This window comes from Stegostoma tigrinum, unplaced genomic scaffold, assembly GCF_030684315.1.
Source record: "Stegostoma tigrinum isolate sSteTig4 unplaced genomic scaffold, sSteTig4.hap1 scaffold_58, whole genome shotgun sequence".
Taxonomy (NCBI): Eukaryota; Metazoa; Chordata; class Chondrichthyes; order Orectolobiformes; family Stegostomatidae; genus Stegostoma; species Stegostoma tigrinum.
In genome coordinates, this window is record NW_026728516.1 from 2,878,854 (window position 1) to 2,950,942 (window position 72,089).

At 47.6% G+C, this 72,089-nt stretch overlaps 1 non-coding gene and 1 pseudogene across 1 annotated transcript; both read right to left on the bottom strand.

Moving 5' to 3' along the window:
* Nucleotides 1-25,107: 25,107 nt before the first annotated feature.
* Nucleotides 25,108-25,180, bottom strand: trnat-ugu (transfer RNA threonine (anticodon UGU)). Its single transcript has one exon. It is a non-coding gene; the product is annotated as a tRNA-Thr (tRNA).
* Nucleotides 25,181-47,534: 22,354 nt separating this feature from the next.
* LOC132208952 (U2 spliceosomal RNA) lies at nt 47,535-47,709 on the bottom strand (annotated as a pseudogene).
* Nucleotides 47,710-72,089: the final 24,380 nt, after the last annotated feature.

Below are 72,089 nucleotides of genomic sequence, written 5' to 3' on the forward strand. Positions count from 1 at the left end.
TCCCTACGGTGTGGAAACAGGCCCTTTGGCCTCACAATTCCACACCACCCCTTCAAGCATCCCACCCAGACCCATCCCCCTGTAGCCCACACACTCCTGAACACTACAGGCAATTTAGCATGTCCAATCCAACTAGCCTGCGCATCTTTGGACTGTGGGAGGAAACTGAAGCACCCGGAGGAAACTCACGCGGACACGGGGAGAACGTGCAAACTCCGCACAGACAGTTGCCCGAGGCTGGAATTGAACCCAGGTCCCTGGTGCTGTGAGGCTGCAGTGCTAACCACTGAGCCACTGTGCTGCCTGTGCCAGGACCAGGGGTGCCATGGATGTCACTGCCAGAGAGAGATGGTCTGGAATCGGTTTAAAAATGAACAAATGGGATGGGTTGGATACATAGACAGAGAGGGGGAGATGGAGAGACTGTCATGGAAGGATGTGTTCGCAAGTTTCAGAATGCTGACATGTAGACATACTCCCTTATACCGAAAACACTGCATGGGTCCAACACTGTCGCCTGATTCAATCCGGATACATCACCACTTCAGAGTGTTTTCAGAGGCTGTTCAGGCTGGGACTTTACTAAATTTTGCACAGGAGGATGAGGGGTGACTTGATTGAGGCTTATAAATCATGAGGTGCGCAAATAAGTTGAATGTCGGTTATCTTTTCTCGGGGATGGAGGATTTCAAGGCTGTGGGGATGTTTCAAATTTTGAGGATCAAACATTTTAAAAGAGACATGAGGGGCAATTATTTTACAGAGAATGGTTCACGTATGGAATAAATTTCCAGATGAACTGGTGGAAGTGAGTGCAGTTACAACATTTTAAAGACATTTAGATAAATACATAAAGATGAAATCAGTTTGGATGGTGCTGTGAGCTGCTGCCCTCCCAGACAGTCTCTGAACAAATCCCTGATGGTTCCCATCCTCTGCTGCTGCCTGTGCAGTGGCGTGTGGCGGCCAGCAGAGGGTGGCATTGCATCACATAAAACAGCACAGAGACTGTCAGAGATAACAAAATGTGAGGCTGGATGAACACAGCAGGCCCAGCAGCATCTCAGGGGCACAAAAGCTGACGTTTCGGGCCTAGACCCTACATCAGAGACGGGCATGGGGAGAGGGTTCTGGAATAAACAGGGAGAGAGCGGGAGGCGGACTGAAGATGGAGAGAAAAGAAGATAGGTGGAGAGACTTTAGGTGGGGAGGTGGGGAGGGGAGAGGTCCTTCCAGGGAAGATGGGCAGGTCAAGGAGGCGGGATGAGGTTAGTAGGTAGGAGATGGAGGTGCGGCTTGGAGTGGGAGGAAGGGATGGGTGAGAGGAAGAACAGGTTAGGGAGGCAGAGACAGGCTGGACTGGTTTTGGGATGCAATGGGTGGAGGGGAAGAGCTGGGCTGGTTGTTTGGTGCAGTGGGGGGAGGGGACGAACTGGGCTGGTTTTGGGATGCGGTGGGGGAAGGGGAGCTTTTGAAGCTGGTGAAGTCCACATTGACACCATTGGGCTGCAGGGTTCCCAGGCGGAATATGAGTTGCTGTTCCTGCAACCTTCGGGTGGCATCATTGTGGCACTGCAGGAGGCCGCCTGATGGACATGTCATCTAAAGAATGGGAGGGGGAGTGGAAATGGTTTGCGACTGGGAAGTGCAGTTGTTTATTGCGAACCAAGCGGAGGTGTTCTGTATAGCGGTCCCCAAGCCTCCGCTTGGTTTCCCCAATGTAGAGGAAGCCACACCGGGTACAATGCATACAGTATACCACATTGGCAGATGTGCAGCCGAGCCTCTGCTTAATGTGGAAAGTCATCTTGGGGCCTGGGATGGGGATGAGGGAGGTGGTGTGGGGGCAAGTGTAGCATTTCCTGCGGTTGCAGGGGAAGGTTCCGGGCGTGGTGGGGTTGGAGGACAGTGTGCAATGAACAAGGGAGTCACGAAGAGAGTGGTCTCTCCGGAGAGCAGACAGGGGTGAGGATGGAAAAATGTATTGGGTGGTGGGGTCGGATTGCAGATGGCGGAAGTGTCGGAGGATGATGCGTTGTATCCGGAGGTTGGTAGGGTGGTGTGAGAGAACGAGGGGGATCCTCTTTGGGTGGTTGTGGCGGGGGCGGGGTGTGAGGGATGTGTTGCGGGAAATGCGGGAGACGCGGCCAAGGGCGATCTCGACACTGTCGGGGGAATGTTGTGGTCCTTGAGGAACTCAGACATCTGGAATGTGCGGGAGTGAAATGCTTCATCGTGGGAGCAGATGCGGCGGAGGTGGAGGAATTGGGAATATGGGATGGAATTTTTGCAGGAGGGTGGGTGGGAGGAGGTGTATTCTAGGTAGCTGTGGCAGTCGGTGGGCTTGAAATGGACATCAGTTACAAGCTGGTTGCCTGAGATTGGGACTGAGAGGTCCAGGAAGGTGAGGGATGTGCTGCAGATGGCCCAGGTGAACTGAAGGTTGCGGTGGAAGGTGTTGGTGAAGTGGATGAACTGTTCGAGCTCCTCTAGGGAGCAAGAGGTAACGCCGATACGGTCATCAATGTACCGCAGGAAGAGGTGGGGTTTGGTGCCTGTGTAGGTGCGGAAGAGAGACTGTTCCACGTAACCTACAAAGAGGCAGTCCTAGCTGGGCCCATGTGGGTGCCCATGGCCACCCCTGTTGTCTGTAGTAAGTGGAAGGAATCGAAGGAGAAGTTGTTGACGGTGAGGACGAGGTCGACGACGCAGATGAGGGTGTCGGTGGAGCGGGACTGGTCGGGCCTGCAGGACAGGAAGAAGCGGAGGGCCTTGAGGCCATCTGCATGCGGAATACAGGTGTATAGGAACTGGAGGTCCATGGTGAAAATGAGGTGTTTGGTGCCAGGGAATTGGAGGTTCTGGAGGAGGTGGAGGGTGTAGGTGGTGTCACGGACGTAGGTAGGGAGTTCCTGGACCAAAGTGGAGAAAATGGAGTCCAGATAGGTGGAGATGAGTTCGATGGGGCAGAAACGGGCTGAGACAATGGGTCGACCAGGGCAGGCAGGTTTGTGGATCATTTGGACATAGAGCAGTTTTTCTGCCGCCTTCGCGTCCAAGCTAATTTCTTGATCCGGGAACCTAACCCTCCCTCCACTGATCCCTTCACCCGCTTCCAACACAAGTCCTCCTCCTGGACACCACCCCCAGGCCTCCTACCCTCCCTTGACCTCTTCATCTCCAACTGCCGTCGAGACATTAACCGCCTCAAACTCTCCACCCCTCTCACACACTCCAACCTCTCCCCTACAGAACGGGCAGCTCTCCACTCTCTCCGCTCCAACCCCAACCTCACCATCAAACCCGCAGACAAGGGTGGCACAGTGGTAGTGTGGCGCCCTGACCTCTGCATCGCCGAGGCCAAACGCCAACTCTCCGACACCTCCTCCTACCGCCCCCTTGATCATGACCCCACCACCGAGCACCAAACCATCATCTCCAACACCAGTCATGACCTCATCACCTCAGGTGGCCTCCCACCCACAGCCTCCAACCTTATTATTCCCCAACCCCGCACGGCCTGTTTCTATCTCCTTCCCAAAATCGACAAACCTGCCTGCCCTGGTCGAACCATTGTCTCAGCCTGTTCCTGCCCCATCGAACTCATCTCCACCTATCTGGACTCCATTTTCTCCACTTTGGTCCAGGAGCTCCCTACCTACGTCCGTGACACCACCCACGCCCTCCACCTCCTCCAGAAGCTCCAATTCCCTGGCCCACAGCTCCTCATTTTCACCATGGACGTCCGGTTCCTATACACTCGTATTCTGCATGCAGATAGCCTCAAGGCCTTCCGCTTCTTCCTGTCCTGCAGGCCCGACAAGTCCCCCTCCACCGAAACCCTCATCGGCCTCGCCAAACTCGTCCTCTCCCTCAACAACTTCTCTTTCGATTCCTCCCAAATTCCTACAGACAAAGTGGGTGGACATGGGCACCCGCATGGGCCCCAGCTATGCCTGCCTCTTTGTAGGTTACGTGGAACAGTCCCTCTTCCGCACCTACACAGACCCCAAACCCCACCTCTTCCTCCGGTACATTGATGACTGTATCGGCGCCGCCTCTTGCTCCCCAGAGGAGCTTGAACAGTTCATCCACTTCACCAACACCTTCCACCCCACTCTTCAGTTCACCTGGGCCATCTCCAGCACACCCGTCACCTTCCTGGACCTCTCAGTCTCCATCTCAGGCAACCACCTTGTAACTGATGTCCATTTCAAGCCCACCGACTCCCACAGCTACCTAGAATACACCTCCTCCCACCCACCCTCCTGCAAAAATTCCATCCCCTATTCCCAATTCCTCCGCCTCCGCCGCATCTGCTCCCACGATGAGACATTCCACTCCTGCACATCCCAGATGTCCAAGTTCATCAAGGACTGCAACTTTCCCCTGACAGTGGTCGAGAACGCCCTTGACCGCGTCTCCCGCATTTCCCGCAACACATCCCTCACACCCCGCCCCCGCCACAACCGCCCAAGGAGGATCCCCCTCGTTCTCACACACCACCTCACCGACCTCCGGATACAATGTATCATCCTCCAACACTTCCGCCATCTACAATCCGACCCCACCATCCAAGACATTTTTCCATCCCCACCCTTGTCTGCTTTCTGGAGAGACTACTCTCTCCGTGACTCCCTTGTTCGCTGCACACTGCCCTCCAACCCCACGACACCCAGCACCTTTCTCTGCAACCGCAGGAAATGCTACACTTGCCCCAAAACCTCCTCCCTCACTTCCATCCCAGGCCTCAAGATGACTTTCCATATTAAGCAGAGGTTCACCTGCACATCTGCCAATGTGGTATACTGTATCCATTGTAACTGGTGCGGCCTCCTCTACATTGGGGAAACCAAGCGAAGGCTTGGGGATCGCTTTGCAGAACACCTCCGCTCGGTTTGCAACAAACAACTGCACCTCCCAGTCGCAAACCATTTCCACTCCCCCTCCCATTCTCTTGATGACATGTCCATCATGGGCCTCCTGCAGTGCCACAATGATGCCACCCGAAGGTTGCAGGAACAGCAACTCATTTTCCGCTTGGGAACCCTGCAGCCCAATGGTATCAATGTGGACTTCACCAGTTTCAAAATCTCCCCTTCCCCCAACGCATCCAAAAACCAGCCCAGTTCGTCCCTCCCCCAACTGCATCACACAACCAGCCCAGCTCTTCCCCTCCCCCCACTGCATCCCAAAACCAGCCCAGCCTGTCTCTACCTCCCTAACCTGTTCTTCCTGTCACTCATCCCTTCCTCCCACCCCAAGCTGCACCTCCATTTCCGACCTACTAACCTCATCCCACCTCCTTGACCTGTCCGTCTTCCCTGGAATGACCTATCCCCTCCCTACCTCCCCACCTATACTCTCCTCTCCACCTACCTTCTTTTTTCCCCATCTTCGGTCCGCCTCCCGCTCTCTCCCTATTTATTCCAGAACCATCTCCCCATGCCCGTCTCTGATGAAGGGTCTAGGCCCAAAATGTCAGCTTTTGTGCTCCTGAGATGCTGCTTGGCCTGCTGAGTTCATCCAGCGTCACAATGTGTTTTCTTGGATTCTCCAGCATCTGTAGTTCCCATTATGTCAGAGACTGTCAGAGCTGCCCCACACAGAAACACACACAAATACACCGATACTTACACAAATAAGGGGAGCCTATCAGAATTTGTCTGGTTCTGTGGTTTGTTAATAACTGCATTCATTCCATCTGGTGTGTGTCAGGATTTCTGTTATTCCGTGGACAGCATTTCATTATTTGAGTCACTCCACGTGAGTACATCAGTATTTGCCCTCTCCAGTGAGTGTGACAGTATTTCAGTTGTTGCATTAGGACTGTGACACTATGAGATTTTCAATGCTTGATTATTGAAGATGTAAGGACAAGTTGGGAGACTAGTAAATATTACAGGTTAGTTTCAGTATCTGAGCTGTCTGAAGGAGGAGGTGTAGGAGGGAGACTCTGTGCTCCCTTCCTGGGAGCTGGTGGAGACGATGTGTTGTGAGCCCACCCTCCTGCCCACCGAGACCGTGGGGATTCCATTTGTACCGGCGCGATATAAAAGGGAGATGGCATCAGGGGCACGGTTTCTAAGCTGTGCCAGGTGGAAATGGAACTGACAGTGGGTTTAAAGTGAGAATTGCCCTTCACTGAACATTGCTCCTTACTCGGTCAGTGAGACTTGTATATTTTGAAATCTCCTCACAGGTCGTCCTGTTTCTCTCCGGCTCATTCCAGGGCCCTCCCCATGCGGCGGGGGACGGTGGGTGAGGGAAAAATGTGCGGAACACCACCGCCCTTCTTGGCCTTTTCTGTCCTATTCCAGGCTGTTCCTCCTGGAATGAGGGAAAGGGAGGGTTGGAATGAAGGTGAATGTGCATGGCCCTGCTGTTAGTGATGGTGTAGGTGAGGGGGAAGTGGTGAGGTGTCCAGATTGAATCAGTCGACAATGTTGGATCGTTGCAGTGTTTTCAGTGTTGGGGAAGATGTCTATATGTCAGCATTCTAAAATTGTGAACACATCCTTCATGACACAGTCTCTCAATCTCCTCCTCTCTGTCTGTATATCCAACCCATCCCATTTGTTCGTATTTAAAGTGATTCCCCACCATCTCTCTCTGGCAGTCATTTTCACACCCATGGCACCCCTTGTCATGGCACGTTGGAGATATGGAGCTGTTAATGGATGGGAGCCCCACATCCTGTTACTTCCAGCATGGGCTGCAAGTTTCCCCAGGCTGGGAGGTGATTTAACACAGCGTGACCAAGCACTGCACTGGGGTGGTCTGTACAGATCTACACGCTGGGAGGGTAATTGCTCCGGGTTTACAGATTTCGGTGGTGTTCACTTCACAGACCCCGTGCTGGAGAGATACTTGGGTCCGGGTTTATAGATCAATGCACTGGTGTGGTCTGCACAGCTGCCCGTGCTGGACTGATATCTATTTGGCTGGTGAGGCCTGCACAGTGTCCCACTCTGGACAGATTGTCGGGTTGTATTGAGCAGGACACTAGCCTGGTCTGCACAGTGTTCCATGCTGAACAGATATTCCATCTGGGTTTGTGGTGTCTGGGCTGGTTCTGCGAGGTGGATTGAGAATGTGAGATAACTGACCACTTCAGCTGATCTGGCAATGCCTTTAATTTGTGTTTGCCAGTTGTGTTGAGTTTGGGGAGAGATTTCCACCGCGAGGCTGAGTGGGTCACGCCAAAACTGATGGACAGAAGGGCCTTTGTGATGTGGATCTTTTATGACTCCATCACATTCTGTAACCGACATTCCCCGGAACATTCTGTATCCGACGTTCCCTGGAACATTCTGTATCCGACATTATTTGTGAACAGTTGGATGCCAGTTAATTGAACAAAAGATAAGATCCCGAGGGAAAAGATCCCATTCCAGAGAGAAGGAGACAATGGTTCAAATTCCCCTCAGGCAGTTAAGGGGGTGAATACATTTTCCCTGTGTTCATGTTTATTCACAAACAAACATTGAACACAATGTGGACGAAAAGACTGAAATCTCCATCCTCCGTTTGTCTTCAGGGAACTGGGAGAGAATCCTTCAGGACAGCAACGTCTTCACCCTGTATATCAGGAACTGTAAGGAAATGGCCGGTGCCTGCTTTCGAGTGATCGAGTCTGTGGGAATGTTCTAGAAGCTATCTGTCCTTATGGATGTGTGTTTGTGTCTTTCAGGAGGGAGAGTTTCTTGTATTTTATGTTAGTTTTTTTGTAAAATAAAACAAATTGAGACATTACTACGGATTATATCAGCTTCTTTTTTTCCAGTAAATCAGCGATACATTTGAAAATGTCACTGGTTCCTCAATCAATGTGGTAACTTTGCCTCCAGGCTGATGTTCAATTTATTTATTTTGTTTCCTCACAGTTAACGTAGTGACGGTCTACGTCCTGCTTTATAACGCTTGTGGATTGTCTCCATGTGTCAGACGTTACCTGGGGGCCATGGCAGTGGCGGATCTATTGGTCATTATCATCGACCTGACCCTGAGACACATTCCCATTGTTTATTGGGAACAGTTTTATTTCCTGTTGTACATCCCTGTGTGTAATATCCACGCCGTCCTGCTTTATGCAGCCACTGACTGTTCTGTCTGGTTCACCGTCACTTTCACCTTTGATCGATTTGTGGCCATTTGTTGCCAGAAGCTGAAAAGTAAATATTGCAGTGAGAAAACGGCGGCTGTGGTTCTGGGAACAGTGACTGTGCTGAGCTGTTTAAAGAACATTTTCTGGTATTTTATGCTCACAGGTCGCTATTGGCTGCTAAACCTCCCCTGGTTTTGTGAGGTAACAGATGGTATTTATTACTCTCGTGTCTGGGTCACAATCGAGTTCCTCCACCACATTCTAACCCCGACTCTCCCATTTCTCCTGATTCTGCTGCTCAATGTTTTCACCGTCAGACACATTTTAGTGACCAGCAGAGCCCGCAGGAGACTCCGGGCTCACACCAATGGAAACGGTCAGTGTGACACAGAAATGCAAAATCGAAAAAAATCCATCATTTTACTGTTTGTGATCTCGGCCAATTTTATCCTGTTATGGTCAACGTTAATGGTGTATTCTGTATGGTACCGGATGTATCAGTATGGGTACTACTCTGTGTATCTACATGACTTTGTGCAGGAATTGGGCTTCATGCTGCAGCTCCTCAGTTGCTGCACAAACACCGCGATTTATGCCGTGACCCAGACTAAGTTCAGGCAGCAGCTGAAGAATGTGCTGAAATATCCCTTTACCCAAATTCATCAGTCAATCAAATTCACTCATTAATCAATCCATCCAGGATTTTCTCATTTCAGTTCAATGTTTCAGCAATGAAGCAGCCTGTCGCTATGGTAACAGACTGAGGGTAGTGCTGGTTTATCCAACCTTATCCCACAGTGGGTTACAGGGAAACATGTCAATGACTCTCTCAACTCACAGGCCAAAGAGAAAAGGCACCATTCCACTGACTGCATCCATAACTTCAATATGTAATTAACGTTCATTAAAAAGTGCCAAGCAGCACAGCAAACTATATTGTTGTTTGCCTCTGTGTTGAGAGAAACTGGCTCCCACACTGTCCGTCCAACCCTGTCTACCTCCCTGACCCTCCCTGTCCCTCTCCGTGTTCCTTCATCCCTTTCCCTCCTTCCCTGTTCTTTGCTCCCTCCCTGTCTCTCCCCGTCCTTGTCCTTCCCTGTCCCTCGCTCCCCCACCATCCTTCACTCCCTCCCCATCCCCTGATCCCATTGCGAGCTCTCTCCCCATCCTTCTCTCCTGTCCCTCTGCCCTTTGCTCCAGTCCCTTGCTCCAGTCCCTCCTCCCTCCGTCACTCCCTCCCTGCCACTCGCTCCCTCTCTCACTCCCGTTATGTCACTCGCTCCCTCCCAAGCTCACATCCAGTCCCTCGCTCCAACACTCCCTCTCTCCCTGTCCCTCACTCCCTTGCTACCTTCCTCCCTGCCCCTTGCTCACTTGCCGACCCTCCCTCCCTCTCTCACTCACCGTCCCTCCCTCCCTCCCACACCGTCCCTCACTCCCTCACTCACAACCTCCCCATCGCTTGCTCCCTCCCTCCCCGTCTCTCGGTCCCTCCCTCCCGGTCCCTTGCTCCCTCGCTCTGACCCTCTCTCTTTTGCTCCATCCCTCTCTCCCTTGCTCACTTGCTTCCTCGCTTACTTCCCATCCCTCATTCCCTCTTTGCCTCCCCATCCATAGCTCCCTCACTCCCTCTCCATCCCTCACTCCCTCGCCATCCTTAACTCCCTCGCTCCCAGCCTGTACCTCACTCTCTCCCCATCCCTCGCTCCCTCGCTCGTTCCCTCCCTGTCCCTCGCTCCCTTGCTGTCCCTTCTCTCTCCCTCCTAATCCATCGCTCTCTTCCTCCTGCTGCATCTCGCTCACTCACTTCATCTCTCATTCACTCGCTCCCTCCCCATCACTCACTCCCTCACTCCCAACCCATCCCTTGTTCCCTCGCCATCCCTCGGTCCCTGCCCATCCCTCACTCCCTCCCTATCTCTTTCTCTCACTCACGGCCTGTCCCTCACTCAGTCCCTTGCTACTCCCTAACTCCTTCCCCGCTGCTCCCTTGTTTCCTCCCTCGTCCCCTCCCTGCACTTGCTCCCTTGCTTCCTTCCCACCCCTCGCTCCCTCCTCGCCCCTAGCTCCCTTCCCATCGCTCCATCGCTCCCTGTCCTTCGCCCCTTCGCTCACTCCCTTCCTATCCCTCGCTCCCTCATTCCCTCCCACCACGTCCCTTGCTCCCTCCCCATGCCTCACTCGATCCCTCGATCAGTCATAGATCCCCACTTGCTCCATCCTTGCTCCCCACTCTACGTCCTTGCTCCCTCCCTCACTCCCTCCCCATCCCTCGCTAACTCCCTGTCCCTCAATAACTCCCACCCTGACCCTCATTCCCTCTCTCTCACTCCGTCCCTTGCTCCCTCCCTACCCCCATCCCATGCTCTCTTCCTCCCCATGCCTCACTCCCTCGCTCCCTGTCCCTTGCTCGCTTCCTTCCTCCCAGTACCTCCTTACTTCCCACCCTCCACCTGCGTCCCTCGCTCCCTACACCCCTCCCTCTCTCCCTCCCCTGTCCCAGTCCTTCCCTCCCTTGATCCCTCCCCGTCACTCCCTCACTCCTCCCTCGGTCCCTGCCTCCCACACGTCCCTCACTCCCCGTCCATCGCTCCCACCCTTCGGTCCCTGATCATTGTCCCTTGCACCTAGGCCCTCCCATCCCGCCCCTTGCTCCCTCCCTCCCTGTGCCTCACTCTCTCCCTGTCCCTGACTCCCTCGCTCATTCCCTTCCCATCCCTCTCTCCCTTGTCGTCCCTTCTCTCTCCCTCCCTCTGCCTCTCGCTCAGTCGCTTCATCCGCCATTCACTTGCTCCCTCCCCATCACTCGCTCCCTATCCGCCCCTCACTCCTTCCCCAACCGTTGCTCCCTCGCTTGCTCCCTCCGCATCCCTTGCTGCCTCCCTGTCTCTTTGCTTCACTCACTCCCTGTCCCCGGCCCAGTCCCTTGCTACCCACTGACTCCCTCCTTCCTGCTCCCTCGTTACCTCCCTCGTCCCCACCCTGTCCCTTGCTCCCTCATTCCCTTCCCGCCCCTCGCTCCCTCCGTCACTCCCTCCCAGCCCCTCCCTCCCCGTCTCTTGCTCCCTCCCTCCCCGCCTCTCCCTCCCCATCCCTCGCTACCTCGCTCCCTTCCCATCCCTCGCTCTGTCGCTCACTCCCTCCCCATCACTCACTCCCCATTTCTCGCTCCCCATCACTCACTCCCTCCCCATCCCTCACTCCTCGTTTCTCGCTCCCAGTCACACACTTCATGGATTTGCATCTCTCCCTCTCCATCCTTCACTCCCTCATTCACTTCCACCACGACCCTCGTTCCCTCCTGACCCTCACTTGGTCACTTGATCCGTCCGTCGCTCCGCCCTTGCTCCCTCCCTTGGTCCCTCCCTTGATCCCACTGCGTCCCTTCCTCACTCCTTCCATGCTCCCTCCCTTGGTGCCTCCTCGCTATCTCCCTCACTCCCTCCCCTTCTCTCGCTCCTTCACCAACCCTCACTCCATCCCTCGCTCCCTCTCTGTCCCTCGCACCCTCCCTTGCTCCGTTCCAATCACTCGCTCTCTCCCTCCACGTTCTTCACTCATTCCCACCCAATTCCTTGCTTCCTCCCTGTCCCTCCCTCCGTCACTCGCTCCCTCCCTGTCCCTCGTTCCTGTTTCCTCGCTCCCGGTCAATCGCCTCCTCGTTTCACATCTCTCCATCTCTGTCTCTTGTTCCCTCACCCCAACCCCGTCCCTCACTCCCTCCCTACCCCTCGCTCGGTGGCTCAATTGGTCCGTTCATCCCTCTTTGCTCCCCAATTGCTCCCCGCTTGCTACCTCCTCGCTCCCTCCCTCACTCCAGCCCCGTCCCTAGTTCCTTCCTCACTTCTGCCCTGATTCCTCCCTCGCTCCATTCTCACTCTCTCCCTCACTCGCTCCATCCCCATGCCTCACTCCCTCCGTCGCTCCTTCTCTGTTCCTCGCTCCCTCCTTTTCTCCCATCCCCGTCACTCGCTCCTTCGCTCCCTGTCCGTCCCTCCCTCCCTCCCCCTCCCCATCTCTCCCTCACGCTGTTCCCCATTCCTTTCTCCCTACCTCCCCATCACCCACATCCCTTTCTCCTTCCCTCCCCATCCCACACTCCCTCGCTCGCTTCCTTCCTCTCCCAAGCTCCTTCATCACTTCTGCCTTGCTTCCTCCCTCGCTCCGTTCTCACTCTCTCCCTCACTCGCTCCCTTTCCCTCCCTCCCTCCCCATGCTTCACTCCCTCCATCTTTCCTTCTCTGTTCCTCGCTCCCTCCTTTTCTCCCACCCTGTCACTTGCTCCTTCCCTCCCTGCACGTCCCTCCCCATCCCTCCCTCACTCCCTTTCCCATTCCTTTCTCCGTCCCTCCCCATCACCCACATCCCTTTCTCCTTCCCTCCCCATCCCGCACTCTCTCGCTCGCTCCCTCTCTGTCCCTCATTCCCTTCTCATCCCATGCTCGGTCCATCGATCAGCCCATCACTCCCTGTTTGCCCCCTCCTTTCTCCCCTCTCGCTCCCTCCTCACTCCCTCCCTGCCCATCCCTCGCTCCTTCCTCGCTCCCTCCAAATTCCCTCCCTCCCCGTCCTTCAGGCCCTCCCTCCAGTCTTCCCACCCTCCCCGTCCCTTCCTCGCTCCTTCCCCTCTCCCTCACTCACTGCCCTTTCTAGTCCTTTCCTCCCAACACCCTCCCTGTTCCTCCCTCACTCTATCCACATCCTGTCCCGTCCATCCCTCCCTCGCTCCCTCCCCTTCTCCCTTCCCATCCTCACTTGATCCCTCCCAGTCACTTCCTCATCCCTTGCTCACTGCCACCCCGTCCTTCGCTCCCACCCTCCCATCCCCATGTCTCCGCACCTCCCCTCCCTCACTCCCTCCCTAACCAGGTCCTTTGCTCCCTTCATCCCCATCCCTCACTGCCTCGCTGCCTGTCTCTCCCTCACTCCCACCCCTACCACTCCCCTCCCTCTCACCCCCTTTCCATCCGTCTCACCCTCCCCCCCGTCCTCCCCATTCCTCCCTCCCCCTTCCTTGCTCCCGACTCACATCCCTTGCTCCCTTCCTCTCCGTCCCTCACTCGATCATTCCCTGTGCCTCGCTCCCCGTCTCTCCCTCCCCATCCCTCACTCCCTCCCTTGATCCCTCTCCATCCCTCACTCCCAACTTTAACACGCCCCTTGCTCCCTGCCTCCTCACCGTCCCTCATTCCCTCCCCCTCCCCATCCGTTGCTCCCTCCCCGTCAATGCCTTGTTCCTTGCTTCCTGCCTCCAAACCCTTTGCTCCCTCCCTACCCACATCCCTCACTCCCTGTCCCTCACTCTCTGTCCCTCGATTCCTCACACCCCATCTCTCACTCCCCATCCCTCACTCCCTCCCTTGACCCCTCTCTGTCACTCACTCCCACCCTTACCATGCCCCTTGCTCCCTCCCTCCTCCCTGTCCCTCCCCATCACTCCCACATCCCTGTCCATCCCTCCATTGCTCCCTTCCCATCGCTCCCTTCCTCATCCCTCAAACTCTGCCTCCCCGTCCTTTGCTCCCACACTCTCTCCCTTCTCCACATTCCTCACTCCCTCCATCCCCATCCCTCACATCCTCCCTCACTCACTCCCTCCCCCATCCCTTGCTCTCTCGCACCCATCCTTGGATCTTCGCCCCTCAGTCCCTCGATCCTGGTCCCTCACTCAATCGATCCCCATCACCCACTCCCTCGATCCCGTCGCTACCTCCCCTACTCCTCATCCCTCCCCTGCAACTGTCACTCCTTCCCTCCCCATGCCTCCCTCCCTCACTCACTCCCCGTCCTATTGCTCCCTTTGCGTCCCTCAGCCCCACTCTCCACATCCCTCACTCCCTTGCTCCCTCCCTTGCTGCCCCTTGCTCACTCTCTGCCACATTCTCCCTCCATCCCTCCCCATCCCTCAATCCCTCCCTACACCATCCCTTGCTCTCTTCCTTCCCACGCCTCGCTCCCTGTCCACTGATCCCTGTCCTTTGCTCCCTCACTTGTTCCCTCCCTCCCAGTGGTGCCCCCTCACTCCCACACTCCCTCGCTCCCTCCCCCTCACCTTCCTTCTCTTGCTCCCTCCTCTCCTGCTCCTGCCTCGCTCCCTGCCCATCCCTCCCTCACTCCCTGCCCATCCCTCCCTCACTGATCTAAATATTGTATTTGCTTATGAGTCATTGGCATTACTGTAGGCCCAGGTTTATTGCCCATCGCTACCCGCCCTGGAGAGGATGGAGCTAGCTATGGTCCATGTATTGTTGATAGATCCAGAGTGCTATTGAGGGAGACTTCCAGGAATGTGACCAAGCGACACAGAAGGAACATGATATGTTCCCAGGCCAAAGTCAGATGACACATAACACCAGGTTCAAGTCCAACAGGTTTATTTGAAAACATAACCTTTCGGGGTGTTCCACCTTTGACAGATGAAGCGCCACTTTATTACTTTATTACACATCCTGAGAAAGTGACAAAGTTGGGTGCTCCTTCACATAGGTTTCCAACTGGGCACATGGAGCAAGTTGCCATGTAGATGTTAGTGCTTCAGGGGTAGATTTCTCACTTGTCGGGCTGAAGTTCTAGCTGTGGTGCTAAACATGATATTCTAAACCCAGTTCTGGCCTCTTCTTCATTTACAATTTTAGATGTGAAATTCAAGTTACCTTTGTGTTACATTCTTATGTATTCACTCTTCACGAAAGCATTGGAACGTGTCCTTGAATGAAGTCATGGTGAAAGTTGATGATGGCGGGTGTAGAGTATGACCTGTCGGTGGTGTGAATTTTGCAAACGAATTTGGTGACTTGTTGCTGAATCAAATTCTATGAGAAATTTCGTGGCATGAAAGAGCATGTGAGGGCAGCACGGTGGCTCAGTGGTGAGCACTGCAGCTTCACAGCACCAGGGACCCAGGTTTGATTCCAGCCTCAGGGCAACTGTCTGTGTGGCATTTGCACATTCTCCCCATGTCTGTGTGGGTTTCATTCAGGTGGTCCAGTTTCCTCCCACAGTCCGAAGATGTGCAGACTAGGTGGATTGGCCATGCTAAATTGCCTGTGGTGTTCACGGGTGTGTGGGTGGTCGGGGAAATGGGTCTTGGTGGGATCCTCCAAGGGGCAGTGTGGACTTGTTGGGCCAAAGGGCCTGTTTCCACACTGTAAGGAATCTGCTTTAAAGGCCCCTTACCATGGGGATGTAATGTTATCTGTGAGGAATTGTTTTACTGACTCAAGGAGAGTGGATTGTGCTGTTCCCAGGAATCAGTGATGGCAACTACCGTTCCTCAGGATAGATATTAATGAACCACACTGGTGTACAAGGTGCACAGTTTCAAAATTCTAAATGATGCAAAACTCGCAAATAGACTGAATAACGCAGAAAGCCGAATAACTGCTTTTTACCCACAATATTTATCTTACTGGGCATTGCTCTGTGTTCTTTTCCTGAGCCTTGTGACATGGAGCCATGGCACAATCAGGGCAACACTTGAGCGAGTGTAAAAAGGGTGCAGTGCCAGAGGGCATGCCAGGAGCAGCACTAGGTACACAGTGAAGTTAATTTCCCACAACAGGGGCATACCCCAAACGGTAGACTGAGGGGAGAGGACTCAGGGTGAGGTGAAGCTTTGAAAGTCGGTGCCCCAGAGACTGTGGAGGTCAGTTATTGAGTCTGTCCAAGAATGCAATTGACAGATTTCTGCAGAGCAAAAACATCAAGGGCTCAGGGGACAGTGGAAGAAAATCTTGAAAATGCACATTTCAATGCAGTTTAGCACTGTGTAATTAATCAAGTTCCTCGAACATCTTCGGAACCTACGAGTGAAGATTTCATATCCCAGCTCTCAGGCAATTTTCCAACCAATAAGGTATAATCCAAAATATGGAGCTACATGGATGTGCTCTGCTCCAGTGGCACAATCGGTCAGCATGTAGTACTTATTTGGCAGTATAGGGGTGTCTGCCAATGCTGAGGCTTTGAGTTCAAGCCTCAGTTGGAGCAACTTCAGTTTGTCATGGTTCAAGAGGGTAATGAAGAAAGTCAATTCTGCCAAAGTTTACACAAATAAGTTCTGTGAATTGTGAAATGACTCGACGATTGACAGACAACCTGCAAATATTCACAATGTGAAGGAATATCTTCGGAGAGAGAAAAGAAGGTGATTTTTTTCAGCTCAAAGTCATTTCTCACATGGGTGACTGCACTGAGTTAAATTGGGGGGAAAGGCTGTGAAATTCGTTTCAATTTATTCACTTTGCTGCAAACTCGCTCAGGTCATTGAAATAATTAAAAAGGAATCAGATTTATCTCATTCAGCAGTTTGAATGTTACATTCTACTTTAGTTAGAAATGTTATCAGATTTAAATACAGAGCTGCTGAGAGGAAGGAAGGGTTCAAAATGCAAAAAAAAACAGACCCTTGTATGTGGATTTCTTGGATGGAGCTCAGAAAGTATGAAATGTACCTCAAATCATTGGGATGTGGTCAAATCTTTAAGGCACCAGTTTAAAACGGAAAGCACGACAGTTCCCTTCCGAATCGAAAGGGTCTAACTTTACTTTTTAATTGAAAATATGTTCCATTTATAATGCATCACCGAGAATGAACTGTCGAACTTATTCAGCTGCACGTGTTACAATAAATTTCATTGCACGTGAAGTCAAAGAAATTCGAAACTATTCCCCACGTCCCCACAGCCTTTGTCTCACTGTTAAGGTGCCTGTTTAGGGACCGAGGGGTGCAGGTACAGAAACCTTTGAAGTTTACATCCCATTTAGACAGTGTTTAAACATGCTTTTGGCATGCCAGCCTTCATTGCTCAATTGTTTCAGTTTGGGAGTTGGGAAGTCATACTGAGGATGGACAGGATGTTGATGAGACCTCTTCTGGAATTCAGTGTGCGGATTCTGTCGCAGTTACAGGAGGCACATTATGAAGCTGGCGAGCGTTAAGAACAGGTTTACCAGGATATTGCCTGGTATGGAAGCTTTGATTAAAAAGGTCGGATAGACTTTGACTATTTTCTCTGGTCCTTCGGAGGTTGAGAGGCGACCTGACAGAAGTTTATAAAATAACGAGATGTGTAGAGACTAATATTGGTAATTTTCTTTTCGCTGGTATGGGGAATATGAAGACTAGAGGTCATTTATAAGTTGTGAGATAATATGAAACAAAGATACGAGAGGCAGAGCATCACAATGACTGTGAATAAAACGATGGCAAGTTGCAGCAGAGAAACATGTGGCAGAGAAACGGGTGACAGTGATGCTGGCATGCGACATCTCATGTGTTTCATTTGCCAGTGACATTCACCGCTTCACCAAGTGGACAACGTTGAAGTAAAGCCGTGACAGCAACTATCTTTGCTGGTTATTCATCGTGCGAATGCTCTTTCCGCTGATGTCCCTGTTAACGTCACAAGTTGACAGGATGAAAGATGCAGCAACATGTGTGGAGCCAGTGGAAGTAATTGATACAGCGTCTGACTTTGGATTAGAAAATTGAAATGTAGTATCTTCCCTCTCTGGAATGATGCTGACAGCTTTCCCACATTTGCAAACTGACAGTTGCTTCCAAAGATTTTTTTTCTTTTTGCAGTTTTTTTTGTCGGATTCCAAGCAGCTGGAGTGATTGGATAGTTGACCATGAGCAACTTCAGTGTGGGACTATTTCAACTCACTGCCCATTTCATATCTCAGCTCATGGCAACGGTTCCCATTGTCAGAGAAACTGCTTGTGCTCCACATAAAGCTGCCGTTTGCCAGGGAACCGTGTGTCCTGTGACAGAGCGTGGATGTGATGGATACAGAGTGCATATAATCCTGAGGCGCCTGTCACTCGGAGAATATATCTTTGTATCTCCTTCTGTGGCTTAACATGAGGAATATTACTTCAAGGGGTTTAACATAATTTTATCATCTCTAACTTCAGTCCCATTCGTTGATTCCAGGGATAATCTCATTGAAATTTGCACTCTCAAATTAAGAAAACCAAAAGCAGTGAGAGAAACGCTGGAAACTGGGACTAGAAAAGATCTGAAGACACACACTGACAAGAAGGACAAATGGTCTTTTTCTATACAGTTAAACCCTCCAAGATGGGGAGAAGCTGACCTGCTGCCAAACAAACAATAGGCTGAAAAGGCTAAAGCAGTGCCATTGAGAAAAGATGGCAAGCGCCACAACGCTTCCCCTGGTGGCCCAGTGGTTAGGGTTTGGCCCCGTCACCACTGTGGCACGGGTTTTGATTCCCATGTTTCGCCTCCCATCTAACAGATTTCGCGTTGTTTTTCATGTTATGTTTGGCATTGGGCAGTTTGGTTGAACTGACAGTGAGAAATTCTTTCCACTGACCAGGCGCAGTAACAGTTCGATTCCCTTTTCTCCGGAAGTGAGATTGTCACTGCAAAGGCCCATTGGCATCTCAGACGGTCTTAGATTTCATAATGAACCACATTCACACACTCCCAAACATTTTCGCGAGAAGGTGTCAAACAGCGAAGAGAGGACACTGCTGCAGATAACAAGGGCTCAAGTGGGATTTAAACGTGGGACCTCTGAAATCCTCATCAACGACCCTCACACATCTGCACCAGTGAACAGTTTCATCGAGCATCGGCTTTCTGCTGTAATCTAGTTGACCGTCATACAATGACCTTTGGACGTTGGAGACCGGTTTCAAGTTCTATCGGCTCCAAAGGTGAGTAATAGCATCTTTGAACAGGTTGCTTACATTTTAAAGAAATCTCAGTTCAGGCAGTGAAAGCAACAATGAACAGCTTTTTCCCATTCTGCCCCTGCTCCCAGGCTGCTGCTGTTTGCTCCTTTCCCCAAGCACCAGGCTGTCTTCAATGGCAGATGGATCAAACCATTTCCCCCCACGGACAGGCAGTGCTTGAATGGGAAATGTTTTGCGGCTCCTTCTTGAACACGGGAAAGGTGAAAGAGCAGAAGAGGCAGAATCAGACCTCAGGAAATTATAAGCCACGATTGGAAACTTCCATCAAGTGACATTAATCAGAGACAAAGAGAAAGATACAGAGCTGCTAGAAAAGAGAGAAGTTGACACTGGAGACTATTCCCTTTAGAAACTTAATACAGGACATTTCTTTGCAGCCTGTTTGGTTTTCAGGATTCGACTTCATACAGCAATCTTGCAGAAAGTCTTTTGCAACGCGGACGTCAGTTTCTTTGTTACGGCCGGGCAGGAGTTCATATCTGACACCAACAGTTCCTGATTAAGAGAATCCAAGTGAAACACTCACTCACTGAGAGTCATCCCCAACGTCCCTGAGTTGCGGAGCTGCAGGCAGTTCAAGGGAGGGTTAAAAATGAGTCATTGTGTCTCCCTCGCCTGCTCTGTCACAGAGACAGTGAACAAAATCAGAAGTCACATGACACCAGATTCTAGTCCAACAGTTTTATGTGAAATAACAAACTTTCACAGCGCTGATCCTCCATCAGGTGAAGTGACACTTGTCACCGGCATCGCCACATCCCAGCGACAGAGACTGACGTCTTAAACCTATGACGTCATTCCTGTACAGGAAGAAGACGTTTGGCCCATCGAATGCACGGAGATTCTCTGTCACAAGTCTCTCTCCGTGGTTATCCACAATCGGTAATATCTGTCCTAATAATGGTGAACTGTATCTGTGACGTGATGCTGTCTCCAATCTTTGGTCACACAACTTCTCATTTCACCTGAAGGGCACTGCTTCCTTAAACAACATAGGGAATTATTGCAGGGTGTCCTTTGCATGTAAAACACTGCAGCTGATGTTTTTCAAATTCAGCATTTTATTCCTGCGATTTCAGAGAACAGGTTTAGCAAATCAGATCATCGCGGACCGGCACAGAACATGAGGAGGCCATTCAGACCTTCAGACATGTGTTACCTCATTTGCGTAAACTTGGCCCATGTACCAATATGAGATATTTATTTCATTTGCATGGACTTACGGGAAGCAGCTCAAAACACATCAAAATGATGAGGTCTGATTTCAATGAGATCGATTTCAGTCTGAGATCCCTGAGAGTGTTTACAGTGAATACATTGTGCACGGGGAAGAAGGAAGCAAGTTTTAAACAACCCCTACCTGTAGTCAACAGACACCATCACTGGTGGTGAAAAGTCCTCTCTAAGTGCAGTTCTCTTTATGTTTCATGTTCTAAAATCCTATTTACCTGTTTACTGATCCTCACCTGTGGAAACAGTTTCTCATTGTCTACTGCCATGAAATCTCCATTTGACCTTCTTTGCTTGAAACAGAACAATCCTGGCCTTTTGAATATCTCCACAAATCTGAATTCCCTCAGCCGCAGGCATGATGAAGCCTGAAGATTGCAACAAGACTTGAGAAACAAAATTCACTTGGGAGTTGGTAACATGGAAAAAAAACAAAACAGCAACAGAATCTCCTGCTTCACGAATCTTTCAAAACTTTCTGTGATCCAATTGGAAACAAATTGTATAATAATCCCTCAATAGAGTGAACCCGATGCCAGAAGGACAGGCAAACAGCACCGTCTCAGGAGCAGGGAGACAGATTGAGAACAAAATATTCTTGGAATTCTTTGCTGCTTTGAATTCCCTGAACAAAGTGGGATGTACCTCACTCTGAAAGGGGTGTGCCTCTGTTGGATGGCTCGTTGGTCTAGGGGTATGATTCTCGCTTTGGGTCTAATCTGCCGCTGACATGCGAGAGATCCCGGGTTCAAATCCTGGACGAGCCCAGATTTCTTATCTTGACATTCACTGAATCACTCAACCAGCTTTCTGAAAAATGAAGCTGCTCTAACATCATTGTGAACCCAGCACAGAGAAACACTTGTTCAAAGCACAAGAGTGTTTCCAAATGTGTGCCCCTCAATCTGAATGATTCTGGAGATCGCATGAACTGCAGACGCTGGAGACAGAATTTCTGCCGTGTGGAACTGGAGGAACGCAGCAGGTCAGGCAGCAGAGGAGAAGGAAAAAAGTTGACAGTTAGGTCCAAGGCCAATCATCAGAATGAATTCTACCCTTAATTATTGGTCAATTATGTATGTGTGAAAGTTCAGGAAGCTGTGAGGCAAAGTGACTGGAGACAGTGCTGAACAGGTTTGCGTGAACACTGACGCGTGTGAAGAATGTCATCAAGAAAGATAGATTGGAAAGTTGATATAGTTCTTCTTGGAGAACAGTAAACTGGTCTGAGTAAAGCTTTCCAAGTTGTGAGAGGTATGAACAGAGGAACTCCCGGTCTAAAAATGCTCACTTGCCTGTAAAGATCGAGATCGATTAGGCAGAGGTGTAAAGTCATGCGGAAAAGAAGTAAGAATTACATGATAAAGCGCATTTTTATACAACGACTGAGTGGGCCTGTAAATCCCTGCCTGACTGCAACAAAGAGGCAGATTCATGCCACACAAAATGGAATTTGATGGTTCTGTGAAAAGCCACAATGTGCAGAGTAACAGGGAGAAGGAAGGAGAATGATATTAAAACAGACACTCATGTACTTATTATGGAGACCCGACGCGCCCACAGCTAAGGCGAGCTCCATGGTCTCCGTCTGCATTTTGACAAATTTTGTGATTCCGAGTGGAATGACAGCTCGACCAACAGAATGTGGGAACTTACACAAAGGTAATACTTACACAAACCTGACATGTCTAAGCCACAGAATATTACATAACAACAGTGAAGATATTTTGACATCATTCTTTAAGGTACATGCCACACACCAGATGAAAAGCTAAATACTTGCTGAAAAAGTCATGAGCTAGAGCAACAGAGTAATGCAGCGGGAGCATGCTGGGCCCATACTCCAGAGATCGAAAACTCGAAACCATTCTCTGCCTTTCGCTACAGGCATATTGCGCTCTGTCCCACACCGTATTTTGATCACTTCTCTGTTTCCCATAGCTTCATGTGCCTGAAATAAATATCTCATATTGATACACTGGTCAAGCTAACAGAGGGGAGGTGACATACTGATGAAGGTCTTTTGCTTTCTCTGTTGTCTGCCCTAAACTGAACTGTAAAACCTCTTATCTGAGATGGGAATAAACTGAGGAAGTTGAAGCACATCAAGTGCAGCTTTATTTTCATTTCTGCCAGTAATACCCCATGCCGTTTCAGATGTGAATATTTGGAGGATCAGCAGTGTGAGAGAGCATGGGAAGGCACAATGGTTCAGTGGTTAGCACTGCTGCCTCACAGCGTCACAGACCCTGCTTCAATTCTGCCCTCCGGAGATAGTCTATGTGGAGTTTGCAAACTCTCCCGGCTTCCTGTGGTTGTTCTGGTTTCCTCCCACAGTCCAGAGATGTGCAGGTTCGGTGGACTGGCCGGGCTAAATTCCCCGAAGTGTTTGGAGATGTGTGAGTTATGGGAGGAATGGGGTTGAGTGGGATGCTTTGAGGTGCGGTGTGGACTTGTTGGGATGCAGGGCCTGTTTCCACATTGTACGGATTCTGTGAGCATTATGGTGCAGACACCACCATTAGGGAGATATATCACTGAGAAATACAAGCGATTTGGGGACACTGTGGCTTGATGGGCTGAATGGCCATGGATTGATGGCATCACTCTCCCTGTCTCTGAGAGGGAGCGGGTGGGGGAGAAACAATAATTCATTATTAACCCTCCCTTCCACGTTGTACTGTCTGCAGCTCCGCAACTCAGGGCCGTTGGGAATGTCCATCAGTGAGTGAGTGTTTCACTCAGGTTCTGTTAATCTGGGACTGTTGGTGTCAGACATTAACTCCTGCTCTGGATGCAGCAAAGGAAAAGGCTCCCGCATTGCCAAGGTGTTATTTGCAGGGTTGCTGTGTGCAGATGAATTCTGAACACCAAACAAGCTGCAAGGAAAGATCCCCTTTTAAGTTGTTGAAGCGACTAATCTCGAGTTTTGTCTTCTCTCTTTCTCAGCATCTCTCCAAGCTTCTGTCCGTCTCTGAAAAATGTCATTCCACAGAAGTTCAAATTGTCATTTATTACTTGCTGCACAAACCTGATTCCACAGCTCTGCTCCATCCCTCTCCCAGTGCTTGAAAGGGAGCGGTAGAGCATATACCATCTTCCAGCACTACCTGTCCATGGAGGGAAATGATGTAATGCATCTGCCAATGGAGAGAACCCTGCCCCAGCGGAAGGGACAAATAGAACCGTCCCAGGAACAGGGAGACAAAACGAGAAGATGCTCTTTGCGGTTTTCACTGCCTGGAGCAACGGGGAATAATTGTCCAATCAACATGTTCAGATATGTTATTACACACCTCTGGAGCAGCTAGTGCTTAACCTCTGGTTGCCCACATCTGAGGTAGGGACACTACCACTGCCTGAGTAGCATCTGATTTATTGTTAAGTGGGACTTCATCAGACTGGGTCGTTGGTCTTGTGGTCTGATTGTCACTTCAGCTAGATGTCGTCAGTGCAAGAAGTTGCAGGTTTGAATCCTGTGTGAGGCTTTATTGCCTTTGAAATGTGTTTCATTTTTAATGTTTAAAAAAAGAACATGGAGGCGGCTCTTTATGAAATCAATTTCAGATTATGATCGAAAGCAACTTTGCTGTGAATATATTCCATGCATCCACTTCACCTGAGGAAGGAGCCACACTCTGAAAGCTCCTGATTTCAGACAAACCTGTTCGTCTGTGACCTGATATCGTGTGACTTCTGACTTTATATCACATTCGGAGGAAAATGAGTCAAGTTTTAAACCATGTCTGCTCACAGTAAACTGGCTTCCTCATTGGGGATGATAAGCGCTATGTCAATGCAACTATGTCTCTTTCAACTGTCCTTAAATGAAAGTATCTGTTTACTGACCTTAGTCAATTGAAAGAAATTCTTGCTATCAGCTTAATCAAACTACCAAACCCCATGACTACCCACCCCCAACAGTATAAGCGGCTCCAAAGTTGCCAGCTGGTCGGTGGAAATGTGGAAAGGAAACAAAACAGCGAACCCAGTCTCCAGCTTCGTAAATCTTTCATCACACTTTGTGATTCAGACTCAAGGGAAAGCAAAGGATCAACTTTCTGATTGAGCAGAATAAGGCAAGGCACCTTTCCCTTCTTTAAGGCACGGGGAGATTGATTCTGATGCTCTCGGTGTCATTAGCTGATCTGAGACATCGAAATATTCAGAATTCAATTTAAAGATCAGGAATACAAGCAGAATCTCGGCTCTGGCACGATCAGATACTTGGGAACAGACAAGAAGTGGAAAGGCTCGAAGGGAGGTGGCCCTGGGTTCAGGAGAGCTGGCTTCTCGTGACATGGATGTCTCTGCAGTGGGTGGAAGAAGACTCTTTCTGTTTCTCCACAATGAATGCCCCAGACTTTGTTTTGGAAAAGTAAAACTGGCAAAAGACAATTGCACTTCTTGTGAAATCACAATCTTAATCTGAAATTTCATTGCCCATAACTCATTACTCCACAGATAGAGGTGATGAGACACTTTCATGAGCTTCTTGGCATGTAAGTAGAGCCCCTTTGCCATCAGGGAAGAAATTCCAGGATTTCGACCCAGGTACACTGAAGAAACAATGGTTTGTTTCCAACTCAGAATGGTGAGATGCTTGCGGAGGTGGGGGGGGGGTGCATGTGGGTGGTAATTTTCCTTTGTATGTGCTGTCATTGTCCTTTTAGACTGAAGGAAACTCTCACTGGGCTGATTCTGGCCGATTCAGAGTGAGTGTTCTCTTTGTAACCAGGAACCTGTTTACAGCAACAAAAGGGAGCATTCGGTGGCTGCCCCGGATTTGTGCTCCTCCCGCGTTGTTCATCTGCCACTCTGCAGTTTATACTGCTTCACCTCGATCTTCCGACCAAACATCACTCGCACCAGCTGCTTCCTGCCATTCCGAATGGTCCGCCTCAAACACGTGGAAGGGCAAACAGGAATGTGGAATTTCAGGGACATTTCTGGCCTGTGGAGGAAATGATATAGTCATAATTTCAGATAATCTTTTCAGGGCACCTTTCGATCTTGGAAGCAGAAGATGTAGAAAAATTACCAAAGGCCCCACTGAGACTTGAACTCACGGCGCCTGATTTACAAGACCAGTGCTCTAACCACTGAGCTATGGAGCCAGAAATGCAGGTGCAGGAAGAGAGACTCATGTATTAGAAATGACAAAATATTAGATAACTGGAGATGATTATAATCAAGACGTAACAAAACCAAAACACAGCAGAGCGGCATCACATGCAGAAGGACGGGAGAATGCAAGGCTGAATCAGATAGTGTCCTGAGTGACATAAACAGAGCTTTCCTGCTAGTCCAGTGATTACAATTCAGTGCCTTCACTGTCATAGCCTGTTAATGGTTATCATTTACAGTAATAAAAACGAAATATTGACTGATCTTTAGAAGCAGAATTACGTCACTGGTCAGTCAAAATCGATTCACTCCATGTTACAATTCCACAGCAGCAATGCCAGCTGAAACTGCCTGATGCGCAATCAGTTGAAAACAAGAACAGAGGGGAGGTCAGGAAAAGTGAAGGGCAATGGTAGTTTGTGAGAGGTGACTGGAGGCCAAGTGGAGCCAGGCTCAATGTGGGTGCTGAAGACTAGTCTTCACTGTTTACCCTGGTATATAGATCACATTGGATCAATCACACAAGGATCCTCCTTTGTGTTTTGTCCTTTGCACATCACAACTCGGGTCAGTGCCTCGAGGGGCTCGGACACTTTTAATTTGGCAACTAACTCAGGTCAGTGGTGCACAAACTAACCTGTGTCAGGACACTATTTAAACGGGCCACCACTCATTGCAATGACCAAGAACTATGCAGAAAGAGGAAGAACACCAATACAAAATCTTCCCTTTCAATGGCTATCCCTGCAATTTCATCTGCAGGTGCTGACTAAACAGCAGCACGAAGAGGACACATTATGCCCTAACACACTGGACACACTGCCACACATCAAGAACATATCAGAACTGACAACTTCTATGACCACTAGGAATTACGGTAGCACACAAGGCCAAAGCCATGCTACGACAAACATTCTCAAGGATTAAAGACACCATACCCACGACATGCAGAACTGACATTGTTTACAAAATACCGTGCAACGATTGCCACAAACAATATATCAGACAGACAGAAAGGAAACTACCCATCAGTATGCGTGAACATCAGCTGGCAGCAAAATGACATGACAAACTTTCTCTAATATCAGTACACCCGGATAATGAAGGCCAACAGTTTAACTGGGACAACATAACCGTAGAAGTGCAATCCAAACACAGACACACATGGGAATTCCCAGAGGCATGGTTCTCAATCCATAATGCAGTCGGCAAACATATAGAATTGGACACCATATGCAACCCATACAGAACAGAATGCACAATGACAGAAGTTGCCGGAACAGACCGGGCAGTATAAATTCAAAGTGGAGGAGAACAACATCGCTTCTTCGGAAGTCTCACTCATGATGTTACCTCGCATGGTGACGAAAAGTCTGAATGAAAACAAGCCAGCTGGGTGAGCAAGTTTACAACTTTACTTGTTAACTTTACTGTTTAATACGTGTCTCAGTGTCAGTCTTTGTAATATTATACACACACTGTTCTACCCGCTTCTCCCGCTGTACACAAGGTTTCCCCACAAAAGGCAGCTTTATGTGGAACACAAGCGGTTTCTCCTGACAATGGGTACCGTTGCCATGAGGTGGGATATGAAATAGACAGTGAGCTGAAGTAGCCCCACACTCATGTTACTCATTTACCTTTCAATTTCAATTTTCAATTTCCAAAACCCAGCGATCCAATCACTTCCACTGCTGGGAACCTGACAAAAACAGCGCTGGGCAGACATTCCTCTTCGGAAGCGTCTGTCAATTTGCAAGGGTAGAAAAGCTGTCAACTTCACTCGAGCGAGAGAGGATACAATATTCCAATCTTCCAATTCAAATTCAGATGCCGTATCAATTACTCTATTGGCTCCACACGTCTTGCTGCAGCTTTCATCCCGTCAACTTGTGATGTAATCAGGGATACTGGCGGAAAAACCATTTGCAAGGTGAATATCCAGCAAAATAATCACCGTCACTGCTGCACTTCAATGTTCCCCACTTTGTGAAGCGGTGAATGTCACTGGCAAGCGAAACACACTTATCCTCACATGCCTGCTTCACTGTCACCTGTTTCTTTGCCACCTGTTTCTCTGCTGGAACTTGCCATTGTTTTATTCACAGTCATTGCAAAGTTCTGCCTCACATATCCGTTTTTATTAAATTATCTCCTCGCAACTTAAAAAATCCCCTAGTCTTGAAATCTCCCATCCTTGGGAAATGACAACCACAATTCATACTATCTACATGTCTCATTATTTTATGAACTTCTAACAGGCCGCCTCTCAACCTCCTAAGCACCAGCGAGAAAAGTCAATGTCTATCCGACCTTCCTTTATAAATCAAAGCTTCCATACCAGGCAACATCCTGGTAAACTTCTTCTTAACACTCGCCAGCTTCATAATATGCCTCCTGTAATTGTGCGACAGAAACCGCACATTGTATTCCAGAAGAGGTCTCATCAACATCCTGTGCGACCTCAATATGACTTCCCAACTCTGAAACTGAAACAATTGAGCAATGAAGGCTGCCGTGCCAAAAGACTGTTTAACCACTGTCTAAATGGGATGTAAACTTCAAATAATCATGTACCTGGATCCCCACAGCATGTTTCTGCTGATAGGTGAGTCCAGAACCAGAAGACACAGTTTAAAAATAAGGGATAGGCCATTTAGAGCTGAGTTGAGGAAAAACTTCTTCACCCAGAGAGCGGTGGATATATGGAATGCACTGCCCAGAAGGCAGTGGAGGCCAACTCTCTGCATACTTTCAAGAAAGAGATAGATAGAGCTCTTAAAGATAGTGGAATCAAGGCTTGCGGGGATAAGGCAGGAACAGGATACTGATTGTGGATGATCAGCCATGATCGTAATGAATGGTGGTGCTGGCTCGAAGGGCCGAATGGCCTGCTCCAGCACCGATTGTCTATTGTCTATTCATTCACCATATCCTGATACATGAACTTTGGAACACTCTCCAAAGGTATCAGTAACTATTACCAATCCTCAGTTACATCTGAAGAATTTGTTGTTTGGCCTTTCTGAACCAGTGCAAGCCATGTAGTGAAGTTGCACTTGCAATGATGTTCGGTAAGGAGTTCCCAAATGATTGTGAAGGAACAGTGATGTTTTCCAAAAGAGCAATTTAAATGTTTTCACATTTTTGATTCAATCCAATGATCTGACACATTACACAAGGTTGTCACAAAACAATATTTGATACCAGGCACTTATTGTGACAAGTGACACAAAACTGGCCAAAGAAGTAGGTTTCAAGGAATATCCTGAACAAACAAAGGGACTTTGAAAACCAGGGATGTTTAGGGAGTAAATTCAAGAGCTTATGGCCTTGGAAACTGAAAACATGAAAAAGGTGGGAGAGGTAAAACCAGAAATCTACTGGAGGTTGGAAGTCAGGGAGAACAAATGTCTTGAAGGAAAAAGCAAAAAAACAGTAGATGCTTGAAAGTAGTAACACAAGCAGAAATTGATGAGAAACTCAGCTTATCTGGCAGTGCTTGTGGAGAGAGAGCAACATTATTGTTTTGTGTCCAGTGAACCTTCTTCAGATATATCTCAGAGGGGTTTGCAGCTGGAGGGACTATCAAAGGAACGAGGTGTGATGACAAAATTTCAAAATAAGGATATGAATTTCAAAACCTTGGTGGTTTGCCACTCAGAAAATGTTTATGTCAGTGAGCACAGGATGGCAAAACTTGAAGATGTTAAAATCGCTGAGAATAAACACACGGGCAGCAGATTTTTGGATCATTTCAAGATTTCAGGGAAGTAGTATTAAGAAGCCGGCCGGGAGTGTGTTTGGGGAGTTGAGTCGAGAGGTAGCAAAGGAATGGATGAGAGTTTCAGCAGCAGATGAACTGAGATGCTGTTGAGGTTGAAATTGTATGTGGGCTTTGTTATAATGAGTGTGGGGGTGAGTAATATGTTTGGAAGCTCATCTTGGGATGAAATATTGCACCATGAATGTGCCCAGTGTGTTACCTGCCAGTTACCAGGGGCAGGGATGGAGTCAGTGGCGAGGGAGTAGAATTTTGCTCCCAGCCTGGATTGACATTTTTCATTGTCTATTTAAATGTGATCTATACCCCTTTTCAAACAGGAACGGACTTGGCAGCAGAACTAATTTGTGAACCAACTGTCAGCCTTATTGAGACAAAATGTGGAGTTTATCTGTTATGAAGTAAACTACAGTGACAAACTCAGACAGCTATTTACAGTTGAATGTGGATTATACTGCTTAAATCAATAACTAGGCAGTGGAGCAGTGAAACAACTTATTGCAGTTTTTGCAGCCTCGGTCTTCAAACTTTTTCTTCTGTCTTGGGCTTTTATCTTCTGATTCTTGTTGCTTTCCATTGCACAGATCTTTCTTGAAATCTCCTTTATGCTTGTTCTTTTTTTGATTAACCTCCCTCTCTGCCCAATCACAGTTCATATGAACAACACTCACCTTACGTAACCACGTGATGTTCTTCATGTTCATAATTATTCTCTTTACATCTTTCCTGAGGACTGCTAGACCTGTATTTATTATCCTTATTTCAACGCCATTTCTCTATTCGCTGACAGAACGGTATCAAGAGTATCTTTAGCTCTGAGCTGCCGGAAGCCTTTTCAATCGCGACTGATTAAAAAATAACAAAAGAACTGCGGATGTTGTAAATCAGGAACAAAAACAAAGTTGCTGGAAAAGCTCAGCAGGTCTGGCAGAATCTGTGAAGGTAAAAAGACAGAGTTAACGTTTCGGGTGCAGTGCCCCTTCCTCAGAGCGACTTATTAAAACCCCAGGATTGCTAATGTAACAATCTTTCTCATCCAGTTCTCAGTCTCATTTGTCTCAAAATGCAACGTTGTGACGACGATCATGAGCTTCTCACAATGCCAACACGAAGCTCTGCGCATGCTCCAGCTCACAGTGAAGTCTGGCTGATTGATGTCAGTACGCGACCAATGGAAGCACAGGCGTGCCGTGCATGACCGGGTGGATGTCGCCCAATCGGAATGAAGAGAGGGCGGGATCAGTGAAAACCACGTGATCATCCACGAGGAAGGGTCTCGGCCCGAAACGTCAGGTTTTGTGCTCCTGAGATGCTGCTTGGCCTGCTGTGTTCATCCAGCCTCACATTTTATTATCTTGGAATTCTCCAGCATCTGCAGTTCCCATTATCTCTGATCATCCACGAGAGCAGTGCAGAGTCGCTGAGACAACTGGAACTGCAGATGCTGGAGAAATACAGCCGGTCAAGCAGCATCGGAGGAGCAGAAAAGCTGACGTTTCGGGCCTAGATCCTTCGCTGAGACCAAGATTTGTGCAATTGAGGTAAGAGCAGGCCAGGGTAAAGAAAGCAAAACGGCAGAAAGCTGGAGGGAAGTGATATTCGTATGGGTTTGGAAGTTTTACAAACAGTCAGTGTACGTCGGAAGACACACATTTGAAACTCCCAGGCTCACGTTTGCAGAAAACAAATCAATGCCTCAGATGACGATAGGCCCGTATGACCGTCATCATCTTTATTGTGGTCGGGGGGGAGATGACCCGCGGGGCGCATGCGCGGCAGCTTTAACTTTGAAAGGGCCGGGGTGAAGCTGGGCGCATGCGCAGCCGCCTCTGGCTGAAAGTGAGAGAACGAGGTGTGGGGCTGGAGGACCACAACAGGACAGGCAGCATCGGAGGGGCAGGAAAGCTGGCGTTTTCGGGCCTAGAACCTTCATAAATGGGGGAGGGGAAGGGGGTACTGAAATAAATAGGGAGAGAGGGGGAGGTAGGTGGAGAGGAGACAGACAAGTTAAAGAGGTGGGGATGGAGCAGGTAAAGGTGAGTAGGTGGGGATGTAGGGAGGGGATAGGTCAGTCTAGGGAGGAGGGGATAGGTGAGAGGAAGAACAAGTTAGGGAGGTGGGGATGAGCAGTTGTTTATTGCGAACTGAGTGTAGGTGTTCTGTAAAGTGATCCCCAAGCCTCTGCTTGGTTTCCCCGATGTAGAGGAGGCCACAACGGGTACAGCGGATGCAGTATACCACATTCGCACCTGCATTTCCCCATACAGATGGCCTGAAAGCCCTGCACTATTTCCTGTCCTGCAGGTCTGACCAGGTCCCCTCTACTGACCCCCCTTATGCGCTTAGGTGAACTTGTCCTCACCCTCAACAACTTCTCTATCAACTCCTCCCACCTCCTACAGACAAAGGGGATGGCCATGGGTACACGCATGGGCCCAAGCTATGCTTGCCACTTTGTCAGAACAATCCCTCTTCCATACATACGCTGGCCCTGAACCCCACCTCTTCGTCCGGTACATGGATTACTGTATCGGCACTGCCTCATGCTGCCACGAGGAGCGCGAACAGTTCGTCCACTTCACCGACACCTACCACCCCAAGCTTAAGTTCACCTGAGCCATCTCTTCACACCTCTCTCACCTTCCTGGACCTCTGTTTCCATCTTAGGCAACTGCCTAGAAACCAATATCCATTTCAAGCCCAACGACTCTCTCAGCTACATAGAATACACCTCTTCCCACCCACTGTCCTCAAAAAATGCCATCTCCTCTTCCCGATTCCTTCACCTCCGCCGCATCTGCTCTCAGGATTCCACTCCCGTACGTCTGATGTTGTTCCTTTTCAAGGACCGCAATCCCCACCACCCACCTCTTTTCACCCGCACCCCTCCCGCAGTGATCGAGAATGCCCTTGACCATGTCTCCTGCATTTTTCCACAACTCCGAACTCGCACACCGCCCTGCAATAACAACCAAAAAAGAATCTCCCTCATCCTCACGTATCACCCCACCAATCACTGGAACCAACACATCATCCTCTGACATTTCTGCCATCAGCAATCTGACCCCAACACCAAAGACACTTACCCCTCCCCACCCTTGCCTGCTTTCCAGAGGGACCACACTGTCCGTAAATCCCTTGCCCGCTCCACACTCCCCTCCAGCCCCACCACACCTGGCACTCTTCCCTGCAAATGCAGGAAGTGCTACACTTGCCCCCACACCTCCTCCCTCACCCCCATCCCAGGCCCCAAGAAGACTTTCTACATCAAACAGATGTTCACCTGCACATCTGCTAACGTGGTATACTGCATCCCCTGTACCCGTTGTGGCCTCCTCTACATTGGGGAAACCAAGCGGAGGCTTGGGGACCGCTTTGCAGAACACCTACACTCGGTTCACCATGAACAACTGCACCTCCCAGTCGTGAACCATTTCAACTCCCCATCCGTTTCCTCAGACGAAATGCCTATCCTGGGCCACCTGCAGTGCCACAACGATGCCACCCAAGGGTTGCAGGAACAGCAACTCGTATTCTGCCTGGGAACCCTGCAGCCCAATGGTGTCAATGTGGATTTCACAAGCTTCAAAATCTCCCCTCCCCCAACTGCATCTCAAAACTAGCCCAGGTTGCCTCTGCTTCCCTAGCCTGTTCTTCCTCTCTCCTATTCCCCCCTCCCACCTCAAGCGGCACTCCCATTTCCTGCCTACTAACCTCATCCCACCTCCCTGGACTGACCTATCACCTCCCAACTTCCCACCGATACTCACCTTTACCTGCTCCATGCTGGCCTCTTTGACTTGTCTGTCTCCTCTCCACATATCTTTTCTCTCCATCTTTGATCTGTCTCCCCCTGTCTCCCTATTTAGTTCAGAAACCTCTTTCCCCTCCCCCATTTCTGATGAAGGGTCTAGGCCCGAAACGTCAGCTTTCGTGCTCCTTGGCCTGCTGTGTTCATCCAGTTCCACAACTTGTTATCTTGGATTCTCCAGCATCTGCAGTTCCTATTATCTCTTATCCAAGAGAAATGTTTGTTTCTTCTGGATTTCTTTCTCAGAGTGTGGGATAATAGCAGCTCGCACTGCTCTTGCTCACTTCTGTGCTCCCTGATCACCTTTGTCGGTGTTTAATCTCTTCAGTCTCTAATGATGGATACATTTGATCTCTGTAGTGTATTACTGTTACTTCCTTATACCTTTTTTGTAAATAAATTTTCCACTGCTGCCCACCCCCTGACCACGTGCTGCTGCCTTACCAGATTATTTTTTGAATGGTATCTTTCACTGTCAGGCAATGTATTCCCAGAAAGAGAGTGCATTTTTCTTCCATTTCAGACCACCAAATTCGACAGCATTTTTATTCTGTTTCATTCATTTTGCACTTCTGCAACATTTACTGTTTCTCCTTCCACAGATACCAGCGATCGTTGCCAAAGCCCTGTTGCCTGTTGAGAAGTTTAACCTTCGTGTCCTGCTGCAGTTTGTATGATGAAGGTGCTCCCACAATACGGTCATTTGAGAAGTTACAGATCATTCATCTAGCAATACTGAAGAGCTAACGGTGTATGTCCAAATCAACAAACAATTTGTATTTGATTATCATGTGTTATAATTTCACAAAAATATTATCAAGAAACTTTTATCGTAAGGCCATATTAGGTCAGGTGACCAAAAAGTAACTAAATTTGCAGGTTTTCATGACTATCTTAAAGAAGGAAAGCAAACCTAAGAGGTTTATCATGGGAATTCCAGACCATGTTGCCTGGCAACTGTAGAAACAGCCTCCCAAAGTGAAGCAATGATTAAACGCATTGTTGGAGTCTGGAACTAAATGAGTTATCGAAGTCTTGAAGGTTGTTTGGTGCAGGGAGATAGGGCTCATCACAGCCAGGAATTAAATCACTGGTGAGAATTTTAAATTGTTGCTTATAAATAGGAGCCTTTGTGGGTCAGGGAGCACAGCAGTGATGGTGAACAGGTCTTGGTACAAATGAACTTGTGTGCAGCAGAATTTTAGGTATTCTTGAGGTTACAGGGATGTTGAATGTGGGAGGCCGACTGGCGGTGAGTTTGGACAGTTAAGTCTAGAGGTAACACAGGAATAGATGAGAGGCTCAGCAGATGAGCTGAAACTAAGGTGTCACTGTCGGGTCATTTCCACTGAAGTGGAAGTAAGTGGTTTTTGTGCAGGACTCTGCAGTTACCCTCACCTCACCTCAGGATTCAGCTGTTTGTGAATATGTGGATCAAGTCTGTAATAAGATCAGGAACCGAGTGCCCGCCGTGGCCCAAACTGCGTATCACTGAGCAGGTTACTGCTGAGTAAGTGCTGCTTAATAGTGCTGTTGACAACACCTTCCATCACTTTACTGATGATAGAGAATAGACTGCTTGAGGGGAAATTGGTGGGGTTCGATTTGCTGTGTTTTTGTGCTGAACAGACCTGGGCAGTTTTCCAAATTGTCAATAGATGCCAGCGCTGTAGCAGGACTGAAACAGTTTGGCTTGGCGCTGGCCACCTCTAGAGCACTAGTCATCTGTACTATTGCCAAAGTGTTGCCAGGGTGTGTAACCTTTCAGTCATTTATTAATATTATTTGAAATGAATCAAATTGGATGAAAACTCACATCTGATGTCGGGGACCTCTGGAGAAGGTGAGATGGATCATCCAATTGGCATTTTTGGCTGAAATTTGCTGCAGTCTTATCTTTTGTGTGGATAGGTTGGGCTCCTCTGTCATTAAAGATGGGGATTTTTGGCATGCTTCCTCGAGTGAGTTGCTTAATTGTCCATCACCATTCTCGACTGGGTGTGGCAGAACTGCAGAGCTCACATCTGATCTATTGGTTAGGGGTGGCTCAGCTCTAACGCTTGCTGCTTATGCTATTTGGCATGCAGATAGTCCTGTTTGGTAGTTTTGAGGTTGGCACCTTTATTTTTAGGTAAGCCTGGTGCTGCTCTTGGCATGCCCTCCGATACTATCCATTCAACCAGTGTTGATCCCTGGGATCAATGCTAATGGTTGACTGTAGGATATGCCGAGCCACGAGGTTACAGACTGTGCTGGATTAAGTTCTGCTGCTGTTGATGTCCCACAAAGCCTCGTAGATATCTGGTTTTGAGTTCCTGTGTCTGTTCCAAGTCTGTCTCTTTCAGCCGAAGTTTGTGCCACCCAACGCAATGGTGGGTATTGTATCAGTGATAATGGGAACTGCAGACGCTGGAGAATCCAAGATAATAAAATGTGAGGCTGGATGAACACAGCAGGGCCAGCAGCATCTCCTCTGATGAAGGGTCTAGGCCCGAAAAGTCAGCTTTTGTGCTCCTGAGATGCTGCTGGCCCTGCTGTGTTCATCGAGCCTCACATTTTGTTATCATGCAATGGGGGTATTCTCAAGTTTAAGATGAGGCTTTGTCTCCACAGGACTATGCGCTGGTTGCTGTTATCAATCCTGTCACGGACAGATGCATCTGCAGCTGGGAAATTTGTGACAATGAGACCAGCTATGTTTTTCCCTCCTGTTGGTTGTGGCACCAGCTGCTGCAGTCCCAGCCAGGCAGCTTTGTCCTTGAGGATCCAACCAGCTTGATTGGTAATCCTGCTGCTAACTACTCCTGATGGTGGGCATTGAGTACAAGCAGTGCCGTTCACACTCTGTGTTTCCTCCAAGTGCTGTTCAACATGGAGTTTTTTTTTCAATTAAAATTCACTCTTGGGATATGAAAATCACTAGCTGGACCAGTGTTTATTGCCCAGAAGGCAGTTAATAGTCAACCGCATTGCTGTGGGATTGGAGTCACATGTATTGCAGACCAGGTAAGGATGGCAGATTTCCTTCCCAAAAGGATGCAAATGAACCAGATGAGTCTTCCCTGAAAATCAGCAATGGTTTCATGGTCATCATTAGACTCGTAATTCCAGATAATTACTTAATTCAAGTTTCGCCATTTGCCATGGCAGGATTCGAACCCAGGTCCGCAGAATGCTATCTGGGTCTCTGGATTAATAATCTAGCACTAATACTGCTGCCAATTTATCAACCGAGGAAGGATGATACGTGGTAACGAGCAGGAGTCATGAGACTTCCAGGCGTCGATGTCGAGTTCTCTCAGGACAAATAATCCGGTCAGAATAGCACTGTGTTGCCACGTCTGCTGGGTCTGTCCTCCTCGTGGGACAGGCCCTCACTGAGGACAGTGGTGATGTGTTGTTGTCTGTAAGGTTAGTTTCCATGAGTCTGACGCTGTTTCTTGTCTAGACTTTGAGTCACCTCTCCAAGTTTTGCTGCTAGCCCCCAGATATGAGTAAAGAGGAGTTTGTGGGGTCAATAGGACGAATTCTGCAGGTGTCTTTCCTCGTGCTTTGGTAGATGCCAAGTGGGCCACCCAGCTTCATACCTTTGTTGATATTTTGCAACTGAGTGGCTTGGTTGGCAAATTTCTTACCCTGAAGGACATTAGATTTTTTTGTTTTTGTTTTCTGCCATTAGCAGTGGTTCCATGGCAACCAGCTGATACTAAATTCCAGTCTTTTTTTAAATTGAATTCAAATTCCACCATTTGCTGTGATGGGATTCGACCCAGACTTCTGTTGTACATTTTAATATCGTAGATAAAAGTTAATATCACCAATGCAGGCTTTGTTTCTTTGCAAAACGCTGGCCATCATCCTATCTCCTCCATCCTCCCCTGCAACAGCAAGTGAGGGAGACACATGGAGTTTCTATGTCACTAAGATTGAGACAATCCAATCAACTGCCTCTGCTGCTTCCCTCTCTTCCACGAGCCCACCAAACCAAATTGCCTGACACGTTGCTCCTCGTTTTAGGCTTAAACTTGCATCTTTGTCCAGTCTCATGTCAAGCCTTATCAGAACTTATCCTAGCCCTTTTTCCTATTCTCTTAAACTCCAAATATTCGCTCTCTCGCTCTTTCCCCCACCCATGCCAATTCGCAGATATTGTTACTTGTTCTGTATGCTTCTCTTTTCTAGTTATGTCCTTCTCACCCATTCTGTTTAAAACGAATGTTTGACCTCACCGTCATTGGAAAATCCCACTCCATCTCCACTCCTGCCTGAAATCAATGTCGTCGTTGTCCCTCAAGGGTCTATCCTTGGTCCATCCTGTTTCTCACCGACATACTGCCAGGAGGTGAGGTCTTCCACAAGCACTGTCAGGTTTTGCATGTATTCTACAATGTTCAGATCTAACTCCCCCGTCATCACTCTCCTTTGCTCCACTGTTACTCAATTATAAAACTGCTTATCATACTTCCACTACTCGATTAGCTGAAATTTCCTCCAATAACACTTTGTGATAGTTAAACACGTTCCTGCAGTTATTATTACAAATTACTTTTCTTTACTACTGTACTGAATCCATCCCTCTCGCTGGGAACTGTCTGAGGTTGAACTGCACTCTTCTCAATAATGTTCTCACATCTGGCCTCACGATGAACTTCCTAACATACATCTTCTCAATCACATGTCAAAAATTTCAATCTCTAAAATGCTCCTCCTCTCCACCTCACTCCAGCTCATTTGTGACCGAAACCCCTTACCCATGTCTGTGTTGCCTTAAACTTGACGATTCCAAAAGAGAACCCTCTATTGTCTGCCTGATGAGGAATCTGCTCCCACGATGGGAAATATCCCTTCAGCATTTATCCTGTAAACCCACTTAAGAATCCTATATTTTTAATTAGCTCGTCTCTCCATCTTCAATAATCTAAATAGTAGATTCCAGGCCTGTTTAGTCTTAGCTTAAATGATAGTCCCTCCAAATCAGTGATCATGCTAGTCCATCTTCTCTGAAATGCCTCCAGTGAAGTGATATACTTGCTCGAATAAGTGGACCAAAAAAGCTGCTCGCATTCCTCCAGATGTTGTCTTGCCAGCAATTTGTACATTTGTCCTGAGACTTGTATTCCAAACTCTTATACTACAAACATCTTGACATAAGGGATAACATCCCATTACCCTCCCGGATTACCCGTTGCAACTCTGTGCTCGCTTTGTGTTTCCTGCACAATTATTCCTGAGTCCCGTTGTGTTACAGTTTTCCACAGATTTTACCTTTTAAATAACACTGTATTCTTTGGTTGTCTCCTCAAATGAACAACTTCACATTTTCCCACATTTGTACTCCATTTGCCAACTTGTCGCCCATTTATCAATGTCTCTCCATAAACTGTAACCCTCGTGGAACTTGACTGTTATCCCCTTTTTTTAATGAGATCCTCCCTCGTTCTTTTTGTTGGGAGCACTGGGCAACATGGCGCATATGTAATTGCTATTTTTTAAGGGACATTCTTTCGAATGACCAGAAGCTTACTGTCCATTGCTCAGAATCGAGACAACTTGTCCATCAAGCTGCACCAGCTTTTCCGGCCCAATATCTCATTGTGGCAGTGCAGCAGCACAGAAGGAAAGAAAAGGAAGCGAATCCTGCTGCCTGCATCTCACTAACTCTCGGGCATTCTTTGCCATGTGTCAAACACCTGCTGATCTGTTTAGTGACATGAAGTCCTAAGGTGGAAATTCCTCGAAACCCAAACAGATTTCCCCCTGAATCAACTGCTGACCCCCACAAGGAATAATGTCTAGCAGGGACAATGCACAGTTATCCTCGGTCAGGAGGAGGTGATGGTGTGAAATTCTAACCGGACTGACTGCATTTTATGAATTTGTGTTGCAGGATATTACAAGTGGACTTTCAGGTCGGAGTCTCAATAGTTGTAGCACCAAACTCTGACAGAATTACTCGATTAATCAGGACCTGGACATTCACATTATGTGAGTATTGTGTTCCTGCTTATTTCCCATTTGCCACGTAAAATTTCTCTTTTAAATCACCCCATTCTCTCAATAGATCGTCCCTTAAACTTTCAATATACGTCGTGTAATCATTTGTCTGGTCAGTTGATGAGTGGGTGTACGTTTTATCATTGTAATGTATATCTTTTGTAAACATCTCTGTCAAAGGTCCCCTCAAAACCCTTTATTACAAGGAGAATAATCTCAGTTTCCCCAAACACCTGATTCCCCAATGACTGACTGACTGCTGTCGATAAGGCACTCATCCGGCTTGTGTTGAAACATTTTCCACTTCCCTGCATCAGTGCAGCCCTGACAATATGAAAGAAAGTGAACATCCTCCAGAAGAAGCACTGTCAGAGTGGTGTCCCATCCACCACATTCAACATTCCCCTCTACACCACCGAGGCAAAGTGGCATCACTGTGCCAAAGGTGAAGTCACTGTAGTCCTACCTGACTATAGGGCTGGCTGAACCTGAAGATTACCACACTCCAGGCGAGGGGAGAGGTTGAGAAGGAGAGTCCATCTATTGTAGATGGATATCCTCAATATGTACCAGCAACGCCCAAGTCACATGAAAGAATAATGTTTAAAAAAACAGCCCGAACCAAGCAACTAAAAGCCCTCTCCCTACAAACCATTCTACTAAATCTCCTCTGCCCCCTATCAGGGACCCTCCCGTCCTTCACAGTGTGTGGGGGATCTTTGGTTTGCACAGACTCAGCTCGTCTCTGTTCCTGTCTGTGATGTCATCATGCTGTGACAACGGCACTGAACCTCACTGTCTGTGAGGGTGGGAGGCACAGAGATCCTCATAGCCTTTAAGGCATATTTAGATGCCCACTTGCGATGCCAACGCAGACAGGTCTATGGGCCAACTGCAGGAAAATTAGATTAGAATAGTTAGGTTGTGGTTTTTAACCAGCCCAGGCTGGATGGGCCACAAAGCCTTTTTCTGGACTGTAGACCTCCGAGACTCTTCATGTAGGAAGATGCCCAGCAATATTTCAAGCCATTTCAGAAAATGAGATATTAGAATGAATAACTCATGATTGCTCAGTGTTTTCGGGAGAAAAGTGAGGTATAGAGATGAAGTGGTTTACCAGGAAGTTCTGGAGCTTGAATCCCAGGAAACTGCAAATGCCACCATCAAGTGGAGGAATAAAAATGGGGCATCATCATTAGGACTGTATTAGAGGAAGGGACATATTGAGATTTGTAAGGCTGGAAAATATTAGAGACAGGAAGGGTTCTGAGACTGGAGAAGATTTCAAAAGTCGGGAATAGTGAGGTTGGAGGAAGTTACAGAAATGGTGAGGATTGTGAGGCTGGATTAGATGTCAAACAAAGGGAGGTTTGTGAGGGTAAAGACAATTACAGTGCTGAAGAAGTGTATATGTATTGGATGAATTTATTGACAGGAGGGTGTTGAACAAAGAACGAAGAAAATTACAGCACAGGAACAGGCCTTTCAGCCCTGTAAGCCTGTGCCAATCCAGATCCTCTATCCAACCCTGTCACCTATTTCCCAATGATCTGTATCCCTCTGCTCCCTGCCTATTCATGTATCTGCCTAGATACATCTTAAATGACGCGATCGTGCCCACCTCTACCACCTCTGCTGGCAATGCGTTCCAGGCACACTCCCCCTGCTGTGTAAAGAATTTACCACACATATACCCCTTAAACGTTCCCCCCTCACCTTGAAATCTGGAGGAGATTACAGAGGTGAGGTTTGTGAGACTGGAGGAATCTACAGAGATAGTGAGAATTCAGAGGCTAGAGAGGGATTCCAACGATAGGCAGGTCGTGAAGCTGGAAAGGGTTTTCAGGAATGTGGAGGGTGGTGAGGCTCGAGGTGATGGCTGCAATAGTGCAAGTAGTGAGGCTTGAGGGTCATTCTCATGATAGGGAGGGTGGTGATGTTTGAGATATGATTCCTGCGATAGAGAGGGTGGTGAGGCTTCAGGACAGGTTATCGTCTTAAACAGCACGTGGAGTGCAGCAGTCACAGGAAGTGGTTGACCAACACTTTCTCCAAAGCAAATAAAAATGGGCAATCAATATTAGTGGTCTTTGCCCAGATATCCCATAAGGAAGTTAAAATTATGATGGGTTTCTGGTTGTCGAGAGCGAGAAGAAGCTGAGAGAATTCTCCTTGGGGCTGATTAGCAATGAATTTGTCGAGTAGTAGATTTGTTTCCAGGATATTATTTTGCAGAGAGAGAAAAATTATTAACATTGTGTCAACGTTGGTAACCGCAGAATGCAACACTCAGATAATTGGCAAATAATGCAGGGTGAAAATGTGAAGGTTACTTGACTCAGCAAGTTCCCAGGATCTGGAACAGTTTGAATGGCAGCTGGATGCAGATTTAGCAGTTATTCTCAAGAGAGAGTTGGGATGAACTTTTAAGGCATGATCAAGAGGGCCGTGGACAAATGGCAGGGGAATTGGGTCAGATTTGCATCACCTCTAGAATGAGAGTGAAGCCTTTGACAGGGTTCCACATGGTAGACTGATGAGGAAAGTTAGATCACATGTGATTCAGGAAGAGCTTGCAAATTGGGAGCAAAATTGGCTCATTTGTAGGAGAGACCGTGGTGCTGGAGGATATTTTGCAGAGTGGAGTTCTGTAACCAGCGTGTTCCACAGCAATCGGTACAGGGTCAACTTCTTTGTTTCTCGTTAATAGAAATGATTTGGAAGAGAATTTAAGGGACAAAATTAATAAGTTTGCAGGTGATACTAGAAATGGTGGTTATAGTAGTTAGTGAAGGTTATCTAAGATGACAACGAGATCTTGATCAATTGGCTGAATGGGTTGAGGAGTGGAGGATGAAGTTCAATTTGAATAAATGTAAGACATTGTAATTTGGGAAAATGAACAAGTGTAGGACGTACACAATTGATGGTTGCACCCAGGGTAGTGTTGTGGAACAGAGAAATGCTGAGATTCAGGTACATGCTACTTTGAAGTTTATGGAGACAGGTAGACAGGCTGGTTAACAAGTTGTTTCGCACACTTGCCGTCATTGCTCAATCTTTGGAGTCTCGGAGTTGGGATGTAATGTTGAGATTGTACAGTACATGGTGAAGCTTCATGTGAGGTATTGTGTGCAGTTCTGGTCATCCTGTTACAGGAAGGATGTTATTATTAAACTGGAGACAGGTCAGTAAAGATTTGCTGGGATGTTACCAGGAATGGCGGGCTTGATTATTAAAATAGACTGCCAAAGCTAGGACTTTCCTCACTGGAGCATAGTAGGTTAAGGGGTGACCTTGCAGAGGCTTATAAAATCATGAGGGCACAGATTATGTTACTATTAAGGGCTTTTTTTCCCTAGGATTGGGCAATTTCAAGACAAGGGGACACGTGTAAGATGAGAGGAGAAAGACATATTTTTAAAAAGATATGACGCTGAGATAGTAAATAAGTATTTCACATGAGTATTTACTGCAGAGAAGGATATGGAAGCTAGAGAGCTTGGAGACATAAATAATGAGTCGTGAAAAGTGTCCACATTACAGGGGTCTAGGTGCTGTACATCTTAAACTGCATAAAGGTGGATAGGTCCCTGGCACCTGATCAGGTGTTACCCACAAATAGAGGGGGTGGTGAGGCTTCAAGGCATTTCCCTTTTGATGTCCTGGAACATGGACTACGGCTGGGTCATTTGCTGAGATATTTGCATCACTGATAGACACTGGTGAAGTGCCAGAAGGCTGGGTGGCTAATGTGGTGCCATTCTTTAAGGAAAAGCCGGAGGACCATCGACCGTTGAGCTTGATGTCAGTGTTGGGTAAATTGCTGGAGGGGATTCTGAGGGACTGGATTTGCATGTGTTTAGAGAAGCAAAGACTGATTAGGGATAGTCAACATGGCTTTGTGAGTGGGCAATCTTGTCTCACTAACTTGACTGAGTTTTTTGAAGAAGTGATGAAGAAGGCAAAGCAGTGGACATTGTCTATATGGACTTTAGCAAGGCATTCACCAAAGCTCCACATGACAGACTGGCTAGCAAGATTAGATCAAATGGAATCCAGGGAGAGTTAGCTATTTGAAACAAAATTGGCATGAAAGTAGGAGACAAGATCATGGTTGGGGGTGTCTATTTTTTCAGTCTGGAGGACTAAGAACAGTAGTGTGCTGCAAGGATCGGTGCTGGGTCCACTGCTTTTTGTCATTGATATAAATCATGTGGAATGCATATTGGAGGAATGGTTAGTAAGTGTGCAGATGACACAAATTGTTGTAGACAGCAAAGAAGTTTGCCTCCAAGTACAATGGGAACTTAATCAGATGGGTCGATGGGCCGAGGACTGCCAAAAATCATTTTAGTTTGGATAAATGCGAGCGATTGCATGATGGTAATGAAAATCAGGGCAGGGCTTAAACAGTTAATGATGAGGCCCTGGGGACTGTTACACAACAGAGACTCTTGGGGTGCAGGTGCACAGTTCCTTGAAGCTGGATTGCAGGTATAGAAGGTAGTGAAGATGATATTTGCTGTGCTTGCATTTATTGGTCAGTGCATTGAGTGTAGGAGTTGGGAGGTCATGTTATAGGCTGAACAAGACATTGATTATGCTGCGTTTGGAATACTGTTCAGTTCTGGTCTCCCTGCTGTAGGAATGATGCTGATAAACTTGGCAGGGTGCAGAAAAGATTTACAAGGATGTTGGAAGAGTTGGAAATTTTGAGCTGTAGGGAGAGGCTGAATATGCTGGGGCTGTTTTCCCTGGAGCATTGAAGGCTGAGAGGTGACCTTATAGAAGTTAAATAAATTATGGTGGGCATAGTGTGGGTAGCCAGTTTAAGCTGAGAGGGAAAGTTTTTTTTTAAAAAGGGAAAGTGGGTGGTGCCTGTGTAGAATGACCTGCTAGAGGAACTGATGGAAGCTGGGACAATTATGACATTTGAGAGACATCTGGATGGGCATGTGAATAGGAACGGTTTAGAGCAATATAGGTCAAATGCTTGCAAATGGGATTAGATTAATTTGGGATATCTGGTCAGCATGGACAACCTGGACCAAAGGGATTGTTTCCTGGTGTACAACTCTGACTCAGCATTTTTGTTTTCATTTCAGATTTCCACAATTTTACTTCTGCACTGTTCTTAGTCTTTCGATCCCTCTGAAAGACTGAGTTACAGATCTATACAATGCCTGTCCTTCCTCCCTGGATCTCCCACCTCTCTTTCAGGAGTTTTGTGCAAACACTGACTGGATCCCTTACCTGGAGGATATTTATTTATGAATTTGTTCTAATGATAATCCAGCATATTCCCCAAGTATCATCCACAAATGTCCACAGGATTTCTCTGTTTCACAATCTGTGTGTGTTCTTCTGGTTTCTCACTCACTGCACTTGTTTTCTGTCTGAAAGCTTAGTCTACAGTTGGAGAATTCAAACAGGAACACATCCAGATCTGACAGCCACTTTGTTTATCACAACTCAATTACCTCAGGATTTTGAACACTGAAGGAAAAAGCAGTTCTCACAGTGGGGAGAAATGCACATGATCTGTGAAGATTCATCTGAAATGTCCTTACACCAGCTCAGTGACACGGGGGAGAGACCATTCACCTGCTCTAAACGTGGGAAAGCATTCACTCAGTCATCCAAACTGTTAACACACCAGTGAGTTCACAAAGAAGCACAGTTGAAGGGTTTTGCTGTCACACTCAATATCAAATGAACTATGGTTTTGGGCTGTTTGTACTGATGTTACTGATCCCTGCTCAATTAAAGGTACTGGTATTGTGGATAAAATGTTAATATCAGTTGTGTATCTGTCAGGTAGAGCTTGGAAATAGTCATGTTGTCATGACACATCGATACATTCACACTGACGCAAGACTATCCACCCGCACGGTATGTGAAAAGGGATTTTCTGGTTCATCAGGACTGGTTAACTAGCAGCAAATTTCTGAGTAACTGTGAAGTTAGTTTTTGATTCTCCTGTTAGCTATGTACAAACCATGCTTTTTGGGCTTGTTTCTGGAGTCCATAGGATCCCTCTGGTGTGGAAGCAGACCATTTAGCCCATCAAGTCCACACTGAACTTATGAAGCGTGTCCGACCCAGACCCTGCCTGCGTGGGTTTCCTCCAGGTGCTCCAGTTTCCTCCCACAGTCCAGAAAATATGCAAATTGGGTAGATTGATGATGCTAAATTTCCCATAGTGTCACGTGTGCAAAATGCAAGGACAGAGTAGGGTGTGAGACTGGGTGGGATGCTCTTTGGAGGGTTCGTGTGGACTCGATGGACGAATGGCCGTCTTCCACACTGTAGGAATTCTGTGATGATCTCGATGGCCCTTTCTTTGTTCGTTATGCCTGGTCATTATGTCTGCACACCTTTACAATTACAGATTCTATTGATCTCCATGGACATGTTTCAATTTTTAATAGATATTTGTTTATTGGAAACAATGCAATCTTTCCTTTTGATTTTTATCCACAAAATGCAAGTTTTAAATCGAAACAAAAGATTGGGATGAGTCCTGTATTATAATCCCCGATTGGGAAAATGCAATCGGCTATGAAACCTGGTGACCATTGTGACTCTGTCTGGGGGAGATGCAATCTCCTCAGATCCTTACCTGTTGTCCATAGCAGTGATGGATCTCATGATGAATACATAAACCAAGACATTGTGTGATATCTAGTGTATATTTTCTATTTATTCTTCTGTCTATTACTCCACAGAGACTGAGATAATGGTCTGGGCACCGAGGTTTGAAACCCACCATTCCAGATGGTAGAATTTGAGTTTAAACAAAAAAATCTGAAATAAGAATCTAATGATGACTGTAAATCTGTTTTCATTTTTGGAAAAACTTGTGTCTTTTAGGGAAGGAAACTGCCATTCTTATCCAGGGATATCAAGATCCCATGAATGAATTTTTAAAAATTAATTTTAAAAAAAATTCCTGCAAATACATTTATCTGTCTTAATTTATTTGACAACTGACAGTTCAAACTGGTTGGTGGTCACTTTCACTTTTGATAAAGTTGTGGCCTTTTCATGGTTGAAACAAAAAAAAATGCACGAATGGAACCACAGTTGTTCTCGTAGGAACAATGCATGCTTTGATGTATTTGAAAAAAAAACCTCATCTCACTTATGAGCCAGATATCAAAGTTGACCAGATCCTGAAGCTGTGTACCATGGAAGTGAAATTCTTCACCGTCTTATCCACTTGCGTTGCTATTTCAGGGAGCTATGGACTTGAACGTCCCAAACTCATGAACACCTTGAGAATTTCATCAAACTGACCCCCAATGGCAGGAATGGACAGGGTCAGCTTGGATTGATGATCATAATTCAGGCTCAACAAATCTACTGGAGCATTTTGAGAATGTAATTAGTGGTGAGTGTGGCCACCTCTCTGTACTGTAGTGATACAGATCCCCTGATCCTGTTTGCCCCAAATGGCTGATATTGAATGATTCCTTGGACATGCTGTGTCAGGATCTCCTGACTGAATCTTGTCTCACTTGCCCTGACTGAGAACTGTTTCCCTGAGACTTTGCGACGTGACCATTTGGTCGAAACATGAGTTTGTTGACACAGCTGCTGACCAGCCCTTGACTGACTGCTGGTAATAACAATGCTAAGCTGCCTGGTTTATGCCTGTGATAAACACCAGGCAAGACAGGAGCACTGTGAGACATTAGGTTCTAGTTGAGACGTCAAAGTGCAAAAATGCCATGCAAAGGCAGAGATACTGTGGCAGAACACATCTCAGGTGCTGAAAAGCTTGTAGAGTTCTGACAGCAAGAATATACTTTGTGGACAGGCAATTCTGCATCTTGATGTAGCATTTTTATTTAACTTCTGGCTCACTTTGCCGATTTGAAAATATCTCTTGGTCTGGCTAATGTAAGAAGTAGTAATCTGATTAAACTCACAGGCCTTGACTTGTGAAAAATGAAGCAGTCACTGGCACACTTGTTTGATTGGTTGCTGTTGTACTCAAATGAAAAATGTGCGTTTGTATACACCATATCGTTTCCTGGCTCTGTTTCCAAAATCTCTAGTTCAATACATCTCAAGTCATCGTCATCGGAGTCAAAACGAGTGAATACTTCGATAGCTTCATTTTTAAAAAATTCTGAAATGCTATTTGTAATGAGGTAGTGTTGGCAGGCTATTTTCTTTTACTTCTGATGCCATGTGTGGTTTTTCAGGGATGGTGTTGGTGGGAAGATGCGGCATGTACCAGGGATGAGGCACTAACGTTCACAGCAAGTGCTGAACATGCAGAAAAGGAGAGATTAACAGGTACCTTGGAACAAGCATAGTTGGAGGCAGTTGGGTGAGAGGACTGAGAGAAAGCACTTTGGTGGCAGCACCAGGACACGTGTTTGATTCCAGCCGTGGGTGACTGACTGCCTGTGTGGAGTTTGCACATTCTCCCTGTGTCTGTGGGTTTTCTCAAAGTGCTCCCACAGTCCAAAGATGTGCAGGTTAGGTGGATTAGCCATGTTAAATTGCCTGTAGTGTTTAGGGAGAGGTAGTTCAGGTGGGTGACAGGTTGGGCTGGGATGCTCTGAGGTTTGGTGTGGACTTGTTGGGCTGAAGGGCTGCTATGGTTCCAGAGTGTTGAGCAGATGGTGGAGAATCAGAGAACAGGCCAAGTAGAACTGAAGGAACAGGAAGTCTGATGTCTCAGGCCCAGACACCCTTCTTAAAGTGTTGATCAGGCTGTTTTTTAAACTTGGTTTACTGAGAGTGCACCATTCCTGGAAACACTGCAATACCAGGATGATGCGTGGAGAGGATGGAGCAAGCCCCTGTTGCAATCCCTGCTCTAAAAATCAGTTTAACATAGTGCCCTTAAGTAACGGACATGTCAGATATTAAAGCTGATAAGAACAGATTTTTTTTATTTGAAAAAATATACTTCATTCATAAGATGTACAAAAAATAAAACATATTTATACACCTACCCAATCATGTAAGCTGCTCCTTGTTGCCCCGGGGGGTATGTACACCAACTAAAGGAAAAAAAAAACAAAATAAAGCAAAAGCAAAACAAAAGAAAGAAAAATACCCTGGCAGTCGTCTCCCCGCACATTCCCCGTTAGCCTCCCTGACCAGTTGGGGAAGGCGCCAGCTGGGCCCAGTTACCAGATCGGGCCCTTGTTTCTATTCTGGACGAGGGGTTTCATACGGTGGTCTTTCCCCACCGTGCCTTGGCGGCAGCTGCCCCAAGCTTTAGTGTGTCCCTCAGCACATAGTTCTGAACCTTGGAGTGCGCCAGTCTGCAAAACGCGGTCGGGGTCAGTTCTTTCAGCTGGAAGACCAGCAAGTTGTGGGCAGACCAAAGAGAGTCTTTCACCGCATTGATTGTCCCCCAGGCACAGTTGATGTTGGTCTCGGTCTGCGTCCCGGGAAACAGCCCGTAGAGCACGGAGTCCCGTATCTCGGAGCTGCTCGGGACAAACCTCGACAACTACCACTGCATCCCCCGCCAGACCTTCTGCGCAGAGGGACACTCCAGAAGGAGGTGATTGACAGTCTTGTTACCACGCGCCCCCCGACCCCCGCCGCGGCCGCCTCGAGGACAGCGTGCGGTGGCGCAGAAATTCCGGGCATGCATAGAGGATCTCACTGGCAGAGGCCCTCTCACCACCAGCCAAGCAATGTCCTTGTGCTTGTTTGAAAGTTCTGGCAATGAGGCATTCTGCCAAACGACTGTGGCAGTCTGCGGGGAGAGCCACACGATGGGATCCACCCTCTCCTTTTCGCTGAAGTAGCTCAAGGATACTACGTGCTGAGCAGTGCCTGACGGCCTTGTGGTCAAAGGTGTTTCCCTTCAAAAATTTCTCCACAAAGGACAGATGGTACGGGACAGTCCAACTACTCAGAGCATTCCGCAGCAATGAGGCCAAGCCCGTCCTTCACCACACCGGGGACAGGTAGAACCTCAGTAAGTAGTGACACTTGGTGTTTGCGTACTGAGGATCTACACACAGCTTGATGCAGCCGCACACAAAGGTAGCCATCAGGGCGAGGGTGGCGTTCGGTACATCCTTTCCCCCATTTTCAAGGTCTTTGCACATGGTGTCCCTGCAGACCCGGTCCATCATCGACCCCCCCAAATGAAGTGGAAGATAGCCCGGGTGACCGCAGTGCGCAGGTCCAGGAGATAGGCCAGGCCTGGGCCACATACAACAGTACCGAAAGCCCCTCGCACCTGACAACCAGGTTTTTACCCGCGATCCAGAGGGACCGGATCGTCCACCTGCCCAGCTTCTGCTTCAGTTTGGAGATTTGCTCCTCCCAAGTCTTAGTGCACGCCCCAGCTCCACTGAACCAAACACCCAGCACCTTCAGATAGTCTGTCCTGACGGTGAAGGGGATGAAGGAGCGGTCGTCCCAGTTCCCAAAGAACATGGCCTCGCTCTTACCCCTATTGACTTTGGCACCCGAGGCCAGTTCAAACTGGCTGCAGATGTCCAACAGCCTACTCACCGACCGACGATCAGTGCAGAAGGCGGTGACATCGTCCATGTACAAGGAGGTCTTGACCTGAAGGCCTCCACTGCCTGGGATAGTCACGCCCTTCAGGCTCACTTCTTCCTGATGGATGTGGCAAAGGGCTTCATACAGCACACGAACAAGGCAGGAGAGAGCGGGCAGCCCTGCCTGACTCCAGATCTGACGGGAAAACTGTCCGATTCCTACCCATTGATCGAGACTGCGCTAACAATGTTGGTGTAGAGCAGTCGGAACCAATTGCGGATGCCCTCCCCGAACCCCAATTTGGAGAGGATGTCCCTCATGTAAATATGGGAGACCCTGTCGAGGGCCTTCTCCTGGTCCAGGCTAACGAGGCTGGTGTCCACCCGCCTGTCCTCCACGGAGGCGATCGTATCCCTGATGAGCGCGAGGCTCTCAGCTATCTTCCTGCCCGGCACAGCACACGTTTGGTCAGGGTGAATCACCGACTCCAGGACAGACCTGACCCGGTTGGCTATGACCTTGGCCAGGATTTTGTAGTCCACGTACAATAGTGAAATGGGACGCCAATTCTTAATTTGTTCCCTCTCCCCCTTCCTCTTGTAAATGAGGGTGATGATGCCCTTCCTCATGGACTTGCACATTTCCTCTGCCTGAAGTGCACTATCGTACACCTCCAGCAGGTCCTGGCTGACCAGGTCCCACAGAGCGGAATACAGCTTGAACGGTCTTATCCCGTCGCTCCCGGGATTGTAATTCCTCTCCAAGGACTTGAGGGCTCTGGTCAGCTCGTCCAGGGATGTCGGCCGGTCCAGCCACTCCCTTGTGCCGTCGTCTAAGACCTCCGTGATAAATGACAGGAATGACTCGGAGGCCGTGCTGTCCGTAGGCTTTGCGTTGTACAGTCCGGCATAGAAGGATCTGCCGATCCTCAAAATGTCAGGCCGAGATGACGTCACTGAGCCGTCGTCCTCCTTCAGCCGGCTGAGCACAGAGATCTCTTTGTGCACCTTCTGAAAGAAGAAACGCAAGCACGTCTTGTCGTGCTCCACAGAGCGGACCCTGGACCGGAAGATTATCCTGGAGGCCTCCGCGATGAAGAGGGAGGCTTGCTGCCCCCTCACCTCACGGAGGCCTTCGTGACATCGACCCCCATCGACTGCAGAAGGAGCAGGTTCTGCATCCTTTTCTGGAGTCGCGACAGCTTTCCCTGCCTCTCTCTCGCCTTCCGAACACCCTTGAGGACAAAGAACCCCTTGATGTTCTCCTTCACCATCTCCCACCAGTCGCCCAGAGACTCAAAGAGGGGTTTCATGGTTCTCCAGCCAGCATACTCCCTCTTGAGCTCCTCGACATTCTCTGGGGTCAACAGAGTTGTGTTGAGCTTCCATGTCCCCTTGCCGGCCTGCTGGTCGTCCTGTAAGTGACAGTCGGCCAGCAGGAGGCAGTGGTCAGAGAAGAACACTGGCTCGACGCCGGTTGACGTGACCGAGAACACCTGCGACACAAACAGGAAGTCTATACTTGAGCTGACAGACCCGTCTGGCCGCGACCAGGCGTGTCTCCACTGCGCTCCATCTGCAGGGATGCAGAAGACGTCGAGCAGCTTGGCGTCCTTCACCGTGACCATCAGGAATCTGGACGTGGCGCCCAGCTTACTCCCCCCACCTGCTGTCCCCACGCCGGATCTTCATCTGCATTGATGATGCAGTTGAAGTCTCCACCTAGGATGACCGGCGCGGACGTCGCCAGCAGGGGTGGAAGGTGCTGCAGGACGGCCAACTGCTCACTCCATACCGCTGGAACCTGCATGGTGATCAGCCTCAGGGAACCGTTCCTGTAGGTGACATCAGCCACTAGGAGGCGCCGCCCCCACCACCTCCTGAACATGAGAGATGGTGAAGTTGCGCCCCCGCAGCAGAATAGCCAGGCCCGAGGAGTGACAGTCATTACTCCCCAACCAGATCGAAGGCCCACAGATCCAGGCTCCCGACCATTTCCTGTACCTGCTGAGGTGCGGTATCCCACACTCCTGCAAAAACAGGAGGTCCGCCTTGACGGTGGTCAGGTAGGCCAAGGTGGACACACATCGTGCAGTAGACTTGATGCTGTGCACATTAACACTCGCAACTCATACTGTCATTGTGGGCAGTGACCGCAGTACCCTCCCCGAGTCCAAGGTCCAGTCGCTCCATCTGTCCCTTCATGCCCATTGCCCAGGCAAACTGCTGGACACTCTCTGGGCTCAGGAAACCATCCGTGCTGCCTTCTGGGTCGCATCCCAGCATCGGGGGTTTGGAGGCAGGAGAGTCTGCCTGTGGGTCAGGCTGGGGACACACTGTTCCCTACTTCCCATCTGAAGGTTGCAGAGGGCCCTCCAGGGCCCCAGTGGCACGTGGCTGGGTGTCGGACGGAGCCTCAGGATGCCTCCCGTCCCGTGGAAGCCGGGTGCTGCTTTCCTTCTCCCTGGAAATCTTCAGCTTCTGCTTTGGGCGGACCTCCTCCGAACCCCCCTCGTCAGAGGAGCTCTTATAGCACCCCCGTAGCTGCCTCTTCCTAACTGATGGTTGCGGTGCTGGGGCCTGCCTTCCTCCTCGCCTTCCGGACTGTCGTCCACTCCCCTGGGTCACCTGTCGCCTCCTCCATCGACTCCGGGGGGCGGGGGGTGCGGAGCCTACAGGGGCGCTTTGCTGGCTTCGGGCCCATCCTGCTGGGCTTGTCCCTCCTGCACGACCTGGCCCTCCTGCACACTAGGGGGTCCTTGCAGGGGCCTGGCGCCTTCCTCTCCTCCAGGGGGCTGGCCCGCATTGCCCCTGCCGGCGACCTGGGCGTAGGTGGTCCTCCGGCACGGGCATGCCCTGTAGAGGTGGCCCACTTCCCGACAAACGTTGCAGCTTTTCTCTTGTGGGCAATCCTTTGCAAGGTGTCCCTCCTCCCTGCAGTTCCTGCAGATGGTGGCTTTGCAGTCGGCCGCCACGTGACCTGACCTACCACAGGCATGGCAGGCTTTGGGTTGCTCTGCGTAGGTCAGGTAGCCCTTGCTCTGACCGATCGCGAAGCTGGACGGTGGGTGTATGATGTTCCCATCCGCATCCGTCCTCAGCGTCACCCTGACCTGTCTTTTCTGGTCCAGATCCCGAAGGGTCCATTATGTTGGTTAGGTCCCCTTCCACCTTCACGTACCTTCCGAGGAAGGTCAGGACATCAACTGCTGGCACATGCGGGTTGTCCATGTGTGCAGTCACCATACGGCTCCTCTGTACCGGCATCACGAACAGCGGGACGGCTGTCAGTACAGAGACGAGACCCTCACCACTTTTCTCCTTGAAAACCTCCAGGAAGCGCCGCAAAGCTTGGCACTCCTGAATGTCACATCAAAGAATTCTCCCCCGGGGAAATCCTGCAGTCAGTAAATGTCCGTGGCAGAAAACCCACAACAGTCCAACAGGACCCTCTTCTCAAAGAAGGTCCGGTGCACAGGTGCACCTTCATCCACTTTCTCCACAGAAACTCACACAGTGTTTCGGACCCCCTGACCCGGGACACGAGCCCTCGCCGCAGCCATCGTCGCAGGTCAGCTGCTCCCGTCATTGTCTGCATCAGCTGTCCATACGGGCAGCTTCACCAATCCCAGCCGCTGTGCTCTTCCTTCTGCCCTGTAAATCTCTCATCATGCAAATCTCTCCTGAGGGCCACGAATGATTCTATTTCCAGTGCCTTCTCAGGCAGTGCATGGCTGGCAGGAACCACTCGCTGAAGATGGTGGGTCTACTTCCCTCAATAAATATGACTCTTCAGTACAAAAAAAGACGATTCACCACCCCCTCCCTCCAAACCCACCCCACCCCGTCTGTTTCTTTGGAATGTGTAACTGCCTGCAGTGTCAATGTGCCTGCAGTTGCTAAAAGGGTCTGATTTTGTGCTGTTCTATTCTGTGCACTAAACAAACTGAACTATTAGCAATGCAACAAATGCCTGCCTCTTCCCAAATCAAACCAATGCAAATACTTGAAACAAATTCTAATTCTAATTCTGATCAAGTAATATCACTGTCAGGAAGTACTGGGTCACAATTATAAACATAATTTCTGAGTCTAATCCATCTGACAGAGAATATATGAACTCTGGTCCCCAAACCACTCCAACATCCGGAACATCACTCCCCTCCATTCATGGAAATGAACAGCGTGATGGTGGATATTAAGTTCAGTACATTGAATAAGTCACAAATGGTTTGACTTTGGCTCCAAACATTCCAATTAGAAATCTGCTAATTTAGAATTGCAAATTAAGATCCAAGAGCTGTAGAGATATAAAGGATGGAAACAGACTGATTGCTGCAACTTGTCTATTCGAACCAGATATCCTAAATTATTTTAGTTCCATTTGCCAGCATTGGGCCCGTATCCCTCTGTCCCTTTCCTGTTCATTTCCCAATCCTGATGCTGTTTAAGAGCTGTGACTGTACCACCTTCTCCATACATGCAGCATTCTCTACATGTAAAACTGTCCCTCAGGTCCCCTTTAAATCTTTCGCCTCTCAACTTAAACCCATGCTCTCAGGTTTGGATTCCTTTCCCTGAGGGAAAGGTATTGCCAATTCACCCCATCCAAGCCCCTCATGATTTTATAAACCTCTGTAAGGTCACGCCTCAGCCTATGACATTCCAGGGAATCAGCCCCGGCCTATTTAGCCTCCTCTCCCAGTAGCTCAAACTATTCAATCCATGTGCCATCCTTGTAAATCTTCTTTTTTCTGAAACCTTTCAGTTTAACAACGTCCCTGTAGCTGGGATATTATAACCGTGTGCAGTATTCTAAAAGTGGCAATGTTCTGTACATCTGCATCGGAACGTCCAAACTCCGATACACAATACATTGATCAATAAAAGCAAACATGCCAAATGCCTTCTTCGACACCCTGTCTAACTGTGACTCCGCTTTCAAGGAACAATGCATCTGCACCCCAATGTCTCTGTTTGGTGACACTCCCCAAGGCCCTCCCATTAACTTATAAGTCCTGCCCTAGTTTGCCTGACTAATTCGCAACACCTCACATTTATCTGAACTCTATCTGCCACTCATTGGCCCATTGGCCCATCTGATCAAGGTCGCGTTGTACTCTGAGATAACACTCCTCACTGTTCACAACAACATGAATTTTGGAGCCATCTGCAAACTTACTTACCATCCCTCCTGTGCTTCCATCTAAATCATTTATACAAAGTTATGGATAAGCAGTGTCCAAGCACTGATTCTTGTGACACACTACAGGTCACAGGTCTCCAGTCCGATATATAACACTCTACCGTCACTCTGTGCCTCCTGCATTCAAGCCAGTCTTGGATCCAAACCACTAGCTTCCAGTGGATTCCATGTGATCTAACCAGTCTACCATGAGGAACCTTTTCAAACACCTTTCCGAAGTGCATCCAAACAATGTTTACCCTCTCTGCCTTCATCAACCTTCTTTGTCACCTCTGCAAAATCCTCAAGTTAGTGGGACATGATTTACATCACACCAACACCAGAGTCAGATAACTGAGAACAGCACGTGAAGCAAAATACGTACATGAGATAACAAAGTGTGGAGCTGGATGAACACAGCAGGCCAAACAGCCCACAGCCTCCACAGCCAGCAGCCCCAGAGGAGACAGCCACGCTGAGCCCTGCTGAGTTTTCACCATCACCCCTAGACCTCCCCCTGACTGAGGTCAAATGGTCAGTCCTCAGTCAGGGGCTCACCTTTGTTCCCATTCACCCACACATCCACGAATGGCAGTCACGTTGGGACATCGAGCAGTTCTTTTTTTTTTCTGCCACCTTTGCCTCTCCAGCTATCTTCTCCTCTATCCAAGATAATAAAGTGGGAAGCTGGATGAACACAGCAGGCCAAGCAGCATCTCAGGAGCACAAAAGCTGACGTTTCGGGCCTAGACCTTTCATCAGAGAGGGGGATGGGTTGAGGGTTCTGGAATAAATAGGGAGAGAGGGGGAGGCGGACCGAAGATGGAGAGAAAAGAAGATAGGTGGAGAGAGTATAGGTGGAGAGGTAGGGAGGAGATAGGTCATTCCAGGGAAGACGGACAGGTCAAGGAGGTGGGATGCAGTTAGTAGTTAGGAAATTGAGGTGCGGCTTGGGGTTGGAGGAAGGGATGGGTGAGAGGAAGAACAGGTTAGGGAGGCAGAGACAGGCTGAGCTGGTTTTTGAATGCAGCGGGTGGAGAGGAAGGGCCGGGCTGGTTGTGTGGTACAGTCGGGGGAGGGGACGAACTGGGGTGGTTTTGGGATATGGTGGGGGAAGGGGAGATTTTGAAGCTGGTGAAGTCCACATTGATACCATTGGGCTGCAGGGTTCCCAAGGGGAATATGAGTTGCTGTTCCTGCAACCTTCAGGTGGCATCATTGTGGCACTGCAGGAGGCCCATGGACATGTCATCTAAAGAATGGGAGGGGGATTTGAAATGGTTCGTGACTGGGTGGTGCAGTTGTTTATTGCGAACCGAGCGGAGGTGTTCTGCAAAGCGGTCCCCAAGCCTCCGCTTGGTTTCCCCAATGTAGAGGAAGCCACACCGGGTACGATGGTTACAGAATACCACATTGGCAGAGGTGCAGGTGAACCTCTGCTTAATATGGAAAGTCATCTTGGGGCCTGGGATAGGGGTGAGGGAGGAGGTGTGGGGGCAAGTGTAGCATTTCCTGCGGTTGCAGGAGAAGGTGCCGGGTGTGGTGGGGTTGGAGGGCAGTGTGGAGCGAGCAAGGGAGTCACGGAGAGAGTGGTCTCTCCGGAAAGCAGACAAGGGTGGGGATGGAAAAATGTCTTGGGTGGTGGGGTCGGATTGTAGATGGCGGAAGTGTTGGAGGAATATGCGTTGTATCTGGAGGTTGGTGGGGTGGTGTGTGAGAACGAGGGGGATCCCCTTTGGGCGGTTGTGGTGGGGGCGGTGTGTGAGGAATGTGTTGCGGGAAATGTGGGAGATACGGTCAAGGGCATTCTCGACCACTCTGGGGGGAAAGTTGCGGTTCTTGATGAACTTGGACATCTGGGATGTGCGGGAGTGGAATGTCTCATCCTGGGAGCAGATACAGCAGAGGAGGAGGAATTGGGAATAGGGGATGGAGATCCCTCTATCCATCTCCCCTATCCATCTTTGATTCACCTCTCCCTCTCTCCCTATTTATTTCAGGACCATCTCCACATCCCCCTTTTCTGATGAAGGATCGAGGCCTGAAACATCAGCTTTTGTGCTCCTTAGATGCTGCTTGGCCTGCTGTGTTTATCCAGCTCCACACTTTGTTATCTCGGATTCTCCAGCATCAGCAGTTCCCATTATCTCTGATACAAAATGTGTACATTACTGGTTAAAAATACTGAAATAATTTCATTATCTTCAACTTTAAAATCAAAGGCTGGAGTCTGCAGCTCAAAAGATATCAGAAGCACTGGGGTGAGAGGAAACCCACAGTTCAGGAAACGCCCAGTATTCAGGGTGATGTCACTAAGCAATTGCCCGTATGTGATAACATCACCCACTTGAACATAGAGCATTCGGGTCTGCACAAACAGGTGGTCTGCACGAAGGATGTGAGGGTCTGTGGAGTGATCGAAAGGAGATTGATGAGAATGATTCAGGAACTGAGGGATATTAGGTGTAAGGTCAGGTTGGAGAAACTGAGGTTTTTCTGCACAAAGCGCACGAGACTGATGATCTTTGACAAAGATGTCTAGGTCGATGATACTCCTGAACATCCCAGGTGTCATCTTCTTTCAAAAACTGCAACTTCCCCTCCACAGTGATCAAAAATACCCTCGACCGTGTCTCCTGCATTTCCCGCAAGTCATCCCTCTCGCCCACTATTCACAATAATAACCAAAACAGGATACCCCTCGTCCTCACGTACCACCCAACCATCCTCCAAATCCAACGCATCATCCTCCGACACTTCCACCATCTGCAATCCGACCCCACCACCATAAACATTTTTCCGTTCCTACCCTTATCTGCTTTCCGGAAGGACCTCGCTCTCCGTGACTCCCTTGTCCGCTCCACACTCCCCTCCAGCCCCACCAACCCCGGCACTTTTCCCTGCAACTGAAGCAAGTGCCATACCTGCCCCTATATCTCCCCCTTCACCCCGACCCCAGGCCCGAGGAAGACTTTTCACATATAACAGATGTTCATCTGCACATCTGTCAATGTTATGTACTGTATCCGCTGTTCCCATTGCAGCCTCCTCTACATCGGGGAAACCAAGCAGAGGCTTGGAGATCGCTTTGCGGAACACCTATGCTCTGTTCGCAACAAACAACTACACCTCCCAGTCGCGAACCATTTCAATTCCCACCCCCCACCCCCCAGCTCCTCTGACAGCATGTCCATCCTGGGCCTCCTACATTGGCACGATGATGCCACCCAAAAGATGCAGGAACAGCATCTCATATTTTGCTTGGGAACTCTGCAGCCCGAGGGTATCAATGTGGATGTCAGAAGCTTCAAAATCTCCCCTCCCTCGCCCACATGTCAAAAGCAGCCCAGCTAGTCCCTGCATCCCTAACCATTCCTCCCATCTCAAGCCCCACCCCCATCCCTTATCCACTATCCTCACCCCACACACCCCCCCCACCCTGACGTGTCCGTCCTCCCTGGACTGACCTATCTCCCCCTAACTCCACACCTACATTCACCTTCACTGTTTCTAACCCCACCTCTTTGACCTGTCTGTCTCCTCTCACCCTATCTTCTCCTTTATCCATCTTCCATCCGCCTCCCCGTCTCCCTATTTATTTCAGAATCCCCTTCCCCTGCCCCATTTCTGAAGAAGGGCCCCGACCCAAAACGCCAAACGTTCCTGCTCCCCTGATGCTGCCTGGCCTGCTGTGTTCATCCAGCTCCAAACCTTGTTATTCTCAGCCTAGAGCATCGTCAGTTCCTGCTGCCCCCATCACCATTTAAGACTGGTTGCAGCAGGATAGTTGGTCTGTTGCTGTTGCAATCATTCCACCCTGTCTGTAATGCATTAGTTCTGCTGTTTGTAATGCAAGCAGTCGAATGCAGTATCTATAACAGTTGGCATCAGTTTCAGGTACACATGGTTCTGATCCCGGCACGTTTGCCTGCGCTCGTCACTGAACCATTAATCAACTTCATGGGAACCATAGACTGAGGGATTATCCGGGACAAAGAGTCCCAGATTCTGGTGGAATACAATTCTGCTGCTGCTGCTGCTGCTGAGGTTTCCATCATCACATGGATGCCCAGTTTTGAGCTGCAGTAAGTGCAATGTAATGTCCCCCAGTTCAGACCGAGTCCCACCGCCCTTGTACGCAGTGACCTACTCCGTTTTCTGATGTGGTAACACTTCCATTTGAATATTCTCATTCTTCTGGCGGTCTTCCTGTGGTGTCACGCCTCCAATTTGTTACATTCCTCAAAACACATTTAACATATTCATCTGAATCTTTTCCCTTCCAGTAGGGGCATCTTCGGGTGGCACGATGGCTCAGTGGTTAGCACTGCTGCTTCACAGCGCCCAGGATGTAGGTTCAATTCCAACTGTCTGTGTGGAGTTTACATATTCTCCCCGTGTCTGCGTGGGTTTCCTCCAGGTGGTCGGCTTTCCACCCACAGTCTAAAGATGTGCGGGCTAGCTGAATTGGCCATGCTAAATTGTCCATTGTGTTGAGGGATGTGTAGGTTAGGTTGGTAACAAGGGGATGGGTCTGGATGGGGTGCTCTGAGGGTCGGTGTGGACTTGCTAGGCTGGAGGACTTGCTTCCACACTGTAGGAAGGTTTTAGAAGTGAATGTTTCTCGCCCTGACCATGACTAAGAGCTCTGCAGTGTCAGTGATGCCAGCGTTATGTCATTTGGAACCAATGCATTTGTGCACCTTGCGCTGCCACTCACTTCTCAGTGTTTGGGGATCCATGTTGCACAGGGCGTTTGAGCAGCTTTGACATACTTTTTCAGAATATATTCAAAAATACAAATTGCTGAAGAAACTCAGCAGGTCTGGCAGCACCTGCAGAGTGAAAGCAAATTTAATCTGTTGGACCCAGTGATGCCTTTTCAAAGCTCCCAGTTTCTGCAGCAATTTTTCTACAGATTTCCAGCATGCACGGTTCTTTGTTTTGTTGAAAACTCAATTAGTGCTGATTCATTTCTGGAGAAACTCAGCAGGTCTAGGAGACAGAGAAACAGAGTTAAGGTTTCAAGCCCAGTGGGACCCTTGTACAGAACTAGAAAGGTTTGGAAAATAATCTTTTTAATACCTTGGCAGAAATGGAGGACTGGTGACAGGAAGCAGAGGCTGTGTGGACGCTGTGCAAGATACAATGGGCTTTCAATTGTGGTGAAAGAGGAGCAGATGTACAGTGGGAATAAATAAAGGTGTGAGTGGGGGAGATGGGTTCTCTCTATTGAGTGCAATGTTAACAAACTCAAACAAGACAAAGTCACATCTTCTGCATCATATTGTGTTCAACATGTCTCCATTAATAACTCTGAATGTCGTGTGCATATATAAGCAATCTGATCTATCTGCACATGCACACTGATTAAACAGTGTATGTAAAATAATTTCTCCTCCACTCCATTTCAAACTACCGTGTTTTGTTTACATTGTCACTCACCATTCCTTCAGCCAAATTTATTCTGTTTCTTTCTCTGTGTTTTATTTTATTCCGTCTATGAAGAAGAAATTGGCTACTGGGCGATATCACGTTAGTCCTGCCCAGTCTGCACAGCCACTGTCCCCTCTTCCTTACTGTTTCTTAATCACTCACATAGATATTGTCTCTGACCCTTTACTCCCAATAAGCAAAGCAATTGGAAATGTAATGTTTACTTTTGGGCTAACGCCAAAAAATCAATAAAGAAAAGCTGTATAAACTGCAAAAAAAGTTCTTTGTAACTTTAGAAGAAAATTATTGAAAGTGTTGTGTTAAAGATAAAATGTTGCCCTATTAGGGCAGTGAGAGGAAAGTTCAGCAAAACCCACATTTCGAGTCTTTCTCCAGGCAGTTGTGGCTATAGACAGTGTTTAGTTTGGCAGTTGTTGTGGTGGAGGAGACATCAGCGCAGTCACAACCTCTCGATTGGCTCTTAGGTAAACGGTTACACGTGACATCGCATGTGGATGACACGGCAGAATCATTGAGCCTGTGCAGAGAAAGCATCACCTTTCTCCTCTAACTCTATCATTGTGAGAGTAATTGGAGATGGGCACTAAGACCGAAAGCAGGCGATGTCAGCATCTCACCCAGACCAAGTGTTGTTGTTACATTAAAAGTGTCAGAGTGAAAGGGGTTAACTGGAGCTGTTTGTTCCGTGACTGGAATTAATGTCAGTCTCCATGGATACTAACTGTGTCACTGGAGGGTTTTCCTCTTCTGTTAATAAGGGGTTTCTTCCAATGCGTTATCCCATAGTATCAGTGGCTGTGTCATCCTCAACACGATTGGGATCAGCAGCTCCAGAGAGAGGGAGAGATCAGAATCTGTGAAGAGCAGTTTGGGATGTTCCAATAATGGATCAGAATCTCAGAACCACACACGGGAATGTTACAACAATGTACCAGAATCTGACAGGAATAGATTGGAATGTTCCAACCATGGACAGGAGTTTATCCAATGGCCTTTACTGGCTTTCTATCGATTGGTTACCGTTAACATTGCAAATACAAGCTGTACTGATAGTTATTCAAGTGGGTTACTATCCCATCCTCGCTATTGTTGGTGTTCCTGGTAAGTCTCTCTATCTCTGTCCAGTCATTTATTCTGTCAAACTTTGTGAACAGCATCTCAATTTCTATGATCTATATCTGGCAAAGATGTAAACTACTGTATTCACTTTCAATTACAAACTCTATTCTTATTCCATGGCTTTTTTCACCTTCACTTACAAACACCCACGGAGCAACAAACGAGTTCATAACCTCCATGGGCCCATTTTGTCCTGATCTGATTTATATCACAATATTCCCTTTATCACCAATAATATTCCCAGTTTTCACTTCTTATTCAATGCTCTTTCCGAATAAACTAAAATCTGCTCCTTTCCAGTTGCCGTTCTCTTCTGGCCACATTTGCAGTGACTAATATTTTAATTGTGTACTTATTCTTATCTCTACCTGGTCCTATGTCAGTTGCAAAGTGTGAGGGCAGTTTGATTCTAAAATGAGGTGGTCACAGCTTTGTGTCACTGGGTTCAGCAGAACCCGTCGATAGCCATGAGTGGGTGCCATGTCCATCATCTCCTCAGTGCAGTGCTCCAATGTATTCATTTGGTGACAGAGGCATCTCTCTTCACCCCCACTGACCCACTGCTGAGTGTGATACATTAATTCTGTCTCCACAGAAGAAGATACAGAAAATCTTCCAGAAATTCTACAGGACAGTGACTGTGAAAATGAGAAACTGTGGGAGATTAGAATTAATAAAGAAGAATTATTCAAACCTAATTGAACTGAACTTTGGTACTTTGCTCTGGTATGTCCCAGAGTATACATGGAGGTGGCAATAGAGCTAGTGAAAGAGTTACAGGGCCATACAGCTCTTCAGTCGAACCAGTCCATGTCAAACATAACCCCAAACTATCCTAGTCCCACCTGCCTGGGCTTGGCCCATACCTCTCCAATTGCTCCCTGTTCATGCACTTATCCAAATGTCATTTAAAACTTGGAACTACAAGAAAGAATTATTTTCTCCCAAACAAAAGTCTTAAGATTGTGGAATTGCTTGTTCCTGCAGATTGGAAAATAACTGTTGTAACCCAGATAAAATCCGGAGTGGGAGGGGGAAAAAAACTAAAATTTGGGCAACTTGTTGCCAGTTATGAGGAAAATATTGGAATCTTTTATGAGGACTGTGAAAACTTGACACTTGGGGAATCATATTATGACTTGGCAAAGTCAACTTAGGTTAGGAAAGGGAAATCATCTTTGATAAACCTGTGGAGTTTGTGTTTATTAAAGCATCCACAAATTTTGGACCTGCGTCCAAATTATCCCCAGAAACGTCTTCCATTGCTGCTTCACAGTCTTCCCTGCTAAGATTGTATTCCTATTAACTTTGACCAGTTCCCCCCTCATGTCTTTGCAGTTTCATTCCTTAATTATAATCGAGTCACATCCAAATGTGAGCAATACATTTAAACTGAAAGAGGGAGGCTTGATAGATAAGACATGGAGAAAGATTGGAGTATTTATTAACTCAGTATATGTCATGTATGTATGAGAGAGAGAGAAAGTGAGAGAGAATATGGATGATGAGATGTAAAAATAGAGAAAACTGGAATATTGACAGAAGTGGATGTAATTTCCTATTTGTTTTGGCAATTCCTGTGTGTTGTGGCCCTTCATCTCGTGCATGCACGGCTGAGTAATATGTATATATTGGTTGAAGCATTCACACATGAGAACCAGTGGGAGTGATGTATTTGAATTTCCAGAATACTTTTGATATGGTTGCACACAGGTGAATGAATAAAGCTGGAGTCCAGGGGTAAGGGGGAATCTACTACATGGATTGAGAATTGTTTAGGTGAGACCATACAGAGAGTTAATCCCTTTTCCAGACTGAACACTGTTATGTGTTTGGACCACAGTAATTTGAAAGGCATGCGGACAATTTGGATGTGGCCTGCAAGAGTATACATCTCATTTTGTGTTGATTAAATGGTGGGAGGTTGGGAAGTGTTGTTGTCCAAAACAACCTGCATGTCTGTGATCAAAGGTTGCCAAATATAGTACATACAGGGGTATCAGTAATGAGGGAAGTAAATGGTATGTTGCCCTTCATTGTAAATTATTCAAGTACAAAAATAAAGCCATCTTTCTGCACTTGTAGAGCCTTGATCAGAGAGTATTTAGGGTCACTGTGTGCAATATGGTCTCTTTTGTAAGGAAAGATCACCTTCCCACAGACACGGTGCAGACGAGTATCACCAGTCTCATCCCTGAGATGTTGGCACCATGAAGAAACTGGCTGTTTAATTTGTAGAGCTGTGAAAGAATAACAGATAATTCCTTGAAAACTTAGGGTTGGTGATGAACAATTATGCCCAAACAACACATTGATATGGTGAGAAATTCCATACTTTACCGATGTCAATACATCTTGGTTTTACATGTAGAATTACACAGGCTCCATGTCGATTGAGAGTGAAGTGCTGGCTCTGAATGAACTCGCTCCACATTGATGTGTGACCCGACACTGAATGTCATGTTGTTCACAATCCCGACATTAGCCATAATACCTTACTTCTGAAACAGAAAGCCACCCCAACCAGATTCTGATCTCCATAGCGAACACAAGTCTGTCTTGTCGAAGGATGCGAACTTGAGATTTTGCACAAAACATTAGGCTTCCCACCTCACTGCTGTAAAACTGCATTAAAGTACCACATGTGTATTACGAGCAATGGGCACATGAGGAACAGCGTGGAGCAGACTATCTGTGCAGCCCCTGCCCCATTGCTTGTCGTGTTGGAGCATCAGTTACCTCACTCTGTTTCCATGTAAGTGACTGTAGGGGTTGAATGGCCTCCTCCTGTTCATATGTCAGTGACTCAAGGGGCTGAACAGCAGGGCCAAGTGCCTAATTGGGCTTCCCCGGATTCCTGTGTAACAGCTCAATGTGCGAACTAGTGTGACAATGCTGTAACTGTATGAGGTTATTTTGTCCTGGTTTCTTTTAAGAGAGGGATTGAACAAGAGGCACAAAGCTGTCTAGTTAATAAAACTTGAGGAAGCAGCTTGAGAGGCTTTGGCTTTTTTCACAACATCTGTTAACTATTTCACGACTTGTAGCTCTGAATAAATGTAAACAGAAAGGCACCACACTCTTCTGGGGAAGAGAATTCCCATTCAAAATGCCCTTTTAGAATTTCTTCTCATCCATCTTATTGAATCAGAAACTCATGTAATGTAACAATGCAATCTGATCTCTTCCCATTTCCCAGTATTTGGCCGATATCCATCTAAACCCTTCCTGTTCATTTACCAACCCAGGTTCCCTTTAACTGTGTAACTGCACCCGTCTCCACCACTTCTGGCTGCACTTTCTGTACATAGACCACTCTCTGCATGAAAATGTTGCCCCACATTCCCTTCTATATCTTTCCCCTCTCACCTTCAACATAGGCACTTTACTTCTTGACTGCTGGGAAACAGATCTTGGCTTTTCAGACTATTCATGCTCCTCATGGTTGTATAAACTTCTGTAATATCACCCCTCAATCTCCAACACACCAGGGGAAAAAGCTGCAAACTATTCAGCATCTCCCTCTTGCTCAAACCCTCAAATCCAGGAGCATGCTTGCCAATCTTTTCTGCTCCTCTCAAGGTTAACAACGTCCTTCCTTTAGCAGAGCCAACCAATATGTACGCAGTATTCTTAAAGTCGCCTCATCAACGTTCTGTACAGGAGCAACATGCCATCCCAACCCCTATACCCAATGTTCTGACTGATTAGGGCAATCATGACAAATGTGTCCTTCCCTACCCTGTCTCACATGCTACTTCACTTTGAAGGAACTATGTGAGTGCACTAAAGGTCTTTTTATTCAGCAACAGTCCCCAGGGCCCCAGCATTAACTGTATAAGTCCTGCCCTGCTTCACCTTACCAAATGCAAAACCTCTCATTTACCTAAATTAAACTCCATCAGCCACACCTTGGCCCATTGGCGCATCTGATCAATGTCCCATTGCACTCTGAGATAATCTTCACCACTGCCCACTGCACCACTTTTTCATGTTATCTGGAAACTTACTAACCATGTCTCTGATATTCTCATCCACATCCTTGATATTAATGATAGAAAGGAGTGAACACAGCACTGAGACTTGCGGTACACCACTGGTCACTGGTCTCCAGTCTGTAAAACAATCCTCTGCCTTCAAGCCAGTTTTGAATTCAATTGGCTATCTCCCCCGGATCCCATGTGCCCTCCCATTAATAAACTGTCTACCGTTCGGAACCTTACCAAACACCATCCTAAAGTCCATAAAGACAACTCTGCCTTCATCAACCTGCTTTATCACCTCTTCAAAATAATCAAGTTAGTGAGACATGTTTTACACTGCACAAAGCCGTGTTGCCGATCTCTAATTAATGCTTGCCTTTCCAACTGCTTGTAAATCCTGTCCCTCAGAATCCCCTCCAACAACTTACCCAGCTCTCATGTCAGGCTCACTGGTCTATGGTTCCCTGGCTTGGCTGATCACTGTTTCCTTTTCCAGTCCCACTCCTCCACTGGTCACAGCAAATGTTAAATGTAACCAGGTTGGTGATGTGGTCGATGATATAGGGCTCAGACTGGGTCAGGATCAGTGTTAGGAACAAGCCAGGCAGTATTCTTTAATTTGCTAAAAAGCATGTTTCTGACCAAAATAAAGTTACTCAAGCTATGCTGGAAAGAAGAATGTAAAACAGTTTGCGTCTGCAAATACGTAAATTAATATTTTCCCCTTCTAAAAATAATGACACACACACACACACACACACACACACACACACACACACACACACACACACACACACACACACACACACACACACACACACACACACACACACACACAGACACGTATGTTTGAAGACAAACTGAAATGTTAATTTGAAATAACTTTGTCCACATAAGAGATGAACTCATGATTAAAGGAAAAATATGAGATTTCCCCAAATGTTATTCTGCTTCCAAATATGTTCTGTTCGCGCAAGTTGTTGGCAATGAGATTCCTTACTGGAACAGTTAGATTTGGCTGAATTCCCTTTGCTTCGGGCAGTGGGAGATTCCAGTGAATCCTCGTCATGAATCCTCCACGAGTGGTAAAGGTGACTAACCGGTGTTTAGCTCTCAAACATTGCTGAGATGAGAAAGAAAGAAAGAGAGACGGAGCAATAGGCCGTTGCTAAACAGGGAGGTTACATTATTTTTCCCTTTCTGAGTTGAGTCACACAAGAATGTTATTCGACCCCCAAACTGGAACAAGTTCTGTTTGACCGAACTATATGTTTCTGCCACATTTCCTGCTCCATGTCGGTGCATCATTGCTGCTGTCATACACAGAGCCATTTCCTTAGCAACAAATGGGCCTACTTGATTTAAAGATATGTTTATATGTGCCTGTGTAATTTAAAAATAAAATGTTTAATGTTTTCACAATATCTTTGTTAAAATGAATGTGCCTTATTCCTGAAAAAACACAGCAATTACTAGAAAAGCTCAGCAGGCTGGGAGCATCAATGAAGAGAAATCAGAGTTAATGTTTCAGGCCCAGTGAACCTTCCTCAGAACCTGTTTTTTTTAAAATTACTTCCTCAGTTTTATTCTCCCATCCACGAGGAAATATCCATCAGGTATTCACCAGGTATGCCATCTTGAAAATCTTACATAATCAAAAAGAACATTTCTCGTTCTCAGGCCTGAGCTGTTAATCCTCCAGAACATCATGCCTTCATCCCAGGGCAGTGTATAGCGAACCATCTTTGAAAATTTTCAAACATTGTCGTGTTTGCGCTGCACAGATGCAGGGAAACATGCCTAAGATCATACCTGGCACACTTTGCAAGAAACGGCATCATTCAATTCACTTTCCAAATCACTTGCAACATCTTCAGAACAATATTATATGATTTATGTACCAGGACGCACAAATCCCTCAGTGGCACTGACCTCTGCGTTCCTTCTCCAGTCATATAATTTACTGCTGTTTTATCCTTTCGCCGAAATACAAACTTCCCATAACACACACTGCACTGTTTTATTTGCAATCCCGAAAGTTTGCTCATTCTCATCCCCTGCCTACAGCCCGTTGTAGATGCTCAGCCTCCACTCGACATCTTATTGGATGACTCTGCTGGTGTACTAGCAAATTGAGCTCCAATCCTATCAGCCCTTGATCCAAAGCGGTAATCTAGTGTGTGAGCTGTTGATGACCTCACACTGATCCCTGAAGAATTCCAGCAGTTGCAGCTTCCCAAACTGAAAATAAATCATTATCTCTACTCTGCATTTCCTGTTAGCTAACCAGGGCTCGCTGTGTAGCAGCTGGGAAAGGTTGCAGGGCCTCTCCTGTGGTGTGCAGCTGGTTGTCCAGGTGTTTCTGTGCTCAGCAACACACCGTTAGGGTTATTTGTTGTCAGATCATCAGGTAGAGGTTGTACTGTCAATGACTCTGATCCTTGAGTGTTTAAAAAACAAGCACAGCATATAGACTGACATTTGAGTAGAATGCTACACTGTCAAAAATGCTGCCTTTTAGATGCAGCAATACATCTAGTCTGCCCTCTCAATCAGGTGCCCGGTTTTCCCCGGACACGTGTTGAGGAGGAGGGGAGATTTCCTATCATCTGGTTAACATTTATCTCTTTAACAACACCATGAACACAGATAATCTTAATGATTAATTTCATTTTTGGCTGTGGGTGCTGTGTGGAAAAATGCCACAATTGGTACACAATAAAATTTTTAAAAATGTCTTTGACGAGTGACCTTCCAGATGTTTGCAAAGCCATAAGGGGCACAGAGGTGGAAAGAATCAAGGTCTTTTCCCCGGGGTTGGGGGAGTACAAGCCGAGAGGGCACAGCTTTAAGGGGAGAGGGGAAAGGTTTAAAAGGGACTTAAAGAGCAACATTTTCATGCAGAGGGTGGTGTGTTTATGGAATGAGCCGCCAGAGGAAGTGGTGGAGGCTGGTACAATTACAACATTTAAAAGGCATCTGGATGAATATACGTTTGGGAACACTTGAGAGAAGTATGGACCAAATGCTGGCAAATGGGCCTAGATTTATTCAGGATATTTGGGCAGCGAGGACGAGTTGGATCGAAGGGTCTGTTTGTATACTGTATATCTTTATGTCTCTCTGACTCCATGTCTGAATGTGTCATTTTAATCCTGTGTAACTCCTGAGAGAGGAGAAATGATCTTCTATCTCATTGCCAGAACCATCTCATTGTTTGAATGGGGAATTCCTTTCCCTCTGTAACAGCCTTGAGGGTTGGAGTGAGAGAGTAACACACAAGATACGAGTTGCAGTTGGCAAATTGGACCCTGAAGCCTGCTGCTTAATTTAGAAAGATCATGGCTGATCTGTTTGTGGCTGAACACCCCTTTCCTGTTTATTCCCAATAATGGACTCTCTTGTCCATGAAAGGTCAGTTGACCTCTGCCTTGAATATCTTCACTGACCCAGTGTTCACTGTTGCCTGGGGATGAGAACACCACAGAGAGCACAATACTAAAGAGAAAGATACATTCTTATCTCAATGTTAATTAGGAGACTCCTTAAAGTGTGTTACCCTCACAGCAGGTTGCCTCCTTTTTCAAGAACACAACAAATAGGAGCAGATGTCGGCCATTCATCCCCTCAAAACTATTCCGTATTCCGATTGACTCTGCTCTGTAAAGTATTTACCAATCTCAGCCATCACTGCTCTCTTCGGAAAATATTCATGATACCTTCTGACCAGACAATATAAGAAGATGGAGCAGAATTAACCATTTGGTCCATCGAATCTGCTCTGCTATTTGATTATGCTTGACATGTTTGTCTTCTCACCATAACCCTCGATCTGCTTGTTGATCAAAACGTATATATCTCAGTCTTAGAGACACGGCTATGTGTTTGTGTGTGTGTGTGTGTGTGTGTGTGTGTGTGTGTGTGTGTGTGTGTGTGTGTGTGTGTGTGTGTGTGTGTGTGCGTGTGTGTGCGTGTGTGTGCGTGTGTGTGTGTGTGTGTGAGTGTGTGTGTGTGTGTGTGTGTGTATGTATATATACACTGAGATTATTTGAATGTAGAGAGGGAGGGGTGTCTTAGATTACAAAGAGATCCTGAACAACTGGATGATTGATTCGAAAGATGTAGCAAATCCTTTGGTCCAACATGTCCATGCTGACCAGATATCCGAATTAATCTCATCCTATTTGCCAGCATTTGGACTATATTCCTCTGGATCCTTCCAATTCATATACCCATCCAGATACCTTTACAATGTTGTTTTCAATAGCCTCCAGCATTTCGTCTGGCAGTTCATTCCATTTTCTTTTTAATCTTTGCCCTCTAACTTCTGACTCCCCATGCTCTGGGAAAAAGACGTTGACAATTCACTCTCTCGATCCCCTTCATGATTTTATACACACATACAAAGTGCAAGTTTTACTTGAATCAACACGAATGGCTGTGCTTTCTGTTATCCCGGGCCTGAATTCTGAAATTCAACACTGATACCACTTGCTTCTCGATTAAGTCCCCAAAGTGCAGCACAGTGGCTCAGTGGTTAGCACTGCAGCCTCATAGCGCCAGGGACCCGGGTTCGACTCCAGCCTCGGGCAACTGTCTGTGCGGAGTTTGCACGTTCTCCCCGTGTCTGCGTGGGTTTTCTCCGGGTGGTCCAGTTTCCTCCCACAGTCCAAAGATGTGTAGGCTAGTTCGATTGGCCATGCTAAATTGCCTGTAATGTTCAGGGGTGTGTGGGTTACAGGGGGATGGGCCTGGGTGGGATCCTCCAGGGGCAGTGTGGACTTGTTGGGCCGAAGGGCCTGTTTCCACACTGTAGGGAATCTAATCTAATTCTAGAAAAAAAATCAACTTGTTCAAACATACTATGAGTCAGCTCTGTGAGATTTGAATCTCGACCTTTATGCCCACAGGTAGGGATATTACCACCACACTGCAATCGTCCCTGATCCCGCAACATTATTCTTCTGTTACCCTGGGGCTAAATTGTGAAATTCAACACTGGTACCGCTTCTTTCTCAATCAAACCACAATTCTAGAAAAAAATTAACCAACTTGTTCAGGCATATTATGAAACATATCTGGGGAATTTGAATCCAGGCCTTTGGACCCAAAGGTGGAGACACTACCATCACACTGCGATGGCCCCTGAATCTGCAACATTACTCTCCTGTATAGCCACCCATCAGCCTGTTTTGACAGGCCGTGATACACCTCTGTGACTGGCAGGACTTGAATCCAGAACCTTTGGTTCAGAGCTAGTGACATTACCACAGATTCAGGGATGGGAATCAAATCAGAGCACAGGCACAGAGGCATTGGCGCTACCCATTACAGAAGCCCAAAGTCACGCCCAGGTTTTGGGTCACATTTTGTGCGCCAGATTTCAGCTGAGTTTGGATTTATCAAATTCTGGTTGACTTTACAGATTTACACAGGGAAGATTTTTCCGTGTTGAACAAATGCAAGGCACTTGCCTCAACTACGGGACGTTGGATGCCTTCAAGGCAGAGATCAACAAATGCTTGATCTCACAAGGAATCAAGGGCTATGGGGAGAGTGCAGGGAAGTGGAGTTGAAATGCCCATCAGCCACGATTTAATAGCAGAGTGGACTTGATGGGCTGAATGGCTTTACTTCCAGTCCTATGACTTATGGTCTTATGGTGTAACTACATGATGTTGAGTGCATGTGCTGTGCCATTGAGATAAACTATTAACATCTTTAATTGCTTGGCCAGGATTTCCAGCTTAAATGGCTCTTATCTGTAGACTGCAACACGAGGGATAAAAACCCTGCAGACATACTCTGCACTATGTAGATTATTGAATAGATACTATTACTGAGCACCAGAGAAGAGAAAAGAGCATAAGCTCCAGCCCCTGCTGATCCCTCTCCAGATTAATATTATCATTCCGATAACAGTGCATTCCGAACTGGACACAATACCACAGAAGATGCCTCACCAATGTCCTGTACAATCTGAAAATGCCATCCCAAATCCTAAACTCAAAGATCACTATTTCCCACCTCGAACGTGTTGCTGCCCTCCTCCTAAAACCATTAAATGTTACAAAGCAACACATTATATTTCAGCATCTCCTCACCACTGGCTGGTCTGCAATCTACCCCCACTTCTCCTCCTGCCCACACAAGGCAAACCAAGTGCAGGGTCTTTGCGAAAATAAAGGCCAGCGTTTGTAGGCCTTCTGGGGATGGGAGGGTCTTTCAAAACATGTCAGGGTTGTTTTGGGGGTGGGAATATCACTCACTGGGCTGTGGTGTGGCAGATTGTGTTTAATTTGCATAAATGCGAGACATTGTTTTTGGAAAAACAAACAAGGCAGGACTTATACAATTTAAATTAGGGCCTTTGGTAGTGTTGCAGAAACGCATATAGACTATCAGGTGCAGTTCTGTGAAGCCTGTGTCACATATGGACAGGGTGTTTAAAAAGGTGTTTAGTTTGTGGCCTTCATTGCTCGGACCTTTGAGTTCAGGAGTTGGGATGTCATTTTCAGATTACACAGAACGTTTTTGCGGCATCTTCTGGAGGACTGTGTCCAGTTCTGGTCGCACTGTTATAGGAAGGATAATATTAATCTGGAGAGGGATCAGCAGAGATTTACTGGGATGTCGCTGGGAATGGATGGTTTGAGTTATAAGGAGAGGCTGGATAGGCTGGGAATTTTCTCACTAGTGCGTAGGAGGTTGCGGGATTACCTGATGGAGGCTTATAAATCAACATGGATAGAGATAATTTGAATGTCACGACCTTTTTCCGAGGGTGGAGGATTTCAAGACGATGGGGATGTTTCAAGTTTTGAGGAGCAAGCTTCTTTTAAATAAAAGACATGAGGGGCAATAATTTTCAGAGAATTGATCGTGTATGGAATGAACTTCCAGGCAAAATGGTGGAGGTGGGTACAGTTACCATGCTTAAAAGACATTTAGACAAGTACATGAGGAAGAAATCAGTTTGGATGGTGTTGTGAGCTGCTGCCCTCCAGGCCCTCTCTGAATAAATCCCTGATGGTTCCCATCCACGGCTGCTGCCTGTGCAGTGGCGTGTG